The sequence below is a fragment of the Haematobia irritans genome, chromosome 4, assembly GCF_050003625.1.
Source record: "Haematobia irritans isolate KBUSLIRL chromosome 4, ASM5000362v1, whole genome shotgun sequence".
In the NCBI taxonomy this organism is placed as follows: Eukaryota; Metazoa; Arthropoda; class Insecta; order Diptera; family Muscidae; genus Haematobia; species Haematobia irritans.
Window position 1 is genome coordinate 22,413,208 of NC_134400.1, and position 72,089 is coordinate 22,485,296.

Sequence of the window (72,089 nt, forward strand, 5' to 3'; positions counted from 1 at the left end):
AATTACCTATTTAAAGTATGAAAAAACCAAGTTATAAAAAATTTAATTAAAAGAACTTCCTGGGTAGTTAAAATAAAGAACATCATTGGAAGTGCATCTTCTGGAAGTGCTTTTAAAGTTGTGCCTTTGGAAGAACTTCCAAATTTTTTTGCTGGGAAGCCAAATCGGGGATCGGTTTATATGGGGGCTATATATAATTATGGACCGATATGGACCAACTTTGCATGGTTGTTTGAGACCATATACCAACACCATATACCAAATTTCAGCCGGATCGGATGAAATTTGCTTCTCTTAGAGTCCCCGCAAGCCAAATTTGGAGGCCCGTTTATATGGGGGCTATACGTAAAAGTGCACCGATATGGCCCATTTGCAACACCATCCGACCTACATCAATAACAACTACTTGTACCAAGTTTCAAGTCGATAGCTTGTTTCGTTCGGAAGTTAGCGTGACTTCAACAGACGGACGGACGGACATGCTCAGATCGACTCAGAATTTCACCACGACCCAGAATATATATTCTTTATGGGGTCTTAGAGCAATATTTCGATGTGTTACAAACGGAATGACAAAGTTAATATACCCCCCATCCTATGGTGGAGGGTATAAAAAGTTAAAGCGGTCAGGATGGACGACGAAAGAAGGCGTTTACATGAAGTGCTATTAAAGCTATACTGTATTTGGTCCCGCCCGGTCCACTTTTATATTAAATCGTTTTTCCAGAATATTAATTCAATAAGCTATAGCAATAAAAACAATTTCTGTCACACAGTGTTACTCATGTATTTTATTAAGTAATTTCCATTCGATATAATGATATTAAATTATATTTGTTTACAATTTTATAAATTTTACTCGCTAAGTTTGTTTATCAATAAAATTGTCGATAGGATAATTAGGTCTATTGTATAAACATTACTGTGCTATAACCTCCGACAAAGTGCGAGTTATTTTAAATTTGCCAGTGTGTTAGTAATCAAATACGTTATTGAAATGTCGCAAAAGAAAGTTTAACTATTCTTGTTCACGGTGAAATTCTGCGGCGTTTTAACAATGTCCACCCGTGAATGAAAATGAAATTTGTCAAATCTGGGAATCGTTATCCATCTTATATACCTATATGGGTCCTATATATAAGTATAGATTATTTTTATACCCTCCAACATAGGCTGGTGGGAATATTAACTTTGTCATTCAGTTTGTAACACATCGAAATATTACTCTAAGACCCCATATATAGTACATATATATATATATATATATATATATATATATATATATATATATATATATATATATATATATATATATATATATATATATATATATATATATATATATATATATATATTCTGGGTCGTGGTGAAATTCTGAGTCGATCTAAGCATGTTCGTCTGTCCGTCCGTCTGTTGAAATCACGCTAACCATGGAAAAATTGGTGCACAACGGTATTGCAAATGTGCCATATCGGTTCACTTTTACGTATAGCCCCCATATAAACCGATCCCCAGGTTTGGCTCGCGGAGCCTCTAAAAGTAGCACATTTCATCTGATCCGGCTGAAATTTGGTACATGTTATTGATATATACACCGAAAGAATTTTTTTCGTAAAAAGAACGAAAATTTTCGTTAAAAGTACGAAATTTGTCATTGTTTTACAACCAAAGAAACTTTTCATAAAAAGTACGAAAAATTTCGTACTTTTTACGAAAAAAAGTTCTTCCAAAATGTTCGTAGTTTGTAAGAAAAAAATTCGTACTTTTTATGAAGAATCTTCGTACTTTTTATGAAACAATTTCGTTTTTTTTTATGAAAATGTTTGGTAATTTTTATGAAAAAAAAATGTCGTAGTTTTTATGAAAAATTTTCATACTTTTTATGAAAAACTTTGGTACTTTTTTTCAAAAATGTTCAAACTTTTAGAAAAAAAAAATTATAGTCGAAAGTGCATTTGGTTGTAGTTACAAGTGTGAAAAATGACATCACTACTTTACATCTTAAGTTTTTCAATAATTTTTTTGCTTCACTTTTATTCATAGCGCGCTATCACCCAAATGAGAAGTAACATAGACTTGCATAAAAAATAGAATAAAGGAATACACTCAAGCACATTATAAAAGACAATTTTATGCCGCTAACGGAAATTTTACAACTTCAATGAAACTTCTTCGTTATTTCAAAGAAAATGTTTCGTACTTTTTATGAAGAAATTTTAACGCAGAATGTTTCGTAAAATATTCGTAAAAACTTCTTCACAAAATTCCTGAAATTTGAAGAAAGTTTCGTTAAAAGTACGAACTTTTTCGAAGAAGAGTTAATGCAGAATATTTCGTAGAAGTTTCGTATATTCGTAAAATGTTCTTCGTAAAATTTACGAAAATGAATGAAAATTTTAATGAAGAATTCACGAAGAATAGTTAATGAAGACTTCTTTGTAAAATTAACGAAGAGAATTCTTTCGGTGTCGTCTCCAACAACCATACAAAAATTGCTACACATCGCTTCATAACTACGTGTAGCCCCCATATAAACCGATCCCCAGATTTGGCTTGAGGAGCCTCTTAGAGAATCAAATTTCATCCGATCCGGTTGAAATTTGGTACGTGGTGTTAGTATATGGTCTCTAACAACCATGCCAGAATCGGTCCATAATTATATATAGCCCTTATATGAACCGATCCCCAGATTGGAACTCCGGAGCCTCTTGGAGGAGCAAAATTCATCCGATTCGTTTGAAACTTTGTACGTGGTGTTAGTATATGGTCTCTAACAACCATGCAAGAATTGGTCCAAATTGGTCCATAATTATATATAGCCCCCATATAAACCGATCCCCAGATTTGACCTCCGGAGCCTCTTGAACGAGTAAAATTCATCCCATCCGGTTGAAATTTGGAACGTGGTGTTAGCATATGGTCTCTAACAACCATGCAAGAATTGGTCCATATCGGTCCATGATTATATATAGCCCCCATATAAACCGTTCTCCAGATTTGACCTCCCGAACCTCTTGCAGGATCAAAATTTATCCGATCCGATTGAAATTTGGTGCGTGGTGTAAGTATATGGTCTCTAACAACCGTGCAAGAATTGGTCCATATCGGTCCATAATTATATATATATATATATAAAGCGATCCCCAGATTTGTCCTCCGGACCCTTTTGGAGGAGCAAAATTCATCCGATCCGGTTGAAATTTGGAACGTGGTGTTAGTATGTGGTCTCTAGTAAACATGATATGAACACGAATTGGTCCATATCGGTCCATAATTATATATAGCCCCCATATAAACCGTTCTCCAGATTTGATCTCCGGAGTCTCTTGGAGAAGTAAAATTCATCCGATCCGGTTGAAATTTGCAACGTTGTGTTAGTATGTGGCCGCTAATAACCATGCCAAAATTGGTCCATAGCGGTCCATAGTTATATATAGCCGATCCCCAATCACACAAAAATTGGTCCATATAGGTTCATATTCGTGGTTGCCACTCGAGCAAAAATAATCTACCAAAATTTTATTTCTATAGACAATTTTGTCAAAAATTTTTTTCTATAGAAAATTTTTTCAAGATGTTATTATTATAGAAAATTTTGTTAAACTTTATTTCTATAGAAAATTTTGACAAATTTTTATCTCTATCGAAAATTTTGTTAAAAATTTTATTTCTATAGAAAATTTTGTCCAAATTTTACTTCTATAGAAAATGTGGTTAAAATTTTATTTTGTCGACATTTTATTTCTATAGAAACTTTTATCAAAATGTTATTTCTATACAACATTTTGTCAAACTTAATTATATACGTATTTAATCGGCCTTTTCTAGTTTAATATATACTACGTATGGATTACGTTGCAATTTAGAAGACGGTGATAGGAAGTTTTAAGATACCTTGTCAACGGCAAGTGTTACCGCAACCCAAGTAATTCGATTGTGGATGACAGTCTTCAGTAGAAGTTTCTACGCAACCCATGGTGGAGGGTACATAAGCTTCGGCCTGGCCAAACTTACGGCCGTATATACTTGTTTTTGTTTAATATGTACCCCGTATGGACTAACTTACAATTGATAAGACGGTGTTAAGAAGTTTAAAGATACCTTGCCATCAGCAAATGTTACCGCAACCCATGTAATTCGATTGTGGATGACAGTCTTTAGTACAAGTTTCTAAGCAATCCAAAGTGGAGGGTACATAAGATTCGGCCTGGTCGAACTTACAGCCGTATATACTTGTATTTTTTTCTAAAATTTAGATTGCATACTATTTTCCTGTTGTTAGTTTTATAGGGTTCTGTTATCTGGAGGCTCCAATGTCGGTTGAAAATTAACCTTCCAGGTGTTCAGGAAGTAACATCATCATGATCCGAAATGGACCGAATTTGGTGTGGATTCCAAAAGTTCAATACTAATGACGTATACGGAATTTCTTTCAAGGGTTTGCATTGTTTGCAGTAAATATCTGATATAAAGGGTGATACGGTCAAAATTTGGTCAAGGGAAAACGCGTGTAAATCGGTGAAATCGTTTATTTAAAAAATCAAAGTAAATTTCTTTTTCAAGTTCAATTAGTATAAAATTCAGGAAAAATATTCAGTTAGGCTTTCGCTTTTCCAGATCCGAATTGCCGGGCCTCACGCTTGACACCTGCCATCTGATTTTGTACAGCCACCTTGTCCACCTTCTTCGCCGCAGAAAGCCAGTTTGCCTTGAACTGCTGCTCGTCCTTAGCAGTTTTTATACCCACCACCATAGAATGGTGCCGGGGTATAATAAGTTTGTCATTCCGTTTGTAACACATCGAAATATCGATTTCCGACTATATAAAGTATATATTCTTGATCAGGGAGAAATTCTAAGACGATATAACGATGTCCGTCTGTCTGTCTGTCTGTTGTAATCACGCTACAGTCTTCAATAATGAAGCAATCGGGCTGAAATTTTGCACAAACACGTCTTTTGTCTGCAGGCAGGTCAAGTTCGAAGATGGGCTATATCGGTCCAGGTTTTGATATAGTCCCCATATAAGCCGACCTCACGATTTGGGGTCTTGGGCTTATAGAAATCGAAGTTTTTATCCAATTTGCCTGAAATTTGAAATCTGGAGGTATTTTATGACCATAAAGAGGTGTGCCAAAAATGGTGAGTATCGGTCCATGTTTTGGTATAGCCCCCATATAGACCGATCTCCCGATTTTACTTCTTGGGCTTATAGAAACCGCAGTTTTTATCCAATTTACCTGAAATTGGGAATCTAGAGGTATTGTAGGACCACAAATACGTGTGCCAAAAATGGTGAGTATCGGTCCATGTTTTGGTGTGGCCCCATATAAAACGACCTCCCGATTTGGGGTCTTGGGCTTATAGAAACCGTAGTTTTTATCCAATTTGTCTGAAATTGGAAATCTAGAGGTATTTTAGGACCATAAAGAGGTGTGCCAAAAATGATGAGTATCGGTACATATTTTGGTATAGCCCCCATATAGACCGATCTTCCGATTTTACTTCTTGGGCTTATGGAATCCGCAGTTTTTATCCAATTTACCTGAAATTGGAAATCGAGAGGTACTTTAGAACCGTGAAGAGGTGTGCCAAAAATGGTGAGCATCGGTCCATGTTTTGGTATAGCCCCCATATAGACCGATCTCCCGATTTTACTTCTTGGGCTTATAGAAACCGCAGTTTTTATTCAATTTACCTGAAATTTGAAATCTAGAGGTATTTTATGACCATAAAGAGGTGTGCCAAAAGTGATGAGTATCGGTCCATATTTTGGTATAGCCCCCATATAGACCGATCTCCCGATTTTACTTCTTGGGCTTATGGAATCCGCAGTTTTTATCCAATTTACCTGAAATTGGAAATCGAGAGGTACTTTAGAACCGTGAAGAGGTGTGCCAAAAATTGTGAGCATCGGTCCATGTTTTGTTATGGTTCCCATATAAACCGACCTCCCGATTTTGGGTCTTCGGCTTATAGAAACCGTAGTTTTTATCCAATTTGTCTGAAATTGGATATCTAGAGGTATTTTAGGACAATAAAGAGGTGTGCCGAAAATGGTGAGTATCGGTCAATATTTTGGTATAGCCCCCATATAGACCGATTTCCCGATTTTATTTCTTGGACTTCTAGAATCCGAAATTTTTATCCTATTCGTCTGAAATTGGAAATCGAGAGGTACTTTAGAACCGTGAAGAGGTGTGCCAAAAATGGTGAGCATCGGTCTATGTTTTGGTATGGTCCCCAGATAAACCGACCTCCCGATTTTGGGTCTTCGGCTTATAGAAACCGTAGTTTTTATCCAATTTGTCTGAAATTGGATATCTAGAGGTATTTTTGGACCATAAAGAGGTGTGCCTAAAACGGTGAGTATCGGTCCATATTTTAGAATAGCCCCCATAAGAACGATCTCCCGATTTAACTCCTTGGGTTTCTAGAAACCGTAGTTTTTATCTGATTTGCCTGAAATTGTAAATATTCTGGTATTTTAGGCTCACAAAAACGTGTATCGGATTAAGTTTTTATCGGTCCATTTGGTAATGCCTCCATATAGACCGACTTCACTTCTTGAGGGTGTAGAAGGCGCACTGATCATGAAAATTGCTTGAAACTCAATATAAAATTTCCAGATTTTACTTCTACAGATTTAAAATTTCAAATTAAGACGATATTTTGTAATTTTCTTGCACACTTATAAGAGATGTTAATTCCTCTACAACTCAAACAAAAATGGTTCTTATAAATCCAGAATCTGATATAGTCCTCATAGGTGAAATCTTTAAATTTATCTTCGGGAAGTGTCCTCAAGCCCTCCTGAAATTTCAAAGAAACCCTAATATTTGGTTCATGGTGGTGGGTATTTAAGATTCGGCCCGGCCGAACTTACTGCTGTATATACTTGTTTTGGTCTCCTTTAGGTTCCGCTTGACAATAGCCCAGCATTTCTCAATTGGGCGGAGCTCTGTTGTGTTGGGAGGGTTCTTGTCCTTGGGAACCACCTGCACGTTGTTGGCGGCGTACCACTCCATGGCCTTTTTACCGTAATGGCAAGATGCCAAATCCGGCCAAACTAGTACGGAACAACCGTGTTTCTTCAGGAAAGGCAGCAGACGTTTATTCAAACACTCTTTCACGTAAATTTCTTGATTGATAGTCTCGGAAGCTATGAAAATGCTGCTTTTCAAGCCACAGGTATAGGTGGCTTGCCAAACCAGATATTTCTTTGCGAACTTTGACAGTTTTATGTGCTTGAAAATATCTGCTACCTTTCGCCTTCCTTTTGCCGTATAAAACTCCTGTCCCGGAAGCTGCTTGTAGTCGGCTTTGACGTAGGTTTCGTCGCCCATTACCACGCAGTCAAACTTCGTCAGCATCGTCGTGTACAGCCTCCGGGATCGCGCTTTGGCCGTCGTATTTTGTTTATCATCGCGATTTGGAGTCACTACCTTCTTGTAAGTCGATAGTCCGGCTCGTTGTTTGGCTCGATGCACGGTTGTAGACGATACACCCAGCTTATTTGCGGCATCTCGGAGAGAGAGGTTAGGGTTTCGCTTGAAACTACCGGCAACTCTCTTTGTCGTCTCAGCGCCTTCCGGTTTTCGATTTCCCCCCGATCCAGACTTCCTGGCAGTCGACAAACGTTCCCCAAACACTTTAATAACATTTGTAACGGTTGATTTGGCAAGTTTTAGCGATTTTGCCAGCTTTGTGTGCGAGTAGCTCGGATTTTCGCGATGCGCGAGCAAAATTTTGATACGCTGCTCTTCTTGCTTGGACGGCATTTTGACAACTCAAGAGTGAATTCTAAAATCACAATAGGAGCAAAATTCTACACACACATACACACTAGAGCTCGACCGAAGCGGATTTTTTTGGCCGAAGCCGAAGCCGATGTTCGGCAAAAAAAGCAATAATCGGCCGAAGCCGAAGCCGAACATTTTCCTAAAATTTGTAGTTAAATAAATTTGGGGTGTTTTACTTCAATATTAACATATTTTATTGAACAAAGGTATAAAAAAACAGTAAAAGGTAATTCAGTCCAAGTCTTATAAATTTCCTTAGAACTTACACACGTTTAGTAATCAAAATTCAATAATTTGATATTATAATGACAGAAAAGAATTTTTTGAACATTTTCTCCCTGCAAACTCGATCTTCGCTCGGAAAACGGTATTTTGCTTCCAAGTGATAATAAACTTTTGCAAATATTACATTTGGCTTTGTCTTCACGTCTTTCAAAGAATTGCCAAATGGGAGTTCCAGAAGGCATAGTTAAAAAAATTTTCTTTAAATCACACAAACTAACGCGGTTTTGTTTCGCATCACATTGCACTTTCGAAAACTACAGTTATTATCCCATTCCATGAAGACAAGTTTGACATTTACAAACACAATCAAAATGAATGCAACGACAGATGTATAATAGGGCGTTTACATTTACAGTCATATATGTTTAGATAAACCGTACAACTTGCCACTAAATGAAGATTTGTCGACAAGCTTAATACCACGTTCACACTAAGCTCGAAATCTCGCTTTTTCGATATTTGCAAATCGCGAGATTTCAAATGTTAAATGTTTAAAAACTAATAAAATTATTAAAAAAGCTTCGGCTTCGGTTAATCGGCCTCTTGACGCCGAAGGCCGATTCGTGGCCGATTATCGATTTTTGGCCGAATGCCGAAGCCGAAGCCGAAGCTTCGGTCGAGCTCTAATACACACCTTCAAAATGAGGGGTGTTCAGGTTTTTTAAATGCAAAATTGAAAGAAATAAGTTTATATTGACCAAATTTTGACCGTATCAACCTTTATGCTACCCATCCACAAAATGAATTATCTTACAATCATAGACCCTTTATAAAATCTTAACTTAATATTTCACTGCCCTGACAATTTTTATATACCACCATTCTATGGTGAAGGATATAAATTCTTTAGGAATTTTTACTTAATTTTGAATGATGGCAATCATAGCCACACACCAGTATATACTCTTTCCGCATGCATTGAAGGAGCTTCCATGTTAGGGTAAACAAAACACGCATTGCATTTTACGAGCTCTTCGATGGCACTTAGCATGCAAGGGAATAATTTTTCAATATCCAATAATTTCAACATAGTCCAATGAAATTTTGAATTCATACATAAATAAACAAATAAGCATAACCCACTTCCAACCCACCTAAAGATTTTTCGTTGAAAAAAGGTTGTAGCAATAAAAAGGGGAAATACAGAGCGAAAAACAGTGGACTATAAGAATTTAGTTGAAGTCAAATCATGAAATTATATCATAAAATTAAATGAACAGAGTTCTCTTTCTGATAAATTAGTACCTGCAATCTACATAATTTAAATTTAACTTAAAAGAAAGTTTAAAATCTTTGCTTCAAAAATTTGTTCATTAAATCTAAGACAGGAATCTTGGAAATTTGTGTCCCTCCGTAAAAGTGGAATGTTTGTCTTTGAAATAAAGCAAAATTTCCTTGAAGTAAAGAACACACATTTTTGATTTAAAGAAATCGTCTCCAAATTATCTTATATTGAGTCTTTAGATTTGTGATAAAAACTTTTCAAATATAGACTAAGACTTATTTTGAGAATCATTGGTTTAAAGGTTTTTGGAATTAAGAAAACATGTTTTATTTTGAAGTATTTGTTATAATTTTTGTTTGTACGCAATGGCTTTATTTATAAATCACAAATATTAAATGAATATTCCATGAACAACTGTGTCCTAATTTTAAATTTATAAAAATGTCTTTATTTTTAAAGTTCTCCTAACTTTGGCTCGAAATCAATACCAAAATCTTTAAAATTAGTTCAAATTTAATCTGTTTTTAGTGCTCTAGATGTGTAGGTTATTAATATGGGAACTTAAAACAAGTCTTGTTTTTTTTTTGCAATTGCACAAAAGTGCGTTTATGATTAATAAGATGGTATATATGTATTGGATGTATGAGTAAATTTGAGCCATTTTTTTATCCTGTACCATACACTAAAAAAAATTATTGTCGTGAGGTCAAAGATTTCATGTCTTTAAAATACGAATGCAAATTTTGCTTAGCATAGAAGACGCATTTCTCTAATATAAAGCTTGTTTCCTTGTCCAAAATCGATAAACTTTTCAATGAAATCGTATTGTCCTTATAATTATGTGATTTGACTTAAAAATGGGTATCATAACAAGAAAGAAAAAAATTTTGTGCTAAAGTCAACTTGACTTTAATAATTCAGAGAAATTCTTTAAAATTAATGAAATTGTCTTTAAATTTGTTGTTTTTTGCATCTTCACTACAAAGCAAAAAATCGTTCAAATATAGGACATGTTTTTCAAAACTTTATTTTAAAGAAGTTTTTTTCTTCAAACATAGCATAATTTCTACTGGAAGTCAAGTCTTAATTTAGAAAATAAAGTTGCCGTTAACTCGTTTTTAAAGGACTTTGATAGCATATGAATGAAAAAAGCTGAAAAAGCGAAAAATTAAAATTTGCTTCCTAAAAGCAAGTACATAAAACCCAAATTTAACAACACATCGAAATATTGCTCTAAGACCCCATAAAGTATATATATTCTGGGTTGTGGTGAAATTCTCAGTCGATCTAAGCATCTCCGTCCGTCCGTCTGTTGAAATCACGCTAACTTCCGAACGAAACAAGCTATCGACTTGAAACTTGGCACAAGTAGTTGTTATCGATGTAGGTCGGATGGTATTGAAAATGGGCCATATCGGTCCACTTTTACGTATAGCCCCCATATAAAGGGACCCTCAGATTTGGCTTGTGGAGCCTCTAACAGAAGCATATTTCATTCGATCCGGCTGAAATTTGGTACATGGTGTTGGTATATGGTCTCTAACAAACATGCAAAAATTGGTTCACATCGGTCCATAATTATATATAGCCCCCATATAAACCGATCCCCAGATTTGGCTTGCGGAGCCTCAAAGAGAAGAAAATTTCATCCGATCCGGCTGAAATTTGGTATATGGTGTTGGTATATGGTCTCTAACAACCGTGCAAAAATTGGTTCACATCGGTCCATAATTATATATAGCCCCCATATAAACCGATCCCCAGATTTGGCTTGCGGAGCCTAAAAGAGAAGCAAATTTCATCCGATCCGGCTGAAATTTGGTACATGGTGTTGGTATATGGTCTCTAACAAACATGCAAAAATTGGTTCACATCGGTCCATAATTATATATAGCCCCCATATAAACCGATCCCCAGATTTGGCTTGCGGAGCCTCACAGAGAAGAAAATTTCATCCGATCCGGCTGAAATTTGGTACATGGTGTTGGTATATGGTCTCTAATAATCATGCAAAAATTGGTCGACATCGGTTCATAATTATGTATAGCCCCCATATAAACCGATCCCCAGATTTGGCTTGCGAAGTCTCCAAGAGAATCAAATTTCATCCAATCCGGTTGTAATTTGGAACATGGTGTTAGTAAATGATCTTTAACACCGTGCCAGAATGGGTCCATATCGGTCCATAATTATATATAGCCCCCATATAAAACGTTCTCCAGATTCGACCTCCGGAGCCTCTTGGAGGAGCAAAATTCATCCGATCCGGTTCAAATTAGGAACGTGGTGTTAGTATATGGTCGCTAACAACCATACCAAAATTGGTCCAATCACACAAAAATGGGTCCATATCGGTTCATAATCATGGTTGCCACTAGAGCCAAAAATAATCTACCAAAATTTTATTTCTATAGAAAATTTTGTCAAAATTTTATTTCTATTGAAAAGTTTGTCAAAATTTTATCTAGAGAAAATTTTGTAAAAATTTTATTCGGTTCATAATAAAATTTTTATCATTGTCAAAATTTTATTTCTATAGAAAATTTCGCAAAATTTTGTTCAAATTTTATTCGGTTCATAAACATGGTTGCCACTCCCTTAATGTCATGCTACATCTATTGACCTTAGACATTTTGGCCAAACAGTCAGCTGCAACAATGGCTGTGCGGTTGCGCGAGCTATCGCTGTGGTCGGAAAAAATGTACGGCCATAGTTCGGTCCTCAAAGTAATGCCAGATGTGCCTAACGTAGTGGATTACACCCTGGCAAAACCACTTTTCGACAAAAAGTTTGAAACTCTAATTCCCAACAGTGAGGCGTGGTGTACACAGAACCCGGGGAATAAAAGATATATAGATTTCTATACTGATGGCTCCAAATTGAATGGACAAGTGGGGTTCGGAGTGTATTCTAAAGATCTGGAAATTCGAATAGCGAAAAGATTACCTAATCACTGTAGTGTTTTTCAGGCTGAAATATTGGCAATAAGAGAGGTGGTGAATTGGCTGAGAAGTAATGTTCCAACAAATATTGGCATTAATATATAGTCAGACAGTCAACCTGCAATAAAATCCTTGGACTCTGTGTTCCTTAACTCAAAAACGGCCATAGACTGCCGCAAATCTCTCAACGAGATGGCTGAGCAGTACAATATTCACCTAATATGGGTGCCTGGTCATAGGAACATACCGGGGAACTGTGAAGCAGATGTGTTAGCAAGGCTAGGAACTACCTTACATATTCCAGGGGAACTAGAATCTGTTGGTATGCCTCTGGCCACCTGCAAGCTCTTACTGCGTGAGAAGGCTGTTATGATGGCCAATATTCGATGGGAAAATTGCAAGGGTTGTAACGACACCAAGCAAATATGGCCCCATTTAAACTTAAACCGCACACTAGATATGCTAGTGTTCTCAAGGCGTCAGATAGCACTCCTAATATCTGCTATAACGGGTCGCTGCCTGATAGGCGAATTTGCAAAAACTATAGGTGCGAAGTATAATGACTATTGTATAAGCTGTCATGACGTGGAGGAAAAGGAATCAATTAAACACCTCTTGTGTGAGTGTCCTGCTTTTTGTGTAAGGCGTAAGCGAATTTTAGGAGCATATAGCTTTAGATTACTGGCTGACCTGGAAAACGTTAACTTAAGCAGTTTGTTAATGTTTTTGGAGCAATCTGGTTGGTTCCACAAAAGTAAATAATAGAGAAGGTTCAGTGGTTAAGACTAGAAGTGCCCATATGTAATAGGTACTTTTAGTTACATGTGGTATCACAATGGACTGAATAGTCTAAGTGAGCCTGAAATTTAATCGGGCTGCCACTTTAACCTATGGTTGCCACTCGAGCCAAAAATAATCTACCAAGATTTTATTTCTATAGAAAATTTTGTCAAAAATTTATTTCTATAGAAAATTTTATTTCTGTAGAAATTTTTGTCAAAATTTTCTTTCTATAGAAAATTTTGTCAAAATTTTTATTTCTATACAAAATTTTGTGAAAATTTTATTTCTATAGAAAATTTTGTTAAAATTTTATTTCTGTAGAAAATTTTGTCAAAATTTTATGTCTACATTGTCAAACTGAATTATATACGTATTGGATCGATCTTTGTTGATTTAATATATACCACGTATGGACTTACATACAATTTAGAAGATGGTGTTAGGAGGTTTTAAGATACCTTGCCAAGCGTTACCGCAACTTAAGTAATTCGATTGTGGATGGCAGTGTTTAGAAGAAGTTTCTACGCAATCCATGATGGAGGGAACATAAGCTTCGGCCTGGCCGAACCTACGGCCGTATATACTTGTTTCAGTGTGATGTTGGTATATGGTCTCTTCAACACGTGCTTCAAGTATGACACTGCTTTCGAATAATGCAAAAATTTACTGTTTTCCGAACAATGCAATAGCGTTGCTAGGATGTTGTTGAGAATTATCACGAGAATGTAACCTCCCTTTCGCTCTCTCTCTATCACTGTCTTTCTCCCCGGAAAGGATTTTCATATGTTGCTTCTGTTTGTATTGAATATTTCTGATTATCTCGTGTATATGTGAATTACTGAATTATTTCTTTTCAATAATACGTCGAATGTTTTTGCGAGAGTGTATGTTCATGTTTGTGTGTGTGTTGGTGAACGGCTTCTGCATCTTTCACACTCTTGTTGGCATTCTTTTATGTGTGTGTATGTGTTTTTTTTTTTGCTTTTAAGAGCTTTACGAAAGGCTTAAAATCGTAAAGCTCGAATAGCGAAAAGATTACCTAATCACTGTAGTGTTTTTCAGGCTGAAATATTGGCAATAAGAGAGGTGGTGAATTGGCTGAGAAGTAATGTTCCAACAAATATTGGCATTAATATATAGTCAGACAGTCAACCTGCAATAAAATCCTTGGACTCTGTGTTCCTTAACTCAAAAACGGCCATAGACTGCCGCAAATCTCTCAACGAGATGGCTGAGCAGTACAATATTCACCTAATATGGGTGCCTGGTCATAGGAACATACCGGGGAACTGTGAAGCAGATGTGTTAGCAAGGCTAGGAACTACCTTACATATTCCAGGGGAACTAGAATCTGTTGGTATGCCTCTGGCCACCTGCAAGCTCTTACTGCGTGAGAAGGCTGTTATGATGGCCAATATTCGATGGGAAAATTGCAAGGGTTGTAACGACACCAAGCAAATATGGCCCCATTTAAACTTAAACCGCACACTAGATATGCTAGTGTTCTCAAGGCGTCAGATAGCACTCCTAATATCTGCTATAACGGGTCGCTGCCTGATAGGCGAATTTGCAAAAACTATAGGTGCGAAGTATAATGACTATTGTATAAGCTGTCATGACGTGGAGGAAAAGGAATCAATTAAACACCTCTTGTGTGAGTGTCCTGCTTTTTGTGTAAGGCGTAAGCGAATTTTAGGAGCATATAGCTTTAGATTACTGGCTGACCTGGAAAACGTTAACTTAAGCAGTTTGTTAATGTTTTTGGAGCAATCTGGTTGGTTCCACAAAAGTAAATAATAGAGAAGGTTCAGTGGTTAAGACTAGAAGTGCCCATATGTAATAGGTACTTTTAGTTACATGTGGTATCACAATGGACTGAATAGTCTAAGTGAGCCTGAAATTTAATCGGGCTGCCACTTTAACCTATGGTTGCCACTCGAGCCAAAAATAATCTACCAAGATTTTATTTCTATAGAAAATTTTGTCAAAAATTTATTTCTATAGAAAATTTTATTTCTGTAGAAATTTTTGTCAAAATTTTCTTTCTATAGAAAATTTTGTCAAAATTTTTATTTCTATACAAAATTTTGTGAAAATTTTATTTCTATAGAAAATTTTGTTAAAATTTTATTTCTGTAGAAAATTTTGTCAAAATTTTATGTCTACATTGTCAAACTGAATTATATACGTATTGGATCGATCTTTGTTGATTTAATATATACCACGTATGGACTTACATACAATTTAGAAGATGGTGTTAGGAGGTTTTAAGATACCTTGCCAAGCGTTACCGCAACTTAAGTAATTCGATTGTGGATGGCAGTGTTTAGAAGAAGTTTCTACGCAATCCATGATGGAGGGAACATAAGCTTCGGCCTGGCCGAACCTACGGCCGTATATACTTGTTTCAGTGTGATGTTGGTATATGGTCTCTTCAACACGTGCTTCAAGTATGACACTGCTTTCGAATAATGCAAAAATTTACTGTTTTCCGAACAATGCAATAGCGTTGCTAGGATGTTGTTGAGAATTATCACGAGAATGTAACCTCCCTTTCGCTCTCTCTCTATCACTGTCTTTCTCCCCGGAAAGGATTTTCATATGTTGCTTCTGTTTGTATTGAATATTTCTGATTATCTCGTGTATATGTGAATTACTGAATTATTTCTTTTCAATAATACGTCGAATGTTTTTGCGAGAGTGTATGTTCATGTTTGTGTGTGTGTTGGTGAACGGCTTCTGCATCTTTCACACTCTTGTTGGCATTCTTTTATGTGTGTGTATGTGTTTTTTTTTTGCTTTTAAGAGCTTTACGAAAGGCTTAAAATCGTGGATCACGCAACATCATCAACTACAACCACAGCAACATTTCGCAAAACAACTGCAACATTTTTTCAATTTTATTTTTTTTCCATATCTCTCTTGCTCTCCCTCTTTTCGATGGAATGGAATGCATCATTAAGTACTGAAACAATGCATTTGTAGTTGATTATGTTGTCTGTGCTGTTGTTGGTGTTACTGTTGCTGTTTATTCATCTATCGCACTTCATATGGGCTTGAATATATCGTTGGGAGATGGGAGGAGTGGTTAATGCATAGTTGAATTTTTGTGCTGTGTGTGTGTGTGTGTGTGTGATTAATCAAAACCCACACTCACACACACACACAATGACCATCAAGTTGATGATCAGACTTCATTATACCCAATTCTTTTAGCCATTCACCATTGACCATTGCCCACTTTGCAAATACTTATGGCTGATAACCAATTAGTCGAATGAATTATTTTCCACTTTTTTGTGTTGTGCTGCATTCACATCCCCCTGCTCTGCTCTGCTCCATGCTTTTAAATGTTTGCGGTTTTACTATTTTAAAGGAATTCAATTGATTTAATTAATTATAATTGAAGCATGCAGCAATTAAGGAGGATTTAAATTCGAAATAGGCTTTAAGAAGGAAATATTTTTAGATCGATTTCAGATATCTTTGATTGTTTGGACTTTATTTCGTTTGAAGGACAATATAAATGTTTTGCAAATAGCGACCAGAGGTACAATTGGATCATCGGTCGATATGATGTGTTTATCGCAAATCGTCCAATAACAAGTATATACAGCAGTAAGTTCGGCCGGGCCGAATCTTAAATACCCACCACCATGAACCAAATATTAGGGGTTCCTTTGAAATTTCAGGAGGGCTTGAGGACTTGAGGACACTTCCCGAAGATAAATTTAAAGATTTCACCTATGAGGACTATATCAGATTCTGGATTTATAAGAACCATTTTTGTTTGAGTTTTAGAGGAATCATTAACATCTCTTGTAAGTGTGCAAGAAAATTATAAAATAACGTTTTGATTTGAAATCTTAAATCTGTAGAAGTAAAATCTGGAAATTATACATTGAGTTTCAATCAATTTTCATGATCAGTGCGCTTTCTACACCCTCAAGAAGTGAAGTCGGTCTCTATGGAGGCATTACCAAATGGACCGATAAAAACTTAATCCGATACACGTTTTTGTGAGCCTAAAATACCAGAATATTTACAATTTAAGGCAAATCAGATAAAAACTACGGTTTCTAGAAACACAAGGAGTTAAATCGGGAAATCGTTCTTATGGGGGCTATACTAAAATATGGACCGATACTCACCGTTTTCGGCATACCTCTTTATGACCCGAAAATACCTCTAGATTTCCAATTTCAGGCAAATAGGATAAAAACTTCGGATTCTAGAAGCCCAAGAAGTAAAATCGGGAAATCGGTCTATATGGGGGCTACACCAAAATATGGACCGATACTCACCATTTTTGGCACACCTCTTTATGGTCATAAAATACCTCTAGATTTCCAATTTCAGACAAATTTGATAAAAACTACGGTTTCTATAAACCCAAGACCCTAAATCGGGAGGTCGTTTTATATGGGGACCATACCAAAACATGGACCGATACTCACAATTTTTGGCGCACGTATTTGTGGTCCTACAATACCTCTAGATTTCCAATTTCAGGTAAATTGAATAAAAACTGCGGTTTCTATAAGCCCAAGAAGTAAAATCGGGAGATAGGTCTATATGGGGGCTATACCAAAATATGGACCGATACTCACAATTTTTGGCGCACGTATTTGTGGTCCTACAATACCTCTAGATTTCCAATTTCAGACAAATTGGATAAAAACTGCGGTTTCTATAAGCCCAAGAAGTAAAATCGGGAGATAGGTCTATATGGGGGCTATACCAAAATATGGACCGATACTCACAATTTTTGGCACACGTATTTGTGGTCCTACAATACCTCTAGATTTCAAAGTTCAGGTAAATTGAATAAAAACTGCGGTTTCTATAAGCCCAAACCCCAAATCGGGAGGTCGTTTTATATGGGGACCATACCAAAACATGGACCGATACTCACAATTTTTGGCATACGTATTTGTGGTCCTACAATACCTCTAGATTTCCAATTTCAGGTAAATTGAATAAAAACTGCGGTTTCTATAAGCCCAAGAAGTAAAATCGGGAGATAGGTCTATATGGGTGCTATACCAAAATATGGACCGATACTCACAATTTTTGGCACACGTATTTGTGGTCCTACAATACTTCTAGATTTCCAATTTCAGGTAAATTGAATAAAAACTGCGGTTTCTATAAGCCCAAGAAGTAAAATCGGGAGATCGGTCTATATGGGGGCTATACCAAAACATGGACCGATATTCACCATTTTTGGCACACCTCTTTATGGTCATAAAATACCTCTACATTTCTAATTTCAGGCAAATTGGATAAAAACTACGATTTCTATAAGCCCAAGACCCCAAATCGGGAGGTCGGTTTATATGGGGACTATATCAAAACCTGGACCGATATAGCCCATCTTCGAACTTGACCTGCCTGCAGACAAAAGACGAGCTTGTGCAAAATTTCAGCACGATTGCTTCATTATTGAAGTCTGTAGCGTGATTACAACAGACAGACAGACAGACAGACAGACAGACAGACAGACAGACAGACGGACATCGTTATATCGTCTTAGAATTTCTCCCTGATCAAGAATATATATACTTCATATAGTCGGAAATCGATATTTCGATGTGTTACAAACGGAATGACAAACTTATTATACCCCCGTCACCATTCTATGGTGGTGGGTATAAAAATATTGTCTATCTTATGTGTCCAAAATAACATTTACATTTAAAATTTCAGGAAAATCATTATTGTTGTTTTGATTTCAGCTTAAAATCATGCGTTGACTAAACTACAAGAGTAGCTTTACCAACAGAGGATAAGTGTATTTCTCAAATTTATTTGGGCAAAGCCATTTAAAACTAGGTCTCCAAAAAATTTCTTTATTTTAAAGAAACCGCATCATTGGCCCGGAATCATTCCCAAAATCCTTAAGGAAATGCCAAAATATTTTGGATTTAATAAAGTTTTTTTCAGCGTGGTTTTATAAAACGTTTTGGTGGAATTTTAGACAAATCTTAAACATCTAGTGGAAACGTGAATGAAAATTTGATTTGATTTCAAATCTAAATTCTGTAGAATTTTAGCCCCATTATTCGAACGAGAAGTAAAATCAAGAAGTTAAATCGGGAGAACAGCCTATATGGAAGCTTTACTGAAAAATTGAGCGATAAAAACCAAATTCGAACAAGTATATACGGCCGTAAGTTCGGCCAGGCCGAAGCTTATGTACCCTACACCATGGATTGCGTAGAAACTTCTACTGAAGACTGTCATCCACAATCGAATTACTTGGGTTGTGGTATCTTAAAACTTCTTAACATCGTTTTCTAAATTGAGATTTAGTCCATACATGGTATATATTAGACAAAAAGTTATGTATAGTTAAGTCTACAAATAATTACGAATCGATATGGACTTTTTGTACGTAGAGAGCCAGAATTGAAATATGGGGACCGATTTATCTGAGGGCCATATATAACTATAGACCGATATGGACCTAGTTAGGCATGGTTGTTAACGACCATATACTAGCACAATGTACCAAATTTCAACTCACTCGGATGAAATTTGCTCCTCCAAGAGGTTCCAAAACCAAATCTCGGGATCGGTTTATATGGGGCTATGTACGATTATGTACTGATATGGACCACTTTTGGCATGGTTGTTAAATATCATAAACTATCACCACGTACCAAATTTCAAGCAGATCGGATGAATTTTGCTTTTCCAAAAGGCACCGGAGGTCAAATCTGGGGATTGGTTTATATGGGAGCTATATATAATTATGGACTGATAGGAACCAATTCCTGCATGGTTGTTGGATACCATATACTAACATCACGTACCAAATTCCAACCGAATGGGAAGAATTTTGCTCTTCCAAGGGGCTCTGGAGGTCAAATCTGGGGATCGGTTTATATGGGACCTATATATAATTATGGACCGATATCGACCAATTTTTGCATGGGAGTTTGAGGCCATATATTAACATCACGTACCAAATTTCAACTGAATCAGATGAATTTTGGTCTTCCAAGAGGTTCCGGAGGTCAAATCTGGGGATCGGTTTATATGGGGGCTATATATAAGTATGGGCCGATGTGGACCAATTTTTGCATGGTCATTAGAGAACATATACCAACACCATGTACCAAATTTCAGCCGGATCGGATGAAATTTGCTTCTCTTAGAGGCCTCGCAAGCCAAATCGGGGGATTGGTTTATATGGGGGCTATATATAATTATTGGCCGATGTGACCAATTTTTGCATGGTTGTTAGAGACCATATACTAACACCATGTATCAAATTTCAGCCGGATCGGATGAAATTTGCTTCTCTTAGAGGCTCCGCAAGCCAAATCGGGGGATCGGTTTATATGGGGGCTATATATAATTATGGGCCGATGTGGACCAGTTTTTGCATGGTCATTAGAGAACATATACCAACACCATGTACCCAATTTCAGCCGGATCGGATGAAATTTGCTTCTCTTAGAGGCTCTGCAAGCCAAATCGGGGAATCGGTTTATATAGGGGCTATATATAATTATTGACCGACGTGGACCAATTGTTGCATGGTTGTTAGAAACCATATACTAACACCACGTACCAAATTTCAGCCAAATCGGATGAAATTTGCTTCTCTTAGAGGCTCCGTAAGCCAAATCGGGGGATCGGTTTATATGGGGGCTATATATACTTATGGACCGATATGGACCAGTTTTTGCATGATTGTTAGAGACCATATACTAACACCATGTACCAAATTTCAGCCGTATCGGATGAAAATTGTTTCTCTTAGAGGCTCTGCAAGCCAAATCGGGGGATCGGTTTATATGGGGGCTATATATAATTATGGACCGATGTGGACTAATTTGTGCATGGTTGTTAGAGACCATATACTAACACCATGTACCAAATTTCAGCCGGATCGGATGAAATTTGTCTCTCTTAGAGGCCTCGAAAGCCAAATTTGGGGGTCCGTTTATATGGGGGCTATACGTAAAAGTGGACCGATATGGCCCATTTGCAATACCATCCGACCTACATCAATAACAACTACTTGTGCAAAGTTTCAAGTCGATAGCTTGTTTTGTTCGGACGGACATGCTCAGATCGACTCAGAATTTCACCACGACCCAGAATATATATACTTTATGGGGTCTTAGAGCAATATTTCGATGTGTTACAAACGGAATGACAAAGTTAATATACCCCCCATCCTATGGTGGAGGGTATAAAAAGGCCGAGTAAATACGTATATAATTAAGTTTAAAGTTTCTATAGAAATAAAACTTTGACAACATATTCTATAGAAGTAAAATTTGGAAAAAATTTTCTATAGAAATAAAATTCTGACAAAATTTTCTATAGAAATAAAATTTTGACGAAATTTTCTATAGAAATAAAATTTTGACAAAATGTTCTATAGAAATAAAATTTTGACAAAATTTTCTATAGAAATAACATTTTGACAATGTTTTCTATAAAAATAAAATTTTGGTAGATTATTTTTGGCTCGAGTGGCAACCATGATTGTGAACCGATAAGGACCAATTTTTGTGTGATTGGGGATTGCATATATATAACTTTAGACCGATATGGACCAATTTTTGCATGGTTATTAGCGGCCTTATACTAACACCACGTTGCAAATTTCAACCGGATCGGATGAATTTTGCTCCTCCTAGAGGCTCCGGAGATCAAATCTGGGGAACGGTTTATATGGGGGCTATATATAATTATGGACCGATATGGAAAAATTCTTGCGTGTTTGTTGAAGACCACATTCCAACACCACGTTCCAAATTTCAACCGGATCGAATGAATTTTGCTCCTTCAAGACACATCTGGGGATCGATTTATATGGGGGCTGTATATAATTATGGACCGATATGGACCAATTCTTGCATGGTTGTTAGAGACCATATACCAATATCATGTACCAAATTTCAGCCGGATCGGATGAAATTTGCTTCTCTTAGAGCAATCGCAGGCCAAATTTGGGGGTCCGTTTATATGAGGGCTATACGTAACAGTGGACCGATATGTCCCATTTGCAATACCATCCGACCTACATCAATAACAACTACTTGTGCCAAGTTTCAAGTCGATAGCTTGTTTCGTTCGGAAGTTAGCGTGATTTAAACAGACGGACCGACGGACGGACATGCTCAGATCGACTCAGAATTTCACCACGACCCAGAATATATATACTTTATGGGGTCTTAGAGCAATATTCGATGTGTTACAAACGGAATGATAAAGTTAATATACCCCCATCCTATGGTGGAGGGTATAAAAATGTGTGTGTGGGTCATTTCAGGCTAATCGGATAAAAATTATGAATTCTAGAAGTCCAAGAAGTCAAATCGGGGGATCAGTCTATATAGGGGCTATACCATAACATGGACCGATACGAAACACGTTCGTCACACCTATTTGTGATCCTAAAATGCCTCCAGATTCCAATTTCAGGAAAAACGCATTAAAACTACGGTTTCTAGAAGTCCAATGGTGGGATCCACCGTGGCTCAATGGTTAGCGTGTCAGCACTCATTGATAAGAGAGAAGTTCACCACTGTGGTACCACAATGGACTGAATAGTCTAAGTGAAGTTGATACATACATGCAAAGAAAAAAACGTTTGGAAAACGTGTACCGAAAACGAGTTTTTTGAATTGCTTCGAAAAGTATACACTTTTATCGCCAAAAAAATATAAAAATTTTTATTTTTTCGATAAAAAAAAAGTTATTTTTGAACCAACAACACAGTCCATTTCTTTTATATCAAACACTGTTCTTTTTTGACATTAGGTTTTTTTAAGAACACACATTTTACAGTTCATAGTAAAAATTTAATATAGTAGAATGTAATGTTGAACATTTTTTCGGAATCTTCCGACCATATCTGGAATATAACTGGCTGGTTGATAAGTCCCCGGTCTGACACTTAGATGGCGTCGCTAGTATTAAATGTATATTATATTTATATAGTACCAACCTTCATATGATTTGTGTCAAAATTTAACATATGTAAGTCAATTAGTTTGTGAGATAGAGCGTCTTTTGTGAAGAAACTTTTGCTATTGTAAAAAAAATGAAAAAAAAAAAAGGAATTTCGTGTTTTGATAAAATACTGTTTTCTGAAGGGAAAAAATACGGTGGAAGCAAAAACTTGGCTTGATAATGAGTTTCCGGACCCTGCCTCAGGGCAATTAATAAGAATTGATTGGTATGCAAAATTCGAGCGTAGTGAAATGAGCACGGAGGATGGTGAACGCAGTGGATGCCCGAAAGAGGTGGTTACCGACGAAGACATCAAAAAAATCCACAAAATGATTTTGAATGACCGTAAAATGAAGTTGATCGAGATAGCAGAGGCCTTAAAGATATCAAAAGGAACGTGTTGGTCATATCATTCATCAATATTTGGATATGCGGAAGATCTGTGCAAAATGGGTGCTGCGCGAGCTCACATTTGACCAAAAACAACAACGTGTTGATGATTCTGAGCGGTGTTTGCAACTGTTAACTCGTAATACACCCGAGTTTTTCCATCGATATGTGACAATGGATGAAACATGGCTCCATCACTACACTCCTGAGTCCAATCGACAGTCGGCTGAGTGGACAGCGACCGGTGAAGCGTGGAAAGACTCAAAAGTCCGCTGGCAAAGTAATGGCCTCTGTTTTTTGGGATGCGCATGGAATAATTTTTATCGATTACCTTGAGAAGGGAAAAACCATCAACAGTGACTATTTTATGGCGTTATTGGAGCGTTTGAAGGTCGAAATCGCGGCAAAACGGCCCCATATGAAGAAGAAAAAAGTCAACGCACCGTGCCACAAGTCATTGAGAACGATGGCAAAAATTCATGAATTGGGCTTCGAATTGCTTCCCCACCCACCGTATTCTCCAGATCTGGCCCCCAGCGACTTTTTCTTGTTCTCAGACCTCAAAAGGATGCTCGCAGGCGAAAAAATGGCTGCAATGAAGAGGAGATTGCCGAAACTGAGGCCTATTTTGAGGCAAAACCGAAGGAGTACAAAAAAATGGTATCAAAAAATTGGAAGGTCATTATAATCGTTGTATCGCTCTTGAAGGGAACTATGTTGAATAATAAAAACGAATTTTGACCAAAAATGTGTTTTTCTTTGTTAGACCGGGGACTTATCAGCCAACCAGTTATGTAAAAAAAAAGAAACTTTGGTCGAAGCAGGGATCGAACCCACGACCGGACGTAGCAACCACTGCTCCACGGTGCCCAACTAAATGTATTTTTCTGGTAAATAAACTTTGTTTAATCGGCTCGTGGGCGCCGCAAGCTATGCTATATAAATGTAACTTATATGGGTAATTGTCTATTGATGACAATAGAGGCTACATAGCTCAGTGGGAAGTGTGTTGGCTTACAAATTGCATGATCCGCGGTTCGATTCTCCGTCCAGGCGAAAGGTAAAAAAACAAGTATATACGGCCGTAAGTTCGGCCAGGCCGAAGCTTATGTACCATGGATTGCGTAGAAACTTCTTTTAAACACTGTCATCCACAATCGAATTACTTAAGTTGCGGTAACGCTTGCCGATGGCAAGGTATCTTAAAACCTCCTAACACCATCTTCTAAATTGTATGTAAGTCCATACGTGGTATATATTAAATAAAAAAGATCGATCCAATACGTATATAATTCAGTTTGACAAAGTAGACTTTGACAAAATTTTCTACAGAAATAAAATTTTAACAAAATTTTCTATAGAAATAAAATTTTCACAACATTTTCTATAGAAATAAACTTTTGACAAAATTTTCTATAGAAATAAAATCTTGGTAGATTATTTTTGGCTCGAATGGCAACCATGATTATGAACCGAATAAAATTTGAACAAAATTTTCTATAGAAATAAAATTTTGACAATGATGAAAATTTTATTAAGAACCGAATAAAATTTTAACAAAATTTTCTCTAGAAATAAAATTTTGGTAGACTATTTTTGGCTCTAGTGGCAACCATGCTAATGAACCGATATGGACCAATTTTTGCGTGATTGGACCAAATTTGGTATGGTTGTTAGCGACCATATACTAACACCATGTTCCTAATTTGAACCGGATCGGATGAATTTTGCTCCTCCAAGAGGCTCCGGAGGTCAAATCTGGAGAACGTTTTATATGGGGGCTATATATAATTATGGACCGATATGGACCAATTCTGGCACGCTTGTTAAAGATCATATACTAACACCATGTTAAAAATTACTACCGGATTGGATGAAATTTGCTTCTCTTGGAGACTTCGCAAGCCAAATCTAGGGATCGGTTCATATGGGGGCTTTATATAATTATGAACCGATGTGGACCAATTTTTGCATGGTTGTTAGAGACCATATACCATTATCATGTACCAAATTTCAGGCGGATCGGATGAAATTTGCTTCTCTTTGAGGCTTCGCAAGCCAAATCTGGAGATCGGTTTATATGGGCGCTATATATAATTATGGACCGATGTGGACCAATTTTTGCACGGTTATTAGAAACCATATACCAACACCATGTACCAAGTTTCAGCCGGATCGGATGCAATTTGCTTCTCTTTTTAGGCTTCGCAAGCCAAATCTAGAGATCGGTTTATATGGGGGCTATACATAATTATGGACCGATGTGGACCAATTTTTGCATGATTGTTAGAGACCATATACCAACATCATATACAAAATTTCAGCCGGATCGGATGAAATTTTCTTCTCTTTGAGGCTCCGCAAGCCTAATCTGGGGATCGGTTTATATGGGGGCTACATATAATTATGGACCCATGTGGACCAATTTTTGCATGGTTGTTAAAGACCATATACCAACACCATGTACCAAATTTCAGCCGGATCGGATGAAATATGCTTCTGTTAGAGGCTCCACAAGCCAAAACTTAGGGTCCCTTTATATGGGGGCTATACGTAAAAGTGGACCGATATGGCCCATTTTTAATACCATCCGACCTACATCGATAACAACTACTTGTGCCAAGTTTCAAGTGGATAGCTTGTTTCGTTCGGAAGTTAGCGTGATTTAAACAGACGGACGGACGGACGGACATGCTTAGATCGACTCAGAATTTCATTACGACCCAGAATATATATACACGCAAAAAAAATAATTCTTTCCTCCCAAACGAAATTTTAGACAAACAAAGTTAGTTTCTCATTTGCTTTTCGCTGTAAGGAAGTGTATTTGGAAGAAAAGTATATACTTTTTGTGATAAACGTTTATTCTTTTCCAGGATGTAAAAACAATTTCATAAAGACTAGCTCAAAAAAAAAACATTATTTTCTTGCTAATTGCTTGTCCCTCACATCTTTCTCACATCCACGAGGATTTTTAGTTCTTAACACCTTTTCCTGTAATACCAACAATGTAGAAGAAATTATACGATTTTATAGATTTTTAAAATTTGTTTACCTTTCGCCTGGACGGAGAATCGAACCGCGGACCATGTACATTGTAAGCCAACACACTAACCACTGGGCTATGTACCTGTTATGGTCATCAATAGATAAATATCATATAAGTTATATTTATATAGCATAGCTTGCGGCGCCCACGAACCGAATAAACAAAGTTTATTTAACAGAAACAAACATTTAGTTTGGCACCGTGGAGCAGTGGTAGCTACGCCCGACTCTCATGCCAAGGGTCGTGGGTTCGATCCCTGCTTCGGCCAAAGTTTGTTTTTTTTTTTTTGCTTTTGTTTTTTTACATATATTCCAGATATATTCGGAAGATTCGGAAAAAAATGTTCAACATTACATTGTAGTATATTAAATTTTGAACTGTAAAATGTGTCTTATTAAAGACCTAAAGTCAGAAAAGAACAGTGTCTGATATAAACGAAATGGACTGTGTTGTTATTTCAAAAATAACTTTTTTTATTGAAAAAATAAACATTTTGTAACAAACGATTTTTTTGGTGATAAAAGTTTAAAATTTTCGAAGCAATTCCAAAAACTCTAACAAAAGAAAAACGTTTTCGGTACAAGTTTTCCAAACGTTTTTTTTCTTTGCGTGTACTTTATGGGGTCTTAGAGCAATATTTCGATGTGTTACAAACGGAATGACAAAGTTAATTTACCCCATCCTATGATGGAGGGTATAAAAAAAATTATAAAATCGTATAATTTCTTCTACATTGTTTGTATTACAGAAAAAGGTGCTAAAAACTAAAAAAATTCGTGGAAGTGAGAAAGATGGGAGGGAAAATGCAATTAGCCAGAAAAAAAGATTTTTTTGTGTTAGTCTTTATGAAATTGTTTTTACATCCTGGAAAAGAACAAACGTTTATCACAAAAAGTATATACTTTTCTTCCAAATACACTTCCTTACAACGAAAAGCAAATGAGAAACGAACTTTGTTTGTCTAAAATTTCGTTTGCGAGGAAAGAATTATTTTTTTGTGTGTAGGTCTGCTACCTAACCTATCCACGTTGAAATTTGAAAAAAAGTAATCGAATGAAAATGTTTATTCCATTTTTTGGAAAAGATGTTACTGTAAACAACACAAATAGAGCTCGTATGTCAAAACTTTCTGAGTACGTATAACCTCAAAAATATTCAGCTTTATGATAGAGCTGTGAGTTGGCAGATTGCAACACTAGAGTTGCTCAATCCCGGCATATAAAAGGCAAGCCTCGTACGAGTATATATGAACGATTCACTTTTTGACCTACAGAATGGTGTGGTATATAATATAGTCGTCCCTGCTCGTCTTGAGACTTTCCTTACTTGCTATATTAGAAAATAGATGTTTTGGTGTGGCCAATGAAATATCAACCTAATCATACCTCCACCCTTCGCATAGGGAAGCATATTAATAAGGGATATTTTCAGAGTGCCTTTATTATTCGTTTCTACCGGGGTTGTACAAATTTTATCTCGTTGCCTGGTAATAGAAAATGGGAAACTTTTACAAAGTTAAAACCTGACAATTACTGCTCATAGATGTGGTCCATGGTCTATGGCAGCAGCACGTGTATAAGTTAACAAAAATGAAAAAGCGACGAAGAAACCCCACTCAGAAAAAAATAAAATAAAAACCATACAAATATTTGGTACTAAAGAAGAATGATAGTTGCAGTTGCAGCATCACCATGGCAATTACGTTTATGGGCGAATGAGCCTTGTTTTGTTATTATCCTCATCATCTAGCCCCACACCGACCAGGACTTCAATTTTTATTCACCTACACTAGATTTTCTTCAAAGCTCTATGAATGAATGAATGAATGGTTGGCTGGATAAGAATACTCTGGTCAACTTTTGCAATTTCTAGCACTTGTTAAGCGTATGCTTAACTTTTTGGTATTTTTTAATTTGTTGGCCAACAACATCAACAATTTGTGGGTTTCATTAAGTCATGGTATTGCCTTAACTTTTTCTGTCCATCTTTCTAGAAAAAAAGATTTTGTTTTTCTGATTTTCATTCCCGTTTGAATTTTGTGTGATGCGTTTCTTTATTGCTGGAGTTGAGGATGAAACCTCAAAATACAATAGCAGCAAAAAATATTATGGAAAAAATATTTTCCAAGAAAAAAAAAAACACAACAACCAAAACGTAAAGAAGACCAACAAGAAATACCTGAAATGGCTTTTAATCTTGTATTTTTGTAAAACGTTCTTTGAAAAAAGAAAAGAAAAAATCTAATATCATGAAAATCAAAATATACACAAGGAGGGGAATACCCGTATCTTAAGTACATCGTCAATATTCCTTTCTGGGCTAGAATTTGAATGGAAATTACATTTAATTTCGTTTCTAATGGCACTTTCTTTAACATCGAATACCATAATAACCTGAGCGCATATTCGATGTACGTCCGTCCATCTTTTAAATTCCTGCTAATTTTCAAACGCATAGACATATCGACTTGATCCTTTTCACAAATACTTCAAAGTATGATGCAAGTTACTGCAAATTTGATCCTTTTATATACTGACATACTCCTAAGCCAGTATTCGGCTTGTTGTGCGCTCTAAGTTATTTTTTTTTCCATCATATCCTGTATGGTTAAACTGTAAGGGCCGATGTTGAATGTGAACCACACCTAAACGCCAAGTTTTTATCCGAATTTTATCCGAATTTTATTTGACATTTCTCTATTTCAGACTTACTCAATTTGAACCATGGAGAGATACACAATCCAACAACGTGTTAAAGTTATCCAGACTTATTATGAAAATGGGCGTTCAAATCAAAATGCATATCGTGCACTTCGTATTTTTTATACCCTCCATCATAGGATGGGGGTATATTAACTTTGTCATTCCGTTTGTAACACATCGAAATATTGCTCTAAGACCCCATAAAGTATATATATTCTGGGTCGTGGTGAAATTCTGAGTCGATCTAAGCATGTCCGTCCGTCCGTCCGTCTGTTGAAATCACGCTAACTTCCGAACGAAACAAGCTATCGACTTGAAACTTGGCACAAGTAGTTGCTATCGATGTAGGTCGGATGGTATTGAAAATGGGCCATATTGGTCCACTTTTACGTATAGCCCCCATATAAAGGGACCCTCAGATTTGGCTTGTGAAGCCTCTAACAGAAGCATATTTCATCCGATCCGGCTGAAATTTGGTATATGGTGTTGGTATATGGTCTCTAACTACCATGCAAAAATTGGTCCACATCGGTCCATAATTATATATAGCCCCCATATAAACCGATCCCCAGATTTGGCTTGCGGAGCCTCAAAGAGAAGAAAATTTCATCCGATCCGGCTGAAATTTGGTACATGATGTTGGTATATGGTCTCTAACAACCATGCAAAAATTGGTCCACATCGGTCCATAATTATATATAGCCCCCATATAAACCGATCCCCAGATTTGGCTTGCGGAGCCTCAAAGAGAAGCATATTTCATCCGATCCGGCTGAAATTTGGTACATGGTGTTGGTATATGGTCTCTAACAATCATGCAAAAATTGGTCCACATCGGTCCATAATTATATATAGCCCCCCATATAAACCGATCCCCAGATTTGGCTTGCGGAGCCTCAAAGAGAAGCAAATTTCATCCGATCCGGCTGAAATTTGGTACGTGATGTTGGTATATGGTCTCTAATAATCATGCAAAAATTGGTCCACATCGGTCCATAATTATATATAGACCCCATAGAAACCGATCTCCAGATTTGGCTTGCGAAGCCTCAGAGAGGAGCAAATTGCTTCCGATCCGGCTGAAATTTGGTACATGGTATTGGTATATGGTCTCTAACAACCGTGCAAAAATTGGTCCACATCGGTCCATAATTATATATAGCCCCCATATAAACCGATCCCCAGATTTGGCTTGCGGAGCCTTAAAGAGAAGCATATTTCATCCGATCCGGCTGAAATTTGGTACATGGTGTTGGTATATGGTCTCTAACAATCATGCAAAAATTGGTCCACATCGGTCCATAATTATATATAGCCCCCCATATAAACCGATCCCCGGATTTGGCTTGCGGAGCCTCAAAGAGAAGCATATTTCATCCGATCCGGCAGAAATTTGGTACGTGATGTTGGTATATGGTCTCTAATAATCATGCAAAAATTGGTCCACATCGGTCCATAATTATATATAGCCCGCATATAAACCGATCCCCAGATTTGGCTTGCGAAGTCTCCAAGAGAAGCAAATTTCATCCAATCCGGTTGTAATTTGGAACATGGTGTTAGTATATGATTTTTAACAACCGTCCCAGAATTGGTCCATATCGGTCCATAATTATATATAGCCCCCATATAAACCGATCCCCAGATATGGCTTGCGAAGTCTCCAAGAGAAGCAAATTTCATCCAATCCGGTTGTAATTTGGAACATGGTGTTAGTATATGATCTTTAACAACCGTCCCAGAATTGGTCCATATCGGTCCATAATTATTTATAGCCCCCATATAAAACATTCTCCAGATTTGACCTCCGGAGCCTCTTGGAGGAGCAAAATTCATCCGATCCGGTTCAAATTAGGAACGTGGTGTTAGTATATGGTCGCTAACAACCCTACTAAAATTGGTCCATATCGGTATATAGTTATATATAGCCGATCTCCAATCACAGAAAAAGTGGTCCATATCGGTTCTTAATCATGGTTGCCACTCGAGCCAAAAATAATCTACTAAAATTTTATTTCTATAGAAAATTTTGTCAAAATTTTATTTCTAGAGAAAAATTTGTTCAAATTTTATTCGGTTCATAATAAAATTTTCATCATTGTCAAAATTTTATTTCTATAGAAAATGTTGTTCAAATTTTATTCGGTTCATAATCATGGTTGCCACTCGAGCCAAAAATAATCTACCAAGATTTTATTTCTATAGAAAATTTTGTCAAAAGTTATTTCTATAGAAAATTTTGTTAAAATTTTATTTCTGTAGAAATTTTTGTCAACATTTTCTTTCTATAGAAAATTTTGTCAAAATTTTTATTTCTATAGAAAATTTTGTGAAAATTTTATTTCTATAGAAAATTTTGTTAAAATTTTATTTTTGTAGAAAATTTTGTGAAAATGTTATGTCTACTTTGTCAAACTGAATTATATACCCATTGGATCGATCTTTTTTGATTTAATATATACCACGTATGGACTTACATACAATTTAGAAGATGGTGTTAGGAGGTTTTAAGATACCTTGCCATCGGCAAGCGTTACCGCAACTTAAGTAATTCGATTGTGGATGACAGTGTTTAAAAGAAGTTTCTACGCAATCCATGATGGAGGGTACATAAGCTTCGGCCTGGCCGAACTTACGGCCGTATATACTTGTTTTTGGTGAATTTGATCGTCCAAATGTTCGTACAATCGCAAAAATCGTGGAAAAATTCGAGCAAACTGGGTCTGTAGAAGATGTGAGAACACCAGTGCATGCTCGTACAGCTCATACTGCAGAAAATATTGCTGCTGTTCGCGATAGTGTGGCTGAAGAGCCGTCCACCTCAAATCTTCGTCGTGCCCAACAATTGCACCTCTCCTGCTCGTCGTTGATGAATATTATGCATAAAGACTTGCATTTACACGCTTACATGTTGCAATTGGCTCAAGAACTAAAGCCTCTTGACCATTCCAAACGTCGTGAATGGGCAGAATTGTTCCAAAAAATGGCAACAGTGGATGATCAATTTTCGAAGAAAATCATCTTCAGTGATGAGGCACATTTTCACCTCAGTGGATTCGTCAATAAACAGAATTGCCGCATTTGGGCGAATGAGAATCCAAGAGTGATTGTCGAAAAACCAATGCACCCACAAAGAGTGACTGTTTGGTGCGGTTTATGGGCTGGCGGCATCATTGGGCCGTATTTTTTCCAAAATGAGGCCGTTCAAGTAGTTACTTGGAATGGTGTTCGCTATCGTGAAATGATAGCGAACTTTTTATGACCCGAATTGGAAGATATGGATGTGGACGATATATGGTTTCAGCATGATGGTGTCATTTGCCACACAGCTAACGAAACAATGGCTCTTTTGCGCAACAAAATTCAATGGCCGTGTTATCTCACGTAATGGCGATGTCAATTGGCCGCCAAGATCATGTGATTTGACACCGTTGGACTTTTTTCTTTGGGGGTTATTTGAAAGAAAATACGTACGTCGATAAGCCAGCAACAATTCAAGAGCTAAAGGATGAGATAATTCGGCACATTAACGAGATAGAACCTCCATTATGCCTCAGCGTCATCGAAAATTTGGACCATCGGATGAAGGTGTGCCACCGAGGTCGCGGCGCCCATTTGGCCGATATTTTTCTCCATACATAATTGAGTAATACCAGTATATCATAATAAAATAAAATTACAATAATTTCCTAAATAGTTTGTGTTTTATTCAAAATCAACATCGGCCCTTCAAATTTAAACACCCACATAGTGGTCAGGGTATAATAACTTTGATCTGCCAAAAAATGTACCAGAAATATTGATTTTAGACCCCATAAAATATATAACGATCCAATCAGAGTCACCTCCTGAGTCTATCTCGCGCTTGGTGTCCGTCCATCCGTCCATGTATTTGTTGTTCGCAGGATTCCGGTCGCAATTGTTAACCGATATTGATGGAATTTGGTATATGGTATATTTAGTATATTTAGTATATTTAGTTTGAATATGTAGATATAGCTCCCAGATATATGTATCGCCCGATTTCGATAAATGAGGTAAGATTGCATTCATTTACTAACCTATCGGTGTCAAATTTGCCACAAAGTAATCTAATTGACCACCCCTTAGGTGTGCCAAATTTAATCGAAATCGGTTTAGATTAAGATATAGCTCCCATATACAGTGGCGTGCAGAAATTAGTACATAATTAAATAATTTTAAATAAAAAAAAATTTTTAGTTTTCCTTTATTCCTTCTTCAATTCTAAATTGAACTACAAAAAAACTCAGAGAGATAAATGAACATAGCAAAAAACAAGTATATAAGGCCGTAAGTTCGACCAGGCCGAAGCTTAAGTACCCTCCACCATGGATTGCATAGAAACTTCTTCTACACACTGCCATACACAATCGAATTACTTGGGTTGCGGTAAAGCTTGCTGATGGCAAGGTATCTTAAAACCTCCTAACACCGTCTTCTAAATTGTAAGTAAGTCCATACGTGGTATATATTAACTTAAAAAGGATCGATTAAATACGTATATAATTCAGTTTGACAAAATTTTCTATTGAAATAAAATTTTGACAAAATTTTCTATTGAAATAAAACTTTGACAAAATTTTCTATCGAAATAACATTTTAACAAAATTTTCTACAGAAATAAAATTTTGACAAAATTTTCTATATAAATAAATTTTTGACAATATTTTCTATAGAAATGAAATTTTAACAAAATTTTCTATAGGAATAAAATTTTGACAAAATTTTCTATAGAAATAAAATGTTGACAAAATTTTCTATAGGAATAAAATTTTGACAAAATTTTCTATAGAAATAAAATTTTGGTAGATTATTTTTGGCTCGAATGGCAACCATGATTATGAACCGATATGGACCAATTTTTGTGTGATTGGGGATCGGCTATATATGCAAATTTGAACCGGATCAGATGAATTTTGCTCCTCCAAGAGGCTCCGGATCGGTTTATATGGGGGCTATATATAATTATGGACCGATGTGGACCAATTTGTGTATGGTTGTTAGAGACCACATACTAACACCATGTACCAAATTTCAGCCGGATCGGATGAAATTTGCTTCTCTTAGAGGGTCTGCAAGCCAAATTTGGGGGTCCGTTTATATGGGGGCTATACGTAAAAGTGGACCGATATGGCCCATTTGCAATACCATCCGACCTATATCAATAACAACTACTTGTGCCAACTTTCAAGTTGATAGATTGTTTCGTTCGGAAGATAGCGTGATTTCAACGGACGGACGGACGGACGGACATGCTTAGATCGACTCAGAATTTCACCACGGACCAGAATATATATATATTTTATGGGGTCTTAGAGCAATATTTCGATGTGTTACAAACGGAATAACAAAGTTAATATACCCCCCATTCTATGGTGGAGGGTATAATTAATTGTATCAATTAATTTCGTGATTGAATCAGAATTTTTTTTGTGTGAACTATAGCTCCTAATAGCAGACATTCTGTTCACTCCCATAACCTTGTACCCCTTAATGTTCATAAATATGGAAATGCGGTTTATCTCCCCAACGTATACCATTGATTCCCCACAAATAATGTTTACTGGTTCAGTAGGGGTGGTTTAGGGTATGATATAGTCGGCCCCGCCCGACTTTCTACTTTACTCACTTGTTCCAAACGGGGTCAGTAAAGGCAGGGCAGTGACAGAGGTAGTGTTCCAGGGTGTCTATGATGACAAAACATGCCCCACCTGCACCAACCTCTGCTGCTCAGATTCGACGCGGATGTGCTCCCAGTTCTATGTGTCCGGTCATTATTCCCACGGCCCTCCTGAATATCGTCCTATATGTCTTTAACGAATTCTTCAATTTGTTGTTGATGTCTATCATTCCAAGATGGGTCATGTCCCGAATCACCGATTCCTCTATATGCTTAAATCTTTGCGTAGCGAAGGCAGGCAGTGACAGCAATAGTGTTCCAAGGTCTCACCATCTTCAAAACATGCCCTACATGCACCATTCTCTGATGTTCCTATTCGGCACAGATGTGTTCGCAATTCTACTATCACGGATTGTAGGGGCATCCCCATTACACCTATTATCCTTTGATGGTTCACCATGTTTCGTGTTTCCGTCCAATCTGACAACATCTTCAATCTAATCTCAGTCATGGGGGCTTCCCTTTTGATCTGAATCTCTATAGGTCTCCAAAGCTCTGCTGACGTGATCTTAATTGGCCCAGTTATACCAAGACAACACGTCCGTTGGAATCGTTGTAAAATTGTTATGTTACTATTTCTCTATAGACTATCAACGCCTATGTAAGAAAAAGGTCTCACCTACACTTTTTGTTTAAGAGAAATGCCTGATCGGCGAGACTTTTTTCCGGAAAAAAAGTCTAACCGACACTTTTTTGGAAAAATGTCTCGCCGATACTTTTTTAGGAAAGGCTCACCCAAACTTTTTTCAGGAAAAAAGTTTCAGTTCAGAAAAAATCTAGTCTCATAGATACTCTTTTCACGAAAAAAAAAGTATCACAGACACATCTTTTTAGAAAAAATCTCGCAGAAAATTTTGTCAGACACCGATACTTCTTTCAGAAAAAAAGTCTCACGTAGTCTTTTTTCAGGGAAAACATTTCACAGACATTTTTTTCAGCAAACACCTCTCAGCCATAGCGGCTTCGCTTTTGATCTGAACCTCTATGTGTCTTAAGTCCAGTATCGTTTCCAAGGCTCTGGTTGTTGTGGTCATCATTGCCCCAGTTACTCCCTGTACAACATGTCTTTTGGACCCGTTGTAAAATCTCTATGTTGCACTCTCCCCCAATCGATATCCACCAGACTATTGACGCGTATGTCAAGATTGTTCTTATTGCGCTCTCACATATCCAGGGCGTAGCACCCATCTATAGCCTCTCGTTCTTCTGCACATTGCTCAACATCTGTATGCTAACTCAGCACGGTTGCCACTCCGGCCATAAATAATGTATCAAAATTTGGAGAAATTTTTATCAAAAAACTACGAAACAAAAAAAAATCTTATTTTGCAAAATTTTATTTCTATAGAAAATTTTGTTACAATTTTTTCTATAGAAAGTTTTGTCAAAATTTTGTTGCTATAGAAAATTTTATTTCTACAGAAAATTTTGTCACAATTTTATTTCTGTCGAGAATTTTGTCAAAATTTTGTTTTTAATAGAAAATTTTATCAACATTTTATATTTATAATTTTTTTTTTTTCAAAATTTTATTACCATAAAAAATTGTGTAAAAATTTTATTACTATAAAAAATGGTGTAAAAATTTTACTTTTTTGAAAATTTTGTCAAAATTTTGTTTCTATAGAACATTTTGTCAGAAATATATTTGTGTAAAAAATTTTTCAAAATTTTATATCTATTGAAAATTTTGTCAAAATTTTATTTCTATAGAAAATGTTGCCAATAATTTATTTCTATAGAAAATTTTGTCAAAATTTTATTTCTATAGAAAATTTTGTCAAAATTTTATTTCTATTGAAAATTTTGTCTAGAAAATTGTATTTCTATAGAAAATTTTGTCACAACTTTATTTCTATCGAGAATTTTGTCAAAATTTTGTTTCCATAGAACATTTTGTCAAAATTATATTTGTGTAGAAAAACTTTTCAAAATTTTATTTCTAAAGAAAATTTTGTCAAAATTTTATTTCTGTTGAAAATTTTGTCCCAATTTTATTAATATTGAAAGTTTTGTCAACATTTTATTTCTATAGAAAATGTTGCAAATATTTTATTTCTATAGAAAATTTTGTCACAATTTTATTTCTATCGAGAATTTTGTCAAAATTTTGTTTTTAATAGTAAATTTTTTCAACATTTTAAATTTATAGCAATTTTTTTCAGTATTTTATTACCATAAAAAATTGTGTAAAAATTTTATTACTATAAAAATTGTGTAAAAATTTTATTTCTTTAGAAAATTGTGTCAAAATTTTGTTTCTATAACATTTTGTCAAAATTATATTTGTATAGGAAAAATTTTCAAAATTTTATTTCTATAGTAAATGTTGCCAATATTTTATTTCTATAAAAAATGTTTCCAATATGTTATTTCTATAGAAAATTTTGTCAACATTTTATTTCTCTAGAAAATGTTGCCAATATTTTATTTCCATAGAAAATTTTGTCAAAATTTTATTTCTATTGAAAATTTTTTCTAGAAAATTGTATTTCTATAGAAAATTTTTTCACAATTTTATTTCTATCGAGAATTTTGTCAAAATTTTGTTTTAAATAGAAAATTTTGTCAACATTTTATATTTACAGAAATTTTTTTCTAAATTTTATAACCATAAAAAATTGTGTAAAAATTTTATTTCTTTAGAAAAGTTTGTCAAAATTTTGTTTATATAGAACATTTTGTCAAAATTATATTTGTGTAGAAAAATTTTTAAAAATTTTATTTCTATTGAAAATTTTTAAAAATTTTATTTCTATTGAAAATTTTGTCAAAATTTTATTTCTATAGAAAATATTGCCAATATTTTATTTCTATAGAAAATTTTGTCAAAATTTTATTTCTATTGAAAATTTTGTCAAAATTTTATTTCTATAGAAAATTTTGTCTAAACTTTATTTGTTGTTGTTTTTGATTTCAGCTTAACACCATGCATTGACTAAACTACAAGTGTAGCTTAACCAATAGAGGAAAATAATGTTTGTCAAATTTATTTGGGCAATTACCACATTCCTCATCAGCATCCTCTACTTGCAGCAAAACTCTCTACCAAATATCAGAATTAATTTTATTTCTATAGAAAATTTTCTCAACATTTTGTTTCTATAGGAAATGTTGCCAGTATTTTATTTCTATAGAAAATTTTGTCAAAATTATATTTCTATTGAAAATTTTGTCACAATTTTATTTCTATCGAGAATTTTGTCAAAATTTTGTTTTTAATAGAAATTTTTTCAAAATTTTATATTTATAGAACATTTTGTTAAAATTTTATATATATAGAAAATTGTTTCAAAATTTTATTACCATAAAAAATTGTGTTAAAATTGTGTAACAATTTTATTTCTTTAGAAAATTGTGTCAAATTTTTGTTTCTATAGAACATTTTGTCAAAATTATATTTGTGTAGAAACAATTTTCAAAATTTTATTTCTAAAGAAAATGTTGCCAATATTTTATTTCTATAGAAAATGTTGACAATGTCTTATTTCTATAGAAAATTTTGTCTAAATTTTATTTCTATAGAAAATTTTGTCTAAATTTTATTTCTATAGTAAATGTTGCCAATATTTTATTTCTATAGAAAATGTTGTCAACATTTTATTTCTATTGAAATTTTTTTTCTAGAAAATTGTATTTCTATAGAAAATTTTTTCACAATTTTATTTCCGTCGAGAATTTTGTCAAAATTTTGCTTTTAATAGAAAATTTTGTCAACATTTTATATTTATAGAAATTTTTTTTCTAAATTTTATAACCATAAAAAAATGTGTAAAAATTTTATTTCTTTAGAAAAGTTTTTCAAAATTTTGTTTCTATAGAAAATGTTGCCAATATTTTAATTCTATAGAAAATTTTGCCAATATTTTATTTCTATAGAAAATTTTGTCAAAAATTTATTTCTATGGAAAATTTTGTCAAAACTTTATTTGTTGTTGTTTTTGATTTCAGCTTAAAACCATGCACTGAGTAAACTACAAGTGTAGCTTAACCAACAGAGCAAAAGAATGTTTGCCAAATTTATTTCGGCAAAGCCCTATAGACTGCAAGATGGTTGGATGGACGCACATTTCGGAATTACCACATTCCTCATCAGCATCCTCTACTTGCAGCGAAACTATCAACCAATTATCAGAATAAATTTTATTTTTCTAGAAAATGTTGCCAATATTTTATTTCTATAGAAAATTTTGTCAATATTTTATTTCTATTGAAAGTTTTGTCAAACTTTTATTTCTATTGAAAATTTTGTCAATATTTTATTCTATAGAAAATTTTGTCAATATTTTATTCCTATTGAAAGTTTTGTCAAAATTTTGTTTCTATAGAAGATTTTGTCAAAATTTTATCTCTATAGAAAATTGTGGTACAATTTTATTTCTATAGAAAATGTTACCAATATTTTATTTGTATAGAAAATTTTGTCTAGAAAATTGTATTTCTATAGAAAATTTTGTGTAGAAAATTTTATTTCTATAGAAAGTTTTGTCACAATTTTATTTCTATCGAGAATTTTGTCAACATTTTGTTTTTAATAGAAAATTTTGTCAAAATTTTATATTTATAGAAATTTTTTCAAAATTTTATTACCATAAAAAATTGTGTAAAAATTTTATTGCTATAACAAATTGTGTAAAAATTTTATTTCTTTAGAAAATTTTGTCAAAATTTTGTTTCTATAGAACATTTTGTCAAAATTATATTTGTGTAGAAAACATTTTCAAAATTTTATTTCTATTAAAAATTTTGTCAAAATTTAATTTCTACACAAAATTTCGTCAAAATTTTATTTCATTCGTTTTTTTATACCCTCCATCATAGGATGGGGGTATATTAACTTTGTCATTCCGTTTGTAACACATCGAAATATTGCTCTAAGACCCCATAAAGTATATATATTCTGGGTCGTGGTGAAATTCTGAGTCGATCTAAGCATGTCCGTCCGTCCGTCCGTCCGTCTGTTGAAATCACGCTAACTTCCGAACGAAACAAGCTATCGACTTGAAACTTGGCACAAGTAGTTGTTATCGATGTAGGTCGGATGGTATTGAAAATGGGCCATATCGGTCCACTTTTACGTATAGCCCCCATATAAAGGGACCCTCAGATTTGGCTAATGGAGCCTCTAACAGAAGCAAATTTCATCCGATCCGGCTGAAATTTGGTACATGGCGTTGGTATATGGTTTCTTACAACCATGCAAAAATTGGTCCACATAGGTCCATAATTATATATAGCCCCCATATAAACCGATCCCCAGATTTGGCTTGCGGAGCCTAAAAGAGAAGCAAATTTCATCCGATCCGGCTGAAATTTTGTACATGGTGTTGGTATATGGTCTCTAACAACCATGCAAAAATTGGTCCACATCGGTGTATAATTATATATAGCCCCCATATAAACCGATCCCCAAATTTGGTTTGCGGAGCCTCAAAGGGAAGAAAATTTCATCCGATCCGGCTGAAATTTGGTACATGATGGTTGTATATGGTCTCTAACAACCATGCAAAAATTGGTCCACATCGGTCCATAATTATATATAGACCCCATATAAACCGATCTCCAGATTTGGCTTGCGAAGCCTCAAAGAGAAGCAAATTGCATCCGATCCGGCTGAAATTTGGTACATGGTATTGGTATATGGTCTCTAACAACCGTGCAAAAATTGGTCCACATCGGTCCATAATTATATATAGCGCCCATATAAACCGATCCCCAGATTTGGGTTGCGAAGTCTCCAATTTGGAGACTTCGCAACCCGGTTATAATTTGGAACATGGTGTTAGTACATGATCTTTAATAATCGTGCCAGAATTGGTCCATAAGGTCCATAATTATATATAGGCCCCATATAAAACGTTCTCCAGATTTGACCTCCGGAACCTCTTGGAGGAGCAAAATTCATCCGATCCGGTTCAAATTAGGAACGTGGTGTTAGTATATGGTCGCTAAGGACCATACCAAAATTGGTCCAATCACACAAAAATTGGTCCATATCGGTTCATAATCATGGTTGCCACTAGAGCCAAAAATAATCTACCAAAATTTTATTTCTATAGAAAATGTTGTCAAAATTTTATTTCTATAGAAAATTTTGTTCAAATTTTATTCGGTTCATAATCATGGTTGCCACTCGAGCCAAAAATAATCTACAAAGATTTTATTTCTATAGAAAATTTTGCAAAAGTTTATTTCTATGGGAAATTTTGTTAAAATTTTATTACTGTAGAAATTTTTGTCAAAATTTTATTTCTATAGAAAATTTTGCAAAAGTTTATTTCTATGGGAAATTTTGTTAAAATTTTATTACTGTAGAAATTTTTGTCAAAATTTTCTTTCTATAGAAAATTTTGTCAAAATTTTTATTTCTATAGAAAATTTTGTGAAAATTTTATTTCTATAGAAAATTTTGTTAAAATTTTATTTCTGTAGAAAATTTTGTCAAAATTTTATGTCTACTTTGTCAAACTGAATTATATACGTTTTGGATCGATCTTTTTTGATTTAAATATACCTCGTATGGACTTACATACAATTTAGAAGATGGTGTTAGGAGGTTTTAAGATACTTGTTTTTTTTTTTTTTTGTGTTATTGTTGGTTTGTACTTCAATCCAACAGAGGAAAAGAATGTTTGTTAAATTTATTTGGGCAAAGCCCTATAGACAGCAAGATGGTTGGATGGACGCACTTTTCGGAATTACCACATTCCTCATCAGCAGCCTCTACTTGCAGCGAAACTATCAACCAATTATCACAACAAATTGTGGTAGTTCACAAATCCAAAGTGAACCACACTTGAACCTTCCGAAAAAAGGTTTATGATAGTCGGCATTTGCCGAAATAAATCTTTGTACAAAGATTTCTCTTTTCCTTTGCCAATTTGAAATCATCGAATTGAGTTGGTTGGGTTTATTTCGAGCGTGCTTCCTCTTATTTCATTCGTTTTGTTTCGTTTTGTTTTCTTATTGTCGGTTTGCACTTCATAATTCTCCGGGTTAACGTCTAGGGCCTTGGGTCTGGCAGTCATATTTTACACCTCATACAATTTATACCGATCGACTCAATTCCCGTCTCTCCAACCGGCCGGTCTCTCCAATCGTCTCTCAGTCTTCATAGTTATCGTTTGCAATATTCAGGTCGTAATTATTAACCAATTTTAATTTGATAGAGTATGTTTTTGGAGCGAATGCGAACACCGTTTAATTTTGAACAAATTAAATGAAATATAGATAGAACCGCCCAATTTAATTAAATTTAGCCATAAAAGTTTCGTTTGTTCCGATCGTACTAAAATTTGGCACAGGGTAATCTATAGTATTACAAAGCAGACAACTATAATCCAAATCATTCCAAATTTAGATATATCTCCCATATCTTTAGATTTCCCCTAAGATTATCCTCTTACGAGGAACTTCTTTCATTGTATCAAGTCTTAACATACCTGTTATCGTTTTTTGAATGTCTATTTTCTTTCTTATACATTCTAGCAATTTTTCAATGCATTTCCAAGGGAATGACATTTTTTTGCTACGGTTTAAATTACCTAGTAAATCTGCAATGAATTGCACTCTTGTTTTATTTTATTACACAAAAACCAAATTCAGGTTTAGTAAATTATTTGCTTTTGTGTATAGAGTGCATATAATAGACAGAATCTTTACCATGCGATAAGAGACAAAACAAGCAAATCTGTTTGCTTTGTCTATTCTACATGGCATCTCTGAGTTTAATGGATTTCATCTGCTGCTGTCATAAATTCAAATTTACCTACTATCCATTACATTAAGCGTTTCTGCTTTATTTTCTCAACGTTAACGTTGCGTTTAGTTTGAATTCACTTTTTGTTACAGAGATTCAGTGGCTTCGATGGACTATTTGGGTAGGTGGAGCATTAAAATGCATTTGACAGATTAACACCAGATGTCCTTTTTGCCAAACAAAAATGATGAAAAACGAACCAATCTCTTGGATGTGAATCGTTAGAACCCCTTGTGTCTTATTAATACGCTACATTAATAAGTGTGGTAATTTTTTTCTTGGTCAAGGGAGGGGAATGACATTTTAAAATTCCTCAATAATAAAAATTTTGCGGGGTAGGTTTAGCCCCATAGCAGCCCCTCCTATTCGTGATATGAGAATATCGGCCAAAATAAAATATATAAATGAGAGCCCGTAGGAGCTCTCAAGTTGAAAATCATTTTATTTTGCGATAACTTTTTAATTAATTACTTAATTAAATTAAGCTCCGGACATCTATTGTGGGAATCGGTTTATTGGGGGCTATATCCAAAAGTGGTCCGATATGGCCCATTTGCAATACCATCTGACCTACATCAATAACAAATACTTGTACCAAGTTTGTTGGTTGCTATACGGAAATTTGGGTGATTTCAACAGACGGACGAACAGCCGGATGGACGAACATCGCTAGATCGACTCAGAATTTCACTAGGACCCATAATATATATACCGTTTGGGGTCTGAAACCAATAAATCGATGTGTTACAAATGGGATGACAAAGATCGTACACCCCCATCGTTACATAAATTAAATAGCCTCACGTTGGGCGCCATTTAGTTTATGTAACGATCCCCCGCATAGGGAACCACTTTCGAAGAGGACGGCCACCTTCTTGTCGCCGGCAATGCTCAGTCGTGGGGCGGGTCTTTCTCAATGAAAATGCACCCAGAGAAGGAATATGATCACCTCAAACCTGTTTTAAGAGCAAAATGTTATTTTTGGGTGGTGACCATGTAACATGGTTTTCGCAACCATGTTATTTTCTCGGAAATCATGTATTTGATTTCGGCAAGCAGGTTATATTTGACGAGAAAATAACATTTTAGTGACAAACATGTTACATGGTCACCATACAAAAATAATATTTTGCTCTTGAAACATGTTTGAGGTAATCATATTCCTTCTCTGCGTGTGGATTCCTATGCGGTGGATCGTTATGTTACATATCGTGAAGCGTATTGAGTAATATTATGCATGGCATCTATTGCCTACATACACGCACAGAAGAAGCATGATTGTCACAATCATAATCGAAGAGCAAAATAATATGATAGGGGCTATTTTTGCGGAGACCATGCAACATTTTAACCTGCAACCATGTTGGCTTAGTGAGCATGGTTCTAAGAAAAATATCATTGTCCTCATCTAAAATGTTATTATATTGATAAAAGGAATTTTGTTTGAATAAAAAAACAATGGCCACAATTTAAAATGTTATGGTATTCATTAAAAATGTTTTTCTTCTAGTTAAAAGAACATGGTCACAGCCTAAAATGTTTTGATCTTTATGAAAAAACGTATTTCATCGGACGCCACTTAAGAAAAGAAAACACAAAATTAACTTTATTTATTTGTTTTTATTTATTTATAAACTTATTCATTGCTTATTTGTATTTATAATGCCGTTCAAGCAAATATCATATATTTTTACACAATCTATTTTATTTCAATTTCAACAACAAGTAATCATTCCATATTTACTTCGTGACCATCAAATGTACAAACGCAGACATCATGTAACTTCAAATAAAAATAAATAATCCATATAGCAAAATGCAGAACAAACAAGTATATACGGCCGTAAGTTCGTCCAGGTCGAATCTTATGTACCCTCCACCATGAATTGCGTAGAAACTTCTACGAAAGACTGTCATCCACAATCGAATTACTTGGGTTGTGGTATCTTAAAACTTCTTAACATCGTTTTCTAAATTGTGAGTTAGTCTATACGTAGTATATATTACACAAAAAGTTATGTATAGTTAAGTCTACAAATAATTACGAATCGATATGGACTTTTTGCACGGTACGTAGAGAGCCAGAATTGAAATATGGGGGTCGCTAATATGGGGGCTATATATAATTATGAACTTGATGTGGACCAATTTTTGTGTGATTGGAAATCGATTTATCTGAGGGCTATATAAATAAAACTATAGACCGATATGGACCTAGTTAGGCATGGTTGTTAACGACCACATACTAGCACAATGTACCAAAATTTCAACTCACTCGGATGAAATTTGCTCCTCCAAGAGGCTGCAAAACCAAATCTCGGGATCGGTTTGTATGGGGGGCTATATATGATTATGGACTGATATGGACCACTTTTGGCATGGTTGTTAAATATCATATACGATCACCACGTACTAAATTTCAACCAGATCGGATGAATTTTGCTTCTCCAAAAGGCACCGGAGGTCAAATCTGGGGATCGGTTTATATGGGAGCTATATATAATTATGGGCTGATAGGAACCAATTCCTGCATGGTTGTTGGATACCATATACTAACATCATGTACCAAATTTCAACCGAATTGGACCGAATTTTGGTCTTCCAAGAGGCTCCGTAGGTCAAATCTGGTGATCGGTTTATATGTGGGCTATATATAATTATGGACCGATGTAGACCAATTTTTGCATGGTCATTAGAGACCATATACTAACACCATGTAGCAAATTTCAGCCGTACGGGATGAAATTTGCTTCTCTTGGATGCTCCGCAAGCCAAATCGGAGGATCGGTTTATATCAGGGCTATATATAATTATGGGCCGATTTCGACCGATTTTTGCATGGGTGTTTAAGGCCATATATTAACATCACGTACCAAATTTCAACCGAATTGGATGATCCGGCTGAAATTTGGTACATGGTGTTGGTATATGGTCTCTAACAAATATGCAAAAATTGGTTCCCATCGGTCCATAATTATATATAGCCCCCATATAAACCGATCCCCAGATTTGGCTTGCGGAGCCTCAAAGAGAAGAAAATTTCATCCGATCCGGCTGAAATTTGGTACATGATGTTGGTATATGGTATCTAACAACCATGCAAAAATTGGTCCATATCGGTCCTTAATTATATATAGCCCCCATATAAACCGATCCCCAGATTTGGGGTGCGGAGCCTCAAAGAGAAGCAAATTTTATCCGATCCGCCTGAAATTTGGTACATGGTCCATATCGGTCCATAATTATATATAGCCCCCATATAAAACGTTCTCCAGATTTGACCTCCGGAGCCTCTTGGAGGAGCAAAATTCATCCGATCCGGTTCAAAGTAGGAACGTGGTGTTAGTATATGGTCGCTAACAACCATACCAAAATTGGTCCAATCACACAAAAATTGTTCTATATCGGTTCATAATCATGGTTGCCACTACACTGGTAGAAAAAGTTTCGTTAATAACATGAATTATTACGTTGTATTAACGAAATTCTTCATTAAAAGTCAGCCAACGTAGCATTTCGTTATAACAACGTAATTTTACGTTATATTTACGAAACCTTTTATGGAATACATTTCGTAGTATTAACGAATAATTACGTTGTTATTACGTAGCCTTTTCGTTGTATTAACGAATATTATTCGTTGTATGAATGAAATTTATTCATTGTATGGATGCGGCTATACGTTGTATGAATGAAAATCATTCAATGTATGAATGAAAGGCGAACGTTGTATAAATGAACACAAACGTTATATTAATGAAACCCAACCAATTATTGCATTTAAGTGTAGTTATTGGTAGTGTATTATTTTTTGTTAACATCTTTGAAATATGATTTATATACAGTAGGAAATAATATTTATTGATAAATTAAGTAATTTAATAATCATATATTGTGACTTTCACTTAAGAAAAAAATGCCTCTTATTTCTAAGACCAAAAAATGATAATCGTATCGCCGTGTCCATTTATCCAATTTTTTGCAACCAAGGTTCATTGCGTTAATTGTTCTGCCTTCTTCATCTGAAAGTTCACTTCCCCGGGGCATTTTCACTAAAAATTTATACTAAATTTCTTGCGAATATACAAAAAAAACGCCAATTTAACTCACCCACCATCTATGTTTATTATTCACAACGAAACTGTAATGAGCCTGTGCACTCTTCAGCGAAAAGAACGTAAATGTTGTTAAGGTTTGCCCATCAGACAAGTTTTCAGTTGAACTTTTTACCGTTTGTTTTCCAAGACGCACACGCAAACATGTGCTTATTGCCATGCTTACATGTGTATGTACAAATTACATAGACGCTACAGACGTATTAGAGAGAGTATGGAGAGATGTTTTAGAGAGAGAGAGAGAGAGAGAGAGAGAGAGAGAGAGTAAGGAGAGGCAGAAATACTCAAACTCCCATTCGTATTATTAATGAACATATTTCATTAATATGACGAAATATAACATTTTAAAATTTATTTTTTAACGATCCATATCATTATATTAACGATCGCTTTCGTTTTATAAATGACATTTTCAATTCCAGTTTCGGAGTATATAAAACGACTATTTTAAGAGATAAAAGTTTCCAAAATGTACTCTCTATGTGCAAATGATTATAATAATTCCATATTGAACAATTTGTTTATTCTAATTCTTGAAAAAATTACAAAGTTAATATTCGTAATATTAACGAAACGTGTTTCATTAATATAACGAAAAACCAAAACACAAAATTGTCTTTTAACGATTGATTTCGTTGTATTAACGATCACTTTCGTTCTTATAACGAAAAATTTCGTAATATTAACGAAAAATTATCAACGAAGCCCGTTCGTTAATAGTACGAAACATTTTTCTACCAGTGTAGAGCGAAAAATGATCTACCAAAATTTTATTTCTAGAGAAAATTTTGTTAAATTTTTATTCGGTTCATATTTATTATTTCTATAGAAAATTTTGTTCAAATTTTATTCGGTTCATAATCATAGTTGCCACTCGAGCCAAAAATAATCGACCAAGATTTTATTTCTATAGAAAATTTTGTCAAAAGTTTATTTCTATAGAAAATTTTGTTAAAATTTTATTTCTGTAGAAATTTTTGTCAAAATTTTCTTTCTATAGAAAATTTTGTCAAAATTTTTATTTCTATAGAAAATTTTGTGAAAATTTTATTTCCATAGAAAATTTTTTAATATTTTCTTTCTGTAGAAAATTTTGTCAAAATTTTATGTCTACTTTGTCAAACTGAATTATATACGTATTGGATCGATCTTTTTTGATTTAATATATACCACGTATGGACATACAATTTAGAAGATGGTGTTAGAAGGTTTTAAGATACCTTGCCATCGGCAAGCGTTACCGCAACTTAAGTAATTCGATTTTGGACGGCAGTGTTTAGAAGAAGTTTCTACGCAATCCATGATGGAGGGTACATAAGCTTCGGCCTGGCCGAACTTACGGCCGTATATACTTGTTTCCTTTTTATACCCTCCATCATAGGATGGGGGTAAATTAACTTTGTCATTCCGTTTGTAACACATCGAAATATTGCTCTAAGACCCCATAAAGTATATATATTCTGGGTCGTGGTGAAATTCTGAGTCGATATAAGCATGTCCGTCCGTCCGTCCGTCTGTTGAAATCACGCTAACTTCCGGACGAAACAAGCTATCGACTTGAAACTTGGCACAAGTAGTTGTTATCGATGTAGGTCGGATGGTATTGAAAATGGGCCATATCGGTCCACTTTTACGTATAGCCCCCATATAAAGGGACCCTCAGATTTGGCTTGTGGAGCCTCTAACAGAAGCATATTTCATCCGATCCAGCTGAAATTTGGTACATGGTGTTGGTATATGGTCTCTAATAACCATGCAAAAATTGGTCCACATCGGTCCATAAGTATAAAACGTTCTCCAGATTTGACCTCCGGAGCCTCTTGGAGGGGCAAAATTCATCCGATCCGGTTCAAATTAGGAACGTGGTGTTAGTATATGGTCGCTAACAACCATACCAAAATTGGTCCAATCACACAAAAATTGGTCCATATCGGTTCATAATCATGGTTGCCACTAGAGCCAAAAATAATCTACCAAAATTTTATTTCTATAGAAAATTTTGTAAAAATTTTATTTCTATAGAAAATTTAGTCAAAATTTTATTTCTAGAGAAAATTTTGTTAAAATTTTATTCAGTTCATAATAAAATTTTCATCATTTTCAAAATTGTATTTCTATAGAAAATTTTGTCAAAATTTTATTTCTATAGAAAATTTTGTTCAAATTTTATTCGGTTCATAATCATGGTTGCCACTCGAGCCACAAATAATCTACCAAGATTTTATTTCTATAGAAAATTTTGTCAAAAGTTTATTTCTATAGCAAATTTTGTGAAAATTTTATTTCTATAGAAAATTTTAGTCAAAATTTTCTTTCTATAGAAAATTTTGTCAAAATGTTTATTTCTATAGAAAATTTTGTGAAAATTTTATTTCTATAGAAAATTTTGTTAAAATTTTATTTCTGTAGAAAATTTTGTCAAAATTTTATGTCTACTTTGTCAAACTGAATTATATACGTATTGGATCGATCTTTTTTGATTTAATATATACCACGTATGGACTTACATACAATTTATAAGATGGTGTTAGGAGGTTTTAAGATACCTTGCCATCGGCAAGCGTTACCGCAACTTAAGTAATTCGATTGTGGAAGAAGTTTCTACGCAGTCCATGGTGGAGGGTACATAAGCTTCGGCCTGGCCGAACTTACGGCGGTATATACTTGTTTGTGTTCACATAAAACCACGTGCCACTTCTGAATAAATAAATTAACACAAAACACAGTAAATCCGTATTCGCGGTCCATTCCAAGAAACAATCAACACACGACTAACGCGCAAAATGATGAATCGTGTGTACCTGCTCAATGTTTTTTATAAAATTCTTTTCGCTGCAAAAAAGTTAAAAATTAAATGGTCACGAAAAAACTTTAATGGTTCTAGACATGTCTATACTTTTTATACCCACCACCATAGAATGGTGACGGGGGTATAATAAGTTTGTCATTCCGTATGTAACACATCGAAATATCGATTTCCGACTATATAAAGTATATATATTCTTGATCAGGGAGAAATTCTAAGACGATATAACGATGTCCGTCTGTCCGTCTGTCTGTCTGTTGTAATCACGCTACAGTCTTCAATAATGAAGCAATCGTGCTGAAATTTTGCACAAACTCGTCTTTTGTCTGCAGTCAGGTCAAGTTCGAAGATGGGCTATATCGGTCCAGGTTTTGATATAGTCCCCATATAAACCGACCTCCCGATTTGGGGTCTTGGGATAATAGAAATCGTAGTTTTTATCCAATTTGCCTGAAATTTGAAATCTAGAGGTATTTTATGACCATAAAGAGGTGTGCTAAAAATGGTGAGTATCGGTCCATGTTTTTGGTATAGCCCCCATATAGACCGATCTCCCGATTTTACTTCTTGGGCTTATAGAAACCGCAGTTTTTATTCAATTTACCTGAAATTGGAAATCTAGAGGTATTGTAGGACCACAAATACGTGTGCCAAAAATTGTGAGTATCGGTCCAATTTTGGTATAGCCCCCATATAGACGGATCTCCCGATTTTACTTCTTGGGATTATAGAAACCGCAGTTTTTATTCAATTTACCAGAATTTGGAAATCTAGAGGTATTTTAGGACCCTAAAGAGATGTGCCGAAAATGGTGAGTTTCGGTCCATGTTTTGGTATAGCCCCCATATAGACCGATTTCCCGAGTTTACTTCTTGGGCTTCTTGAATCCAAAGTTTTTATCCAATTTGCCTGAAATTGGAAATCTAGAGGTATTTTCGGGCCATAAAGAGGTGTGCCGAAAAGGTCCATATTTTGGTATAGCCCCCATACAGACCGATTTCCCGATTTAACTCCTTGGGTTTCTAGAAACCGTAGTTTTTATCTGATTTGCCTGAAATTGTAAATATTCTGGTATTTTAGGCTCACAAAAAGGTGATCCGGATTAAGTTTTTATCGGTCGATTTGGTAATGCCTCCATATAGACCGACTTCACTTCTTGAGGGTGTAGAAGGCCAACTAATCATGAAAATTGCTTGAAACTCAATGTAAAATTTCCAAATTTTACTTCTCGGGTGAAAATCTACAGATTTAAAATTTCAAATCAAGACGTTATTTTATAATTTTCTTGCACACTTACAAGAGATGTTAATAATTCCTCTAAAACTCAAACAAAAATGGTTCTTATAAATCCAGAATCTGATATAGTCCTCATAGGTGAAATCTTTAAATTTATCTTCCGGAAGTGTCCTCAAGCCCTCCAGAAATTTCAAAGGAAACACTAATATTTGGTTCATGGTTGTGGGTATTTAAGATTCGGCCCGGCCGAACTTACTGCTGTATATACTTGTTTCCCTGTAAAAAAGTAAAAAAATTGAATGGTCAGGTACATGATTTTCCCGAACATTTAATGGTCTCAAATTCTATCATTTAAATGATAGAACATGTTTGCGGTAGTTGAGAACCATTCAAATGCTTATTGCCACCATACATTTTTCTCCGCTCGAAAACTATTTTTACAAAGACAAAATACATGGTTTTCGCGGCAATTACATGTTCTATATAAGCATTAATGAATGCGGCAACCATGTCCAAATATGGTTTTTCTGTGCTGTGTAAAGACAAAGAGCATTTAGCGTTTACGCTGCACTTTATTTATTACCAGGCTGTAAAAGATCTCTTCAAATGTGCATTTTAACCTCCCTATAAAGGAATTTAAAATTTTCTTCATTCGTAACTAACGCAATAGAATGTTGAAAAAATTTCTGGGTAAAATGAAAAATAGATTTTGAAACCTTATACCCCTAAGGCCTTTCCACACAAATCTCATTTCGAGTAATGAAGAAAATGTTAAAGGCTATGTTATCGGGAATATCAAAATTATTATCCATTTCCTGTAGAAAAGTATGCCATTAAGAGCATGAGTTTATGTGGGTGATTCACAATGACTTGTAGTTTACCTCATCATATATCTTTGCCAGTTGTTTGACTCGCTTTGTTTTTTTTTTTTGCATTTTGAGGATTTGGTTTGGGAATTTATTCAAATATTTTTATAGCCCTCTCACTTTTACAACCTTAATATAATTCAGCATTTCATAAAATTGTAATTACTTGTAATTATATGTTACGAGTAGCCAATGGAATTTCGTTTTTTCCTCCCTAAGGCAAATGAAGATTTTGCACAATGGGGGAATTTTATTTTGTAGCACTAGCAAAAACAAATATATATATACATGGCTGAAAGTTCGGTCAGGCTAAGGTATCACAATGGACTGAATAGTCTCAGTGAGCCTGACAATAAATCGGGCAGCCACTTTAACCTTAACCTAAGGTATCAGAGTTTCTACTGGTTCCAATGGCCATAGATCTCACGCAATCCAGTAATGCAGAGATGATTACTGGTTTCCTACAGCCATGATTCCCAGACGTTTTCGTGTTCACTACCATGCTAATACATTAATAAATAATTATCATTTGGAACGGACGACAAAGCCAACCAAGAGACCCGACGATGCTACCCTGGTACCGACCCGACGATGCTACCCTGGCCGTAAATTCGGCCAGGCCGAATCTTATGTACCCTCCACCATGGATTGCATAGAAACTGTCAGCCACAATCGTATTACCTGAGTTGCGGTAACACTTGCCGATGGCAAGGTATCTTAAAACTTCTTAACACCGTCTTCTCAATTGTAAGTAAGGGGATCGGCTATATATTACTATAGACCGATATGGACCCATTGTGGTATGGTTGTTAGCGGCCATATTCTAGCGTAATATACAGAATTTTACAACGTACCAAATTTCAGACGGGTCGGATGAATTTTGCTCCTCCAATAGGTCCGGAGGTCAAAGTCGATTTGACTAAAACTGCGACCTAGACTTTTATTACAAAATGTGTTAACGGACATGGCTATATCGACTCAGGAGCCCACCCTGAGCATTTTTGCCAAAACACCATGTGACAATCTCGTCTCCTTCTGGGTGTTGCAAACATATGCACTAACTTATACCCCAAACACATTTTGCTTCACGCGTATATATATATATATATATATATATATATATATATATATATATATATATATATATATATATATATATATATATATATATATATATATATATATATATATATATATATATATATATATATATATATATATATATATATATACATATATATATATATATATATATATATATATATATATATATATATATATATATATATATATATATATATATATATATATTATATATATATATATATATATATATAATATATATAATATTACAATATTTTGTTTGGACCAATCCTGAAATATATATATATATATATATATATATATATATATATATATATATATATATATATATATATATATATATATATATATATATATATATATATATTCAGGATTGGTCCAAACAAAATATTGTTTGTATTGTTGAAACATATTATATTTCACCTTACGGCATACACTGGTAGAAAAAAATTTTAATGACATTTTCTTTGTATGGATTAGAGCATTGCATCTGTCATATATTTTTGTGTTCGAGAACATCTCGAAGCCCAAAAAGTAAGGTAGAGATTTGTAGTCGTCAGGGATGGAAAATACAATTTTTAAGAAAGTACAAAAAAGGTATTTTTTTGAGCGGAAAGGTACTTTTTGCTAAATTTCAACAAAAATTTCACTGGAAGATTATTGTCAAGAGACTAAATTTTAAAGAAAATAAAATTTTGACAAAATTTTCTATATTAATAAAATTTTGCAAAAATTTTCTATAGAAATAAAATTTTGCAAAAAAAAATCTGTAGAAAAAAAATGTTGCAAAATTTTTTCTATAGAAATAAAATTTTGCAAAAAATTCCTATAGAAATTAAATTTTTACAAAATTTTCAATTGAAATAAAATTTTGACAAAATTTTCTATAAAAATAAAATTTTGCAAAAATTCTATATAGAAATAAAATTTTGACAACATTTTCTACCGAAATAAAAAATCGACAGTATAGAATCGCATTCTTTTTTTCGACTAAACCATTCTTGAAGTTCAATAAAATCCTGTTTTTGACTGTCTTTTACAAAATCAAGATTTTCTTCCCACATGAACATGTCTGGTTTTGCCATATTTGTAAAATACTATTAGCAAATAAGGTTGATAAAGACTTTCAATATTACAATATTTTGTCAAAGCTATTGTACCATAAATCTGATATCGACTCAAAAATGTCTACACAAAAGATACTAAATCATTGGCGGGGTACTACGGTACTGACCGGGGTGAAAAAGTATTGAAAAAAGTACTATAGTACTGCATTTTCCATCCTGGTAGTCGTTCCCGTTTGGACCGATGTTTGTAAGTTCGAATACAACCACAACTCGTTCTCATTTGTGTTGTATGAAACGGTCAATCAAACAACTTCAGTCTTCGGGATCAAACACAACGAGTCAAATTGTTTTCGGTTGTGTATGAAGTAAAAAAAAATAACATAAAGTGGACAAAACCTTCTGCATTTCTATCAAAAACAATGGAAGATGAAGATGGGAAAATGGCAGCAGAGGGTATCAAACCACTGACGGCGTTCGATGCAAACGTGTCGTTTATGATTTTTTGTTCCACAAATTAAACTAAGAATAAAAAGAAATTTATATCAGGGAATGACGTAGAACAATCGGTCAAAAGTTTCTCACTATTATTTACACAAAATTTAACATCATTTGTGAGTTTTTAACAAAAAATATTGCAAATTAAAAATGAACGAACGTGTATGTATCGAACACCGTAAATGCAACTTTTGGTATGACGTCGCCCATTTTCCCGTCTTCATCTTCCATTGTTTTTGATTTCTATGTAAAAAGGTATTAACAGCAAAACAAAATATTGCTCTAGTTTTTAGGAGAAATATTTTGGGATGATATTTTTGGGCATTATAGTAAGTAATCGTTAAAAATGCAATTCACTTTTTCGTATAAAAAATAAGGGGCATTCGTATTTAAAGGAAACAAAACATTTTTCCTTTTTCTATAGAAATAACATTTTGACAAAATTCTCCATAGAAATAAAATGTCGACAAAATTTTCTATTGAAATAAAATTTTCACCAAATTTTTTATAGAAATAAAATGTTTGTTTAGTTTCGTTAGTTGACCTTTGGAATTTTACAATTTTGGGATTATTTGTTGAGGTCATGGACTAATGAAAAATGCTGGTGTTAATGTTTTTCATAACTTTTTATTGAAATATTGCTATTCTCGGATATTTCGATACACCATCGGTGATCATCTTCAGCGAGATATTATCTATAAATTGTAATAATTTAAATATTGATAAAATTTTCTAGAGAAATAAAATTTTGACCAAATTTTCTATAGAAATAAAATTTTTGATAAAATTTTCTATAGAAATAAAATTTTGATTAAATTTTTTATAGAAATACGATGTTGACAAAATTTTCTATAGAAATAAAATTTTGAGAAAATTTTCTATAGAAAAAATTTTGATAATTTTCTATAAAAATAAATTTTTTTTTATAGATTTACTCGTTTGCGAATAAGTTCATTGTTCTTTACTTCTAAAAAAATTTCCTGAAGACGAACATCGGAGATGTTTCGAAATATTGGATAATATTAAATAAAAATGCAACTAAAAAAAACAACAACATCTGTTTTTATTCATATGACCTCAAGCCGAACTATACAAATATAATGTTGATAAAATTTTCTATCAAAATAAAATTTTGACAAAATTTTCTATAGAAATAAAATTTTGATAAAATTTTCTATAGAAATACAATTTTTATAGAATTTTCTATAGAAATAGAACTTTGATCAATTTTTTTATAGATGTTAACAACATTTTCTATAGAAATAAAATTTTGACAAAATTTTCTATAGAAATAAAATTATGACATTTTTTATAGAAATAAAATTTTGATAAAATTTTCTAAGAAATAAAATTTTGATAAAAATTTTTATAGAAATAAAATTTTCACAAAGTTTTCTATAGAAATAAAATTTTGATAAAATTTTCTATAGAAATACAATGTTGATAAAATTTTCTATACAAATAAAATTTTGATAAAATATGGCCCGTTTGCAATACCATCCGACCTACATCAATGACAACTACTTATGCCAAGTTTCAAGTCGATAGCTTGTTTCGTTCGGAAGTTAGTGTGATTTCAACAGACGGTCGGACGGACATGCGTAGATCGACTCAGAATTTCACCGCGACCCAGAATATATATACTTTATGGGGGGTCTTAGAGCAATATTTCGAAGTATTACAAACGGAATGACAAACTTAATATACCCCCTTCCTATGGTGGATGGTATAAAAAACAGACAAAAAATACAAAAATAAATTTACTTTTGCTAGTTACATATAAAAACATAACAAATTTAAACAATTATTTTGTTAGAATTACTCATTTTATCGTCAATAAGCTTAACTATTAATTACACACTTATATCTAAAGAAACACAAACTGTATGACTTCTTTTCTCATTAAGCATGATTCCATTTTTTGTAATAACATACTCGAGAACTTTGCAAATTCCCGAAACTCCCGCTAAATGTTCGAGTATTCTCGATTATCCCGTTTTACCAAATGCAATCGAATGTTTGCTTGCGACCGAGAATGGAAACAAATGCACAACTTCAATGATGTGACGTCACAACAACATTCACTCGATACTGAATTATTGGGTGTGATTCAAACCATGACTCATTCATACATTTACATTCATTCGAACCGATTCGATCAAGCCAGTGTTCTCATTCTATTCATTCGATCAACGAAGATTATTCAGTCTTCTCGAACCGTTTCATGAGTGCAGTTGTGTGCGCTATGAATGAATGTTCTCATGCAATGCTCTAGTATGGATATATTTTTAAGGCGCCAATTGGTTACTTCCATTATTTTACTGGCAGCATACTGTTTAGGTCTTTCTTTCTAAACACATTTATGTTTATAGGCTATTTCTAAATTAATATATGTTTGCATCTAAGCATATTATATTTACAAACAGTTTATGTCCCAAACATAATAAGTTCAAACATATTAACATATATGTCCCATACATATTATGCTAGTTTATGAACATTATATGCTTGCACTTAAAAATATTGTGTTAAAAAGTTTGAGTTCCAAGCATATAATTTTTACACCCAAACATATGAAAACCAGTCTTTTTCGTCCATGTATGCACTGAAAAAATAGTGAACCCACCAGGAAGAAAACTTTCGGTTAAGTTTAGAAAATTTTGAATATTTATAGAAAATGTAAATTAAACAGTATTACAAACGTTGGCATCACGCCGATGTCATAAAAATAAGTAAATATTTTTCGACAAATTCAAGAAAATTTATTAGACATAACTAAGTTTTTTCATATGTTAAAGAAAATTTTGTAGTTTGAAGGAAAAACTTGAAGTTCAAAATTGCAAGAATGAACGAAATTCATGATGGACGCATTTTTGGTAAAATTTACAAATTTAAAGAAATTCTGAACTATTTTGTGGAAGACACGAATTTAGTTAATCTTTATGCTTAATTTGAGTATATTTTTTTCTCGGTTTTAGTTAATTTAACTAACGTACACAAAAAATTATTAGAGTAAAGGAAACTTTCTCCAAACATAATAATTCCATGAACTAAAATAAAGTTAAAGTGGCTTTAGTGAACTAGGGAGTTCACTTTTTTTGAGTGTGGAGGCTACCAACAATCTTTTAATTTGTTACAAATGGAATGTCAATATTATGATGGTAGGTAATAAAATAGATCAATTCAGCCTGTTTTCTAATCTAACCTACTAATCATTATTATACCCACCACCATAGAATGGTGACGGGGATATAATAAGTTTGTCATTCCGTTTGTAACACATCGAAATATCGATTTCCGACTATATAAGGTATATATATTTTTGATCAGGGAGAAATTTTAAGACGATACAACGATGTCCGTCTGTCCGTCTGTCTGTCTGTTGTAATCACGCTACAGTCTTCAATAATGAAGCAATCGTGCTGAAATTTTGCACAAACTTGTCTTTTGTCTGCAGACAGGTCAAGTTCGAAGATGGGCTATATCGGTCTAGGTTTTGATATAGTCCCCATATAAACCCACCTCCCGATTTGGTGTCTTGGGCTTATAGAAATCGTAGTTTTTATCCAATTTGCCTGAAATTTGAAATATAGAGGTATTTTATGACCATAAAGAGGTGTGCCAAAAATGGTGAGTATCGGTCATTGGTTTGCTATAGCCCCCATATAGACCGATCTCCCGATTTTACTTCTTGGGCTTATAGAAACCGCAGTTTTTATTCAATTTACCTGAAATTGGAAATCTAGAGGTATTGTAGGACCACAAATACGTGTGCCAAAAATTGTGAGTATCGGTCCATGTTTTGGTATGGTCCCCATATAAAACGACCTCCCGATTTGGGGTCTTGGGCTTATAGAAACCGTAGTTTTTATCCAATTAGTCTGATATTGGAAATCTAGAGGTATTTTAGGACCATAAAGAGGTGTGCCAAAAATGGTGAGTATCGGTCCATAGTTTGGTATAGCCCCCATATAGACCGAGCTCCCGATTTTACTTCTTGGGCTCCTAGAATCCGAAGTTTTTATTCTATTTGCCTGAAATTGGAAATCTAGAGGTATTTTCGGGTCATAAAGAGGTGTGCCGAAAACGGTGAGTATCGGTCCATATTTTAGTATAACCCCCATAAGAACGATCTCCCGATTTAACTCCTTGGGTTTCTAGAAACTGTAGTTTTTATCTGATTTGCCTGAAATTGTAAATATTCTGGTATTTTAGGCTCACAAAAACGTGTATCGGATGAAGTTTTTATCGGTCCATTTGGTAATGCCTCCATATAGACCGACTTCACTTCTTGAGGGTGTAGAAGGCGCACTGATCATGAAAATTGCTTGAAACTCAATGTAAAATTTCCAGATTTTACTTCTACAGATTTAAGATTTCAAATCAAGACGTTATTTTATAATTTTCTTGCACACTTACAAGAGATGTTAATGATTCCTCTAAAACTCAAACCAAAATGGTTCTTATAAATCCAGAATCTGATATAGTCCTCATAGGTGAAATCTTTAAATTTATCTTCGGGAAGTGTCTTCAAGTCCTCCTGAAATTTCAAAAGAATCCCTAGTATTTGGTTCATGGTGGTGGGTATTTAAGATTCGGCCCGGCCGAACATAGTGCTGTATATACTTGTTTTTATAATACCCTGAAGTATCACAACATACTTTGTACAGTCTGAAACCTATTTTGGATATATGCTTTATTCCACGAATTGGTTTTCGTTATTCGATTGAAGGTTTTATGCGAATGTAATTTCTGCAAATATATGTTTATACAAACATATCAAGTGTTTAGCAAATTTTAGTTTCGCCGGAGTCTGAATCTGACTCCGACTCCTCAGTCCTAATGAGGAATATAAAAAAATTGGACCGAGATGGACTAATTTTTGCATTTCCTATTATCAAATACGAAATTTCAACTGGACCGACTGAAATTTGTTCCTCTAGGTGGCTCCAGATATTAAATCTGGGGTTTGATTTATATGGAGGCTATACGTGAAAGTGTTTCCATATGCTCTCTTCTATCTGTACTTCTCATTCATATCTTAATTATTTTTTTATTTTCTCTTTTTTTACAGGTAAGTTATTGTCTCGGTGTAGCACTCACCACGTAAGTATTCCCCACCTGAAAGTAACCAGTCGCCACCTAAATGAATCAAGCTCGTCGTTTCTTATAATTGTTTAGCAATTAAAAGCGAATAATAATAATAATGGGTATTAAAGGATTTAATCCTCAAAAGCATACTCTTTTAATGTCTAACAATAGGTGGTTTTAAGCTCACTGTATTCTTGGTATTTGGCAAGCATCATAAAAAGGCAATTAAAAATGTAATCTGTTTCAATTGGGGACTGATTTTAAAAGTATCAGGGAAATATAGACAATTGCATAAAAAGATATACAATGAGGTTGTTGGTGGTCAAAGCAATTTTCCAATTAGATAAAAAACAAGTATATACGGCCGTAAGTTCGGCCAGGCCGAAGCTATGTACCCTCCACCATGGATTGCGTAGAAACTTCTACTGAAGCCGATGGCAAGGTATCTTAAAACTTCCTAACACCGTAATATATACCACATAGTCCATACGTGGTATATATTAAACTAAACAAGTATATACGGCCGAAAGTTCGGCCAGGCCGAAGCTTATGTACCCTCCACCATGGATTGCGTAGAAACTTCTACTGAAGCCGATGGCAAGGTATATTAAAACTTCCTAACACCGTAATATATACCACATAGTCCATAAGTGGTATATATTAAACTAAAAAAGGCCGATTAAATATATATATATATATATATATATATATATATATATATATATATATATATATATATATATATATATATATATATATATATATATATATATATATATATATATATATATATATATATATATATATATATATATATATATATATATATATATATATATATATATATATATATATATATATATATATATATATATATATATATATATATATATATTTTAGAAATAACATTTTGGCAATATTTTCTATAAAAATAAAATTTTGGTAGATTATTTTTGGCTCGAGTGGCAACCATGTTTATTAACCGATATGGACCCATTTTTGTGTGATTGGGTATCGGCTATATATAACTATAGACCAATATGGACCAATTTTTATTAGCGGCTTTATACTAACACCACGTTGCAAATTTCAACCGGATCGGATGAATTTTGCTCCTTCAAGAGGGTCCGGAGATCAAATCTGGGGAACGGTTTATATGGGTGCTATATATAATTATTGACCGATATGGACCAATTCTTGCGAGTTTGTTAGATACCACATTCTAACACCATGTTCCAAATTTCAACCGGATCGGATGAATTTTGCTCCTCCAAGAGGTTCCGGAGGACAAATCTGGGGATCGATTTATATGGGGGCTATATATAATTATGGACCGATATGGACCAATTCTTGCATGGTTGTTAGAGACCATATACTAACACCACGTACCAAATTTCAACCGGATCGGATGAATTTTGCTCCTCTAGGAGGCTCCGGAGGTCAAATCTGGGTATCGGCTTATATGGGGGCTGTATATAATTATTGACCGATGTGGACCAATTTTTGTATGGTCATTAGACAACATATACCAACACCATGTACCAAATTTCAGCCGGATCGGATAAAATTTGCTTCTCTTAGAGGCTCCGCAAGCCAAATCGGGGGATCGGTTTATATGGGGGCTATATATAATTATGGACCGATGTGGACCAATTTTTGCATGGTTATTATAGACCATATACTAACACTATGTACCAAATTTCAGCCGGATCGGATGAAATTTGCTTCTCTTAGAGCAATCGCAAGCCAAATTTGGGGGTCCGTTTATATGGGGGCTATACGTAAAAGTGAACCGATATGGACCAATTTTTGCATGGTTGTTAGAGGCCATATACTAACACCATGTATCCAATTTCAGCCAGATCGGATGAAATTTGCTTCTCTTAGAGCAATCTCAAGCCAAATTTGGGGGTCCGTTTATATAAGGGCTATACGTAAAAGTGGACCGATATGGCCCATTTGCAATACCATCCGACCTACATCAATAACAACTAGTTGTGCCAAGTTTCAAGTCGATAGCTTGTTTCGTTCGGAAGTTAGCGTGATTCAACACACGGATGGACGGACGGACGGACGGACATGCTCAGATCGACTCAGAATTTCACCACGACCCAGAATATATATACTTTATGGCGTCTTAAAGCAATATTTCGATGTGTTACAAACGGAATGACAAAGTTAATATACCCCCATCCTATGGTGGAGGGTATAAAAAACACATCGTCAATTTGGAAAAACTTTAAAATTTTCATAATTATAGGAGTTTGACAAAATAATGAAAGTGTTGTAAAGATAATTTTATGGATAAAACACAATTCGGCATAATATATACATTTTTTATTCCCCTACGTAAAAAAATAAAATAAATGGTCATCGTCTGTCGACACCTGAAGAAGCGGTTGATACATTCAGAATGCATATTTTTGAGATACTTCAATCAGAGTGGCAAAAGTGTTTCGACAGTTGATTCAAAATAGAAATAATAAAGCGATTATCGATGATTAATATTTGTTTTTGTTCGCTAATCCGGAAATATAAAAGGCAACCTTGTATTTAGGCATGGTGTTGAATATTTAAGTTTCGGCCCGACCAAACTTATGTTCATATATAATTGTTCCTATTCATTTTCTCTCTCCATATGTAAGTAAATATAGCATTGTTCATTGGTAGTTTATAATACCACCAAGCCCAACACACAGAACCAAATTAAATGGCACCGAATGTGTTTCCATGCAACGGAAACAGGAAGTGTATAAGACACCTTAAGCTCTGTTATATCCCAACTAAAATGTATTGTCTTACGATAGTAAAATTTACTCTAGATACCATCCGCATATCCACATTGAAATACGAGGAAGGCGAAAGAAAATCAATTAGGCAAGTATATATTTGCCGAAAGATCGGTCGTACAGAATCTTATCTAACCTCCATCATGGATTGCATACAAACTTGTACAAAAGACTGTCATCCACAATAGAATTATTGGTAACACTTGCCGATGCCAAATTTTCTATAGAATTAAAATTTTGACCAAAATTTTCTATAGAAATAAAATTTGGACAAAATTTTCTGTAAAAATAAAATTTTGTAAAATAGTTTTCTTTAGAAATAAAATGTTAACAAAATTTTCTATAGAAATAAAATTTTGACAAAATTTTCTATAGCAATCAAATTTTGACAAAATTTTCTATAGAAATAAAATTTTGACAAAATTTTCAAAAGAAACAAAATGTTGATAATATTTTCTATAGAAATAAAATTTTAACAAAATTTTCTATAAAAATAAAATTTTGACAAAATTTTCTATAGACATAAATTTTGACAAAATTTTCTATAGACATAAAATTTAAACATAATTTTCTATGGAAATAATATTTTGATAAATTTTTCTATAGAAATAAAATTATGAAAAAAAGGTTTTCTGTAGAAATGAAATTTTAAAAAAAAATTCTACAGAAATAAAATTTTGACAAAATTTTCTATAGAAATCAAATTTTGACAAAATTTCTTATAGAAATCAAATTTTGACATAATTTTCTAAAGAAATATAATTTTGACAAAATTTCCTACAGCAATAACATTTTGACAAAATTTTCTATAGAAATAAAATTTTGAAAAAATTTTCTATAGACATAAAATTTTGATAAAATTGTCTATAGACATAAAATTTTGCCAAAATTTTCTATAGAAATAAAACTTAAACAAAATTTTCTAGGGAAATAAAATTTTGATAAATTTTTCTATAGAAATAAAATTATTAAACAAAAGTTTTCTGTAGAAATAAAATTTTTAAAAAGTTTTCTACAGAAATAAAATTTTGACAAATTTTTCTATAGAAATCAAATTTTGACAAAATTTCATATAGAAATCAAATTTTGAAAAAATTTTCAATAGAAATCAAATTTTGACACAATTTTCTATAGGAATAAAATGTTGACATAATTTTCTATAGAAATAAAATTTTGACAAAATTTTCAATAGAAACAAAATTTTGATAATATTTTCTATAGAAATAAAATTTTGACAAAATTTTCAATAGACATAAAATTTTGACAAAATTTTCTATAGACAAAAAATTTTGAAAAAATTTTCTATAGACACAAAATTTTCACAAAATTTTCTAAAAAAATTTAATTTTGACAAAATTTCCTACAGAAGTAAATTTTTGACAAAATTTTCTATAAAATAAAATTTTGACAAAATTGTCTATGGAAATAAAATTTTGATTAAATTTTCTATAGAAATAAAATTATGAAAAAAAAGTTTTCTGTAGAAATAAAATTTTAACAAAATTTTCTACAGAAATAAAATTTTGATAAAATTTTCTATAGAAATCAAATTTTGAGAAAGTTTTCTATAGAAATCAAATTTTAACAAAAGTTTCTACAGAAATAAAATTTTGATAAAATTTTCTATAGATATCAAATTTTGACAAAATTTTCTATAGAAACAAAATTTTGATCATATTTTTTATAGAAATAAATAAATTTTAACAAAATTTTCTATAAAAATAAAATTTTGATCAAATTGTCTACGGAAATAAAATTTTGATAAAACTTTCTATAGAAATAAAATTATGAAAAAAAAAGGTTTCTGTAGAAATAAAATTTTAACAAAATAACATTTTGACAAAATTTTCTATAGAAATCAAAATTTGACAAAATTTTCTATAGAAATAAACTTTTGCAAAATTTTCTATAGAAATAAACTTTTGCAAAATTTTCTATAGAAAAAAGTTTTGACAAAATCTTTTATAGAAATAAGATTTTGATAATATTTGCTATAGAAATAAAATTTTGACAAAATTTTCTATACAAATAAAATTTTGACAAAATTTTCTATAGGAATAAATTTTTGACGAAATTTTCTATAGAAACAAAATTTTGATAAAATTTTCTATAGAAATAGAATTTTGACAAAATTTTCTACAGAAATAAAATTTTAACAAAATTTTCTATAGAAATAAAATTTTGACAAAATTCTCTATAGAAATAAAATTTTGACAAAATTTTCTATAGTAATAAAATTTTGACAAAATTTTCTATAGAAATAACATTTTAACAAAATTTTCTATAGAAATAGAATTTTGACAACATTTTCTACAGAAATAAAATTTTAACAAAATTTTCTATAGAAATAAAATTTTGACAAAATTCTCTATAGAAATAGAATTTTGACAAAATTTTCTATAGGAATAAAATTTTGACAAAATTTTCTATAGAAATAACATTTTAATAAAATTTTCTGTAGAAATAACATTTTAACAAAATATTCTATAGAAATAAAATTTTGACAACATTTTCAATAAAAACAAAATTTTGATAATATTTTCTATAAGCATAATTTCTATTTGAAGTCGAGTTTATATAAGAAAACTTGGACTTTGATTGTACACAAAGAAAACAACCTGGAAAAAACGAAATCATTAACATTTGTTTCCTAGAACAAGTACACAAAACTCAAATTTGAAAGATAATTGTGTCTTAAGGAATCAATACCAATAGCATTCGTCTATAGGCAAAATCTTCGGAACTGAGCATGATTTTTTCAGTGTATGTACTAATACTCCTCATATTTATTAGAAATTTTTGAGAGTATAATAAAGTCGGTTTGCATGACTTTTTATATTATTAACTCGTTTATAAGCCATTTGAATACTTTTAATTTTTTAACGTTTTCTACTTTTGGAATACTGTTGACAACATTGATTTTCACCAACACACAATCTTGCTCTCACACAATCTTTGCATGGTCACAAGAACTTAGTGTTTCCGTATTTGAAATTAAGTTTATTAAATGAACGCCAGGATATATATGACTGTTTATGTTTGGGTACATTTGCGCGCGCGCGTGTGTGTGTCAATCTACCTGTGTTGAATGGCATACGAGTATTATGTGTCCTCCACAATTATTCTTAGAATAGCCCACAACTGAAGATAACAGGATTTCCTTTGGCAACAAAGATACCAATATACTACAAACAAAGACACACTGATAAAAAAAAATATTGTCCCAACACTAACGTGGGTGGCCAGTAAGATATTGGGAGAAAATCTTAAAGTTTTAGTTCAATTTTCGCATTCTTGTTATTAAACAGTTCATTCTTGTATAAACAATCCAAAAAATAGTGTTAGATATATTTTTTTGGCGTCCCTTTGTAAATTATCCTTTATGGGCAGGAAAAAAAAATGTTCAAATTTATTTTTATACCCTCCACCATAGGATGAGTCATTCCGTTTGTAACACATCGCAATATTGCTCTAAGACCCCATAAAGTATATATATTCTGGGTCGTGGTGAAAATCTGAGCCGATCTAAGCATGTCCGTCTGTTGAAATCACGCTAACTTCCGAACGAAACAAGCTATCGACTTCAAACTTGGCACAACTAGTTGTTATTGATGTAGGTCGGATGGTATTGCAAATGGGCCAAATCGGTCCACTTTTACGTATAGCCCCCAAATAAACGGATCCCAAATTTGGCTTGCGGCGCCTATAAGAGTAGCATATTTCCTCCGATCTGGCTGAAATTTGGAACGTGGTGTTAGTATGTGGTCTCTAACAACCATGCCAAAATTGGTCCATAACGGTCCATAATTAAATATAGCCCCCATATACACCGATCCCCAGATTTGACCTCCGGAGCCTCTTAGAGGAGCAAAATTCAACCGATCTGGTTGAAATTTGGTAAGTGGTGTTAGTATATGCTCTCTAACAACCATACAAAAATTGGTCCATATCGGTCAATAAGTATATATAGCCCCCATATCAACCGATCCCCAGATTTGAACTCCGGAGCCTCTTAGAGGAGCAAAATTCATCCGATCTGGTTGAAATTTTGTACGTGGTGTTAGTATATGCTCTCTAACAACCATACAAAAATTGGTCCATATCGGTCCATAATTATATATAGCCCCCATATAAACCGATCCCCAGATTTGACCTCCGGAGCCTCTAAGAGGAGCAAAATTCATCCGATCTAGTTGAAATTTGGTACGTGATGTTAGTATATGCTCTCTAACAACCATACAAAAATTGGTCCATATCGGTCCATAATTATATATAGCCCCCATATAAACCGATCCCCAGATTTGAACTCCGGAGCCTCTTAGAGGAGCAAAATTCATCCGATCTGGTTGAAATTTTGTACGTGGTGTTAGTATATGCTCTCTAACAACCATACAAAAATTGGTCCATATCGGTCCATAATTATATATAGCCCCCATATAAACCGATCCCCAGATTTGACCTCCGGAGCCTCTAAGAGGAGCAAAATTCATCCGATCTAGTTGAAATTTAGTACGTGATGTTAGTATATGCTCTCTAACAACCATACAAAAATTCGTCCATATCGGTCCATAATTATATATAGCCCCCACATAAACCGACCCCCAGATTTGACCTCCCGAGCCTCTTGCAGGAGAACAATTTATCCGATCCGGTTGAAATTTGGAACGTGGTGTTAGTATGTGGTCTCTAACAACCATGCCAAAATTGGTCCATATCGGTCCATAATTAAATATAGCCCCCATATAAACCGATCCCCAGATTTGTCCTCCGGAGCCTCTTGGAGGAGCAAAATTCACCCGATCGGGTTGAAATTTGGAACGTGGTGTTAGTATGTGGTTTCTAACAAACACGATATGGACACGAATTGCGCCATATCGGTCCATAATTATATATAGCCCCCATATAAACCGTTTTCCAGATTTGATCTCCAGGGTCTCTTGGAGAAGCAAAATTCATCCGTTATTAGCGGCCACATACTAACAATGTGGTTTTAGTATGTGGCCGCTAATAACCACGTCAAATTTGGTCCATATCGGTCTATAGTTATATATAGCCGATCGCCAATCACACAAAAATTGGTCCATATCGGTTCATAACCATGGTTGCCACTCGAGCCAAAAATAATCTACCAAAATTTTATTTCTATAGAAATTTTTTTCAAAATGTTATTCCTATAGAAAATGTTGTCAAAATTTTAATTCTATAGAGAATGTTGTCAAAATTTTAATTGTATTGAAAATTTTGTCAAAATGTTATTTATATAGAGAATTTTGTAAAAATGTTATTTCTATAGAAAATTTTGTCAAAATTTTATTTCTACGGAAAATTTTATCAAAATTTTATTTCTATAGAAAATGTCAAAATTTTAATTCTATAGAGAATGTTGTCAAAATTTTAATTCTATTGAAAATTTTGTCAAAATGTTATTTATATAGAGAATTTTGTCAAAATGTTATTTCTATAGAAAATTTTGACAAAATTTTATTTCTACAGAAAATTTTGTTAATATTTTATTTTAATAGAAAATTTTGTCCATATCTTACTTATATAGAAAATGTTGCCAAAATTTTATTTTGTCAAAATTTTATTTCTATAGGAACTTTTATCAAAATTTTATTTCTATACAAAATTTTGTCAAACTTAATTATATACGTATTTAATCAGCCTTTTTTAGTTTAATATATACTACGTATTGACTACCTTGCAATTTAGAAGACGGTGTTAGGAAGTTTTAAGTTACCGCAACCCAAGTAATTCGATTGTGGATGACAGTCTTCAGTAGAAGTTTCTACGCAATCCATGGTGGAGGGTACGTAAGCTTCGGCCTGGCCGAACTTACGGTCGTATATATTTGTTTTTGTTTTTTTTTTTTTAATTTTAGTTAAAAAACCACAACCAATACCTATACAACATATTTAACTTGGTTAAAATATGACCATTTGACCATCTACGTAATTTAACCCCATTTTGGGCCATAAAAACATTATATTCAAATATTTTTTTAAAAATAGTTCTAGTCAATTATAGCAAAATTTTATTTTTGTTTTATTCGAAGCTCGATATTACAGAGTATAAAAAAATAAATTATAAAACAAGCGTATACAGCAGTAAGTCGACCGGGCCGAATCTTAAATACGTGAATCAAATATTATAGTTACCTTTGACATTTCAGGGGTGGTTGATGACAGATATTCTCCCAAATAGAGCAGTTCAACTAGTACACTTTCCGAACATAAATCTAAAGATTTTACCTATGAAGACTATATCAGATTCTGGATTTATAAGAAGCATCTATTTTCATTTATTTAAGCAATTCAAAGCCTTTAAAAGGCCAAATTAACGAACTATAATGTACTCCTCTAATTTTTTCATTAACATCTCTTGTAGGTGTGCAAGAAAATGATGAAATAACGCCTTTATTTCAAATCTAAAATCTGTAGATTTTCATCCCCATTATTTAGATGATTACGAGAAGTAAAATCTGGAAATTTTACATTCAGTTCTATATCCTCAAGAAGTGAAATCGGTACCAAATGGACCGATAAAAACTAAATCCGATACACTTTTTTGTGAGTCTAAAATACCAGTATATTTACAATTTCAGGCAAATCGGAGAAAAACTACGGTTTCTAGAAACCCAATGAATGAAATCGGGAGATCGGTCTATGGGGGGGGGGGCTATAATAAACCATGGACCGATATTCAACGTTTTCGGCACACCTCTTTATGGTCCTAAAATACCTCTAGATTTCCAATTTCAGGTAAATTGGATAAAAACTGCGGATTCTAGAAGCCCAAGAAATAAACTCCGGGTTATCGGTCTATATGGGGGCTATACCAAAACATGGCCCGATACTCACAATTTTTGGAACACCTCTTTATGGTCCGAATATACCCCTAGATTTCTAATTTCAGGCAAATTGAGTGAAAACTACGGTTTTTATAAGGCCAAGAAATAATATCAGGAAATCGGTCTATACCAAAACATGGACCGATACTCACCATTTTTGGCACACCTCTTTATGGTCCTAAAATAGTTCTAGATTTCGAATTTCATGCAAATTGGATAAAAACTACGGTTTCTAGAATTCCAGATAATAAAATCATTTCTATATAATTATAGATTTTCAATTTCAGGCAAATTGGATAAAAACTACGGTTTCTATAAGCCCAAGAAGTAAAATCGGGAGATCGGTCTATGGGTTCTATACTAAAACATCGAATACCTCTAGATTTCCAATTTCAGGCAAAGTGGATAAAAACTACGGTTTCTATAAGCCCAAGAAGTAAAATCGGGAGATCGGTCTATATGGGGGATATACCAAAACATGGATCAATACACGCCATTTTCGGCACACGTATTTGTGGTCCTAGAAACCCTCTGGATCTCCAATTCCAGGCAAATTGGATAAAATCTACTGATTCTATAAGCCCAAGAAGTAAAATCGGGAGATCGGTCTTTATGAGGGCTATATCAATATATGGACCTATACTCACCATTTTCGGCATACTTTTTATGGTCCGAAAATACCTCTAGATTTCCAATTTCAGGCAAATTGGATAAAAACTACGGTTTGCCATTTGCCTAAAATAAAATACTTCTAGATTTCCAATTTCAGGCAAAGTCCCTATATAACCCGACCTCCCCAAATCGAGAGTTCGGATTATATAGAGACTATATGAAAACCTGGACCGATATGGCCCATCTTCGAACTTGACCTGTCTGCAGACAAAAGAGTTTGTGCAAAATTTCAGCACTATTGCTTCATTATTGAAGACTGTAGACAGCCACACAGACATACGGACATGGCTATATCGTCTTAGAATGTCTCCCTGATCAAGAATATATAGTGGGAAATCAATATTTCTATGTGTTACAAACGGAATGACAAATTTATTATACCCCCCGACACCATTCTATGATGGTGGATATAAAAATAGATCACATATTTGGAGCCCGCTTTCGAAGCAAAATTGAGAGATAAAATGTATTCGGTGTCCTTTGTAAATTGCCCTTTTTGGGAAGAAAAATTATAAAATTTTAAAAAATTGGCAAAATTTTATTTGCTCAGATTTATTTATTTTTTTTATTTCAGTTAAAAACCCACCCTCACAAATACCTACACAAAATATTTAACTTTGACCGTTTTTAGCCGGTTCATTCGTTCTTTTAAACATCCACGTAGTTTTCGAGCAAAATAAGCTTTAATTGAAATAGTTTTTAAAAATATTTCTAGTCAATTATAGCAAAATTTTAGTTTTATATTTATAAAAATAGAAATTATAAAAATTGGATCTCATATTTTTCGAAGCACTGTGCGATGACTCCTTATTTCGGATGATAGCGTGATTTCAACAGACGGACGGACATCGACTAAATCGATTAAGAATTTCACCACGACCCAGAATATTTATGATCTATGGGGCCGAATAGTATTATTTCGATGCATTACAAAAGAAGTGACAAAATTAGTCCTATGGTCCAAAGAAATTATTTTGTTTGTCATTTTCAAGTATCTATCCTTAAAGTAATTCCTCGCTTTTTGGCTCGAAATAAATATCAAGGTATTTCAAATAAATACAAAATCTTTGAATCCAGGTACATTTTTCTCTCAGTGCAATACCAACACACAGGCTTTAGTTTGTATGGTTGGCTGTGAAACCAGAAACAGAAAGCCATAAGGCTTCTACAAATAAGGATGCGGACGTGTGCCTGTGTGTGCATGTTTGTGTTTGTGTATTTGTGTTTGTGTTTATTGATAGTAGGAGAGTGCATTTATAACTGCAGGTAAATGAAAACAAACGTCTTCGTATTTATTTAGGTGTGTGCTTTACTAAATTAATTACTTCATTTAAGGAAACGAACGCAATAGCAGAAGTGAGTGAATTACGTGTGCCATAGAACCAACACCGCCAAAGACGATGGCCAGGATCTTATATGAGAAAGGATGGTTATTTATGTTCGAGTGAGTGTGGTGATGTGCGGGAAGGATTTGATAGTCCTCTATATACACAAGCACTTACAGTACTTACTACCGATGCCATGGAACAATATGCTCTTCTTCATTGCCGTCTTTGTGGCCATTTTCCTGAAACAACAAATAACCATAAAATACCGTTTTATGTTTAAAGCTTTCATGGTAAACGCAAACTCCTGGATTCATTTAGCTCTAAACATTCTATGACATTCAATTCGATTTGTTATACCCTCCATCATAGGATGGGGGTATATTAACTTTGTCATTCCGTTTGTAACACATCGAAATATTGCTCTAAGACCCCATAAAGTATATATATTCTGGGTCGTGGTGAAATTCTGAGTCGATCTAAGCATGTCCGTCCGTCCGTCCGTCTGTTGAAATCACGCTAACTGCCGAACGAAACAAGCTATCGACTTGAAACTTGGCACAAGTAGTTGTTATCCATGTAGGTCAGATGGTATTGCAAATGGGCCATATCGGTCCACTTTTACGTATAGCCCCCATATAAAGGGACCCTCAGACTTGGCTTGTGGAGCCTCTAACAGAAGCATATTTCATCCGATCCGGCTGAAATTTGGTATATGGTATTGGTATATGGTCTCTAACAACCATGCAAAAATTGGTCCACATCGGTCCATAATTATATATAGCCCCCATATAAACCGATCTCCAGATTTGGCTTGCGGGGCCTAAAAGAGAAGCAAATTTCATCCGATCCGGCTGAAATTTGGTACATTGTGTAAGTATATGGTCTTTAACAACCATGCTAAAATTGGTCCACATCGGTCCATAATTATATATAGCCCCCATATAAACCGATCCCCAGATTTGGCTCGCGGAGCCTCAAAGAGAAGAAAATTTCATCCGATCCGGCTGAAATTTGGTACATGATGTTGGTATATGGTCTCTAACAACCATGC

The 72,089-nt window shown here is 34.0% G+C and overlaps 1 long non-coding RNA gene across 1 annotated transcript; it reads right to left on the reverse strand.

The window, feature by feature from the left end:
* Positions 1-46,453: 46,453 nt before the first annotated feature.
* On the reverse strand, positions 46,454-46,816 carry LOC142233549 (uncharacterized). Its single transcript, XR_012721432.1, has 2 exons — positions 46,730-46,816; positions 46,454-46,671 (listed from the first exon to the last, which is right to left on the reverse strand). It is a non-coding gene; the product is annotated as an uncharacterized LOC142233549 (long non-coding RNA).
* Positions 46,817-72,089: the final 25,273 nt, after the last annotated feature.